This window comes from Python bivittatus, unplaced genomic scaffold, assembly GCF_059951505.1.
Source record: "Python bivittatus isolate LINGU-HERP-01145 unplaced genomic scaffold, Pbiv_v1 ctg000200_np1212, whole genome shotgun sequence".
In the NCBI taxonomy this organism is placed as follows: domain Eukaryota; kingdom Metazoa; phylum Chordata; class Lepidosauria; order Squamata; family Pythonidae; genus Python; species Python bivittatus.
In genome coordinates this window covers 15,956,864-16,017,811 of record NW_028277040.1, presented here as the reverse complement: position 1 = coordinate 16,017,811, position 60,948 = coordinate 15,956,864, and the positions used below count along the sequence as shown (strand labels likewise).

General features: G+C 39.4%; 1 long non-coding RNA gene across 1 annotated transcript; it reads right to left on the bottom strand.

The window, feature by feature from the left end:
- Positions 1-1,307: 1,307 nt before the first annotated feature.
- LOC148216545 (uncharacterized) lies at positions 1,308-26,782 on the bottom strand. Its single transcript, XR_015795201.1, has 3 exons — positions 26,706-26,782; positions 25,134-25,175; positions 1,308-3,093 (listed from the first exon to the last, which is right to left on the bottom strand). It is a non-coding gene; the product is annotated as an uncharacterized LOC148216545 (long non-coding RNA).
- Positions 26,783-60,948: the final 34,166 nt, after the last annotated feature.

Below are 60,948 nucleotides of genomic sequence, written 5' to 3'. Positions count from 1 at the left end.
TGGATGAGAGTGACCCATGTTTTGGGCAACGCTGCTTCTCTCATTCAGCTCAAAATATGGTGCCTGATTAAAAAATAGGTATTCTTCAAGACTCCAAAATTACTCCATAACTGGATGGTAGGTTATACGTATAGAGACAAATTGCTGCATCAACTAAATACTTTTAGTGAACAAATGTAGCAATTTGCATGCTAAGTAGAACAGGTAGAAGCAATGGACTCTGCATTTTATTCCTGTGCTAAGCAATTATTACACTACCGGTATTATCCCACAAATTATGCTAAAGCTTTACTAAAATGGCTGCTTTGCTGCAATTGCCTGAAAAATCACAGGGCTTCAGACAACTATAAAAATAGATCTGACTATAACTTCATTTTAATGGCTACAGGTACTACTATTTCATAATAATTATAACCTTTTGGTTATACTGCTCCAGTCTAGAATTGTGAATAACAACTGTAATATATGTGAAGGCTACAGCTTAATTTAATTACCTTTAACTATTGTGTTATAGAGAATGTGTATCTTCATTCAGAAAGAAAACTAGTGATTGACAGAACCATAATAAAATCTACCAGTCATACTAGAGATTGTAACCTGAATTGATTCATTTATGTATATTTTAAAAAGACAAAGCAGATTTGGTTTCCATGTCTGTGTTAAAACTTCCTTTTGTGCAAGGAAGATGATCAGCAGCCAAACTCTGCAAAGTCCTCAGGGCTGTCCACAGGGTGTTGTCAAAAAAGTATGCATATAAAAAATGGGCAGAGCTTTGATTCCACTCTCATGGCCACCATGAGTGTGGACACTCCTAAAAGTCCCCCTGCTTCCTCACTCTTAAGACATTTTGGGAAAGAGGGAGACTGTCCCTGAAAAAGGGCCAAAGGCCAAGCCTACACAAGCATCTTTTTTAGATTTGCATAACTCATTTTCCCATGGACATTTGCACATCCAGGATGTAACAATTTTTAAAATTCCTACGTTCAGTGTTCTCATTAGTCTTTATTAGAACATCACTAAAAAACTTCTCTTCATGCCTTTCTGGGGTGCAGAGGTCTTTAGTGGGACCATTTTCTAAAGAGCCAGCTTTAGTGTCAGCTGTCTGACACTTTCTATAAATGTTCATATGTTGAAGGACATTTCTATGTCCTCCCTCCCTCCCTCCCTCCCTCCCTCCCTCTTTCTTTCTTTCTTTCTTTCTTTCTTTCTTTCTTTCTTTCGTTCTTTCTTTCTTTCTTTCTTTCTTTCTTTCTCACCTTATAGATATCATGAGTTCTTAGATCAGAACTCTTGATATCCCATTCGCATTCTTATAAATATATTGTCCATTTTTCTCCAAAGCTACTCAGTCACATTAAGTATTCTTTTGTGTCCCATTCTTCATTTCCTTCGTTCTTTTTCTATCCAGGCACTTATATTTCATTTCATTGCTTACTTTGCCAACTTACTGTGCCATTTTAACTTATTAATAGAGGGGTCTAACCAGGGCATGGAAGAGAAAATCTGTGCCTTGAGAAGAAAAGGACATCTTCCTAAGACAGCTTCCATCCACTTAAGCATTTTCCATGTTCATGAATAAAGCAATGGTCATGGTGGCTGGGGAATTCTGGGAGTTAAAGGGTGCTCACCTTGGGGAAAGCTGTCCAATAAGAAAGCTTGAAAAAAGAGTGGCCTCCATCCTATGTCTATTTACTTATTTTTCTTTTCCATATGGCACTGTCGTTGATTTTTAATTATTTGTTTATTCAATTTAGAGGCTGCCTGACTCCTAGTGACTCTGGGTGGCTTACAGTTAAAAAGAGTAAGAAAAATGCCAGAAACAGAAGAAATCATGAGCAACCCAAAGGCAACCAAAGGAAAAAATGTTCCAACAGGGGTTCAACTATCACCCTTCCCTAAAGCCTGGGAGATTTCAGTGGGAATTTATAATTCTGGGGAAGAATTATAAATTATCCTATGCCTTCTTTGGCTAAAAAGGGCAGCTATATTTGAAGTTTGATCAGATGGAAAGATATTTAAATATTCAGTTTATGTTTTGGAGTATTTCAACAGTCTTCCTTCCAGCAAAGATGAGGTCAAGGATTCCCCTCATTACAGCAAAACTTATTTTTGCTCCTTCTGAAAAAAGCTTCTGTTTATTGTAAAGGATTATATTTAGCTTGGAAAAAAAATACTGTTTTTAGAAGATACCATATTTTACTTTATGGTATCTTCTGGGGGGGAAAAAAAATCAGTGCAATATAGTTGATACTTTCAAACTACTCCAGATTTTCTGTGGTGCTTTATCTGAAAAAGAAGAAATAACAATTGCACAGTAAATATATACTCCATATGTATACTGCCTTCATATGTAGCTATTACGGGAATTATTACTTGTATTGACTATTTCACAGTTGAATTCAATTTCCAGTTGATTTGTGCCGTAAAATAGAATGAGGTCACAGGGCCTTTTGTTCTTCCAAATAATTTAAGTTATTGTTCAGTTATAGTGGCAGATTCATTCAAAATCTGAGCTCAGCATCTACAATTTCAGCCTGTGTTCTTCTGGCCCCATTAGACTGCCCTATTGATTGGCCTGTCATTGATTTAAGGTTGCTTTGCCTGGACCCAGGATTATCCTGAACCCATTCTCTCCCCCAAAGCCCCTTTTCAGCTATCTGTACCTTTTACTAGCCCTGTTTAGGCTAAATTCCAACACAAATACGGAAACACATTCATCACATTAACACAGATTAATTAATGGGTGGGACATTAACAAATTCCTTGCACAGGAGCTGTAAAATGAGCCAGTTTAATGTAAGTAGAAATTAAGAGCTTGTTCTTCTGTTCTGTGCTTCAGCAAATGGCTTTCTTTTGAATAGATCCCACCCAAATCCTCATTTGTTTCAGGTTGAAAAAAAAGTGAGATTTTTCAAACATGCTTGCAGAAGAAAAGCAGAGGTGTTTGAGCACTTAGCTTTTCAAAGTCTGTGTTTTCAATACCAACGCTTTCCTTTTTACAGGCTCTTCATCATAAATATGTGGATAAATGGTGGCTTTTCCATGCTGAAGACGCTTCAGTGAATGAAAATGTGTCATTTTCTCCTCCCCTCTCTAAAAAAGACAAAGGAAAAAGGTTCAGTTTTGTTTGGCTTTTAAAAATCAGTACGGTAAGAGTAGTGCCCTGGATGCCAAGATGGTGGGCGTGACCACACAATCAAAGCCCCTCTTTTTAACATGCATCAATGTAAAAAAAGTGATGAGGCATTAATCTTCATTTCCCCACCTCCACCCTAAATTCAAAGTTAATTTCTGTGAATTTTCCCCCTTTCACTCTTATTCCAGTTCAACTTTGCTCTTTCCTTTCAGGAATAGGGTGTAGTCAGTGTGAAACAGTGGTTGACTTGGCATTACACAAGTCATGTAATCATTCTAAGAAGTGCTGGAAATCAAAGAAAACTGCCCCCCCCTGCAATAACTCAGTACTGCTATTAACAAACCATTTTTTAAAAAGTGTTATTATTTTAACCACAAGAGCTCCTTCAGCTAGCTTGTATACACAACCAAAGTAGTTCAACTCCTGTCTGATTGGACAAATATTGGGGGGAACTTTTTTTTTTTAAAAAAAGATTCCTATTGGAAAAGTACCCAACTTGACAAATGCTAAAGTGGGGGGTTAAATAAAGAAAATTTCTTAGGATCTACCCATCTTAAGTACATCTTGGTTTAAGTACATCTTGTCCTATTTCTGAGCATGAAGAAACCAGCTGAATTTCTTCCAAGCTTTGTTTGCACGATATCTAAGAAGTACATCCTGTCCTATCAAATGAACTAACATTTGTTTTCCCCAGGATAATTTTCCTACCCATTCACATTTCCATTTCTGCCTGTTTTAGCATTCCTCCAAGAACTTTTTTTTGGGGGGGGGGTATCAAAATTATTTTTCAAAGAATTGCTTCATATTATTTTATTGGTAGATACATGAAGCACAGGTCACAGACCATTATGCATTAATATGAGATTTAATTTGAGTAACAATAGGCATAGGGGAATGAATTAAATGAGAATGTCATTGGTTCAGAAATGCAAACAAGAAGAAAAGCACCTGGCTTCATCTGGAAAAAAAAACCCCAGAAATGCATCATTCAGTCTATTGTGAGCAGTTCTATACAAAAGAGTGGTTATTTTGTTTGAAATTCAGAATGACAGCTCGGAGAGGAGTATTCCCAACAGCAATTCTGCCTGCATATGCTTCCCCCCCCCTTTTTTTTTTTAGGGAAGAAATCTTTGTTCAGAAAATTCTATGCCACTGAAGAGCAAGGCCAAGCCAGAGAGACAGAGAGATGAAACAACTTCTTTATACATCCCATCATACAGAAATATCCTGGCCCTAATCCAGAGATATTGGAATATATCATACTATTTATTTCAGGGATGTACAGCCTTTTGGGGTTCAAGGCTGCATGAGAATCTTATGGAACATTTTATGCAATGTTATGAGTCACGGCCTCAGAGAATTTCTGAAGCCATTTAGGCCATCGCATCCAAACTCCGGATCGACGTGGAAATTCATATGAAAGTATCCATGACGCTGCTCATTCACATTCACTGAAGGGGAACCCTCACCCCTTGACTATTTTTTTTTCCTTGATACATTGCATTCTGTTTCTTTCAGCCCATTTCGGTAACCTAGCAAGATATTTTTGAATTTTATTTCTCTCTTCTAGGGTTTCAGCTATACTACCGAACTTTGTGTCTTCTGCAAATTTGATAAATGCTCTCTCTACCTCTTCATCCAATTCATTAATAAAAATGCTGAAGAATAGAAGTTCATTTTGGCACCTTCCTTGCACGCTCTGCCTTCTTCAGAAGCCAGCTAAGCCTCCTTTGCGTATATTTTTGAACCAGACATGGCATGCAATCTCATCCACGCAAAACCAGCATGACACGGGGTAATTTGTCAAACCTTTTGCTGAAGTTAAGATATATTATGTCTACAGCTTTCCCATCTGTGAAGATAATTTTTGGAACCAGTCAAAAAATGAGACAGGGTTAATCTGGGAAAAATTGCTCGAGATGCATCCATGTTGACTTCTGGTAATTACTGCATTGTTTTCAAGTTGTTTTCAACACAATCTTTTCCTGGTGTGCTTTAAAATTTCCTCAAAGATCTCTGCCAGACTGGAACTTCTTGTTCACCCTTTTGAGACACTTACTTTGATCCAGTCATGTGGCATTTTACCAGTTCTCCAAGATTTCTTAATGATAATACATAATAATCCATTTGGCTGGACCATCTCCTACTTCCTTCAGTACCCTATGATGCAATTCATCTGTTCCTGGTGAGTTAAACTCATTCAGAGTTTAAAGAGGTATTTCCTGAACCATGTTTCTACCAATCTCAGGCTTCTATTCTGCCTCTTCATATGGCTTTTCCAGTTTCCTGGAGGAACACATGCATTTAGTTGGTAAGGACTGAACCAAAGTAATAGTTGAATAGCTCTGCCTTTTCTTTGTTATGTGTTAGCATTTTGCCATCTTCATTGAACAGCTAGTATACTGATTCTCTGCTTCTGAACTTGCACTTACCAGGCACAGTTCCACAGTTCTGAGTGACCTGTTTGTCCTCTATCTCGATAATCAGGTCCAGGTTTCCATTTCCCACATGTACCCTTTTTGTGTTCAGAGCTCCACTAAGTGTTTTAGGTAGACATGCTGGTTTCTTCTGCTCTCCTCCTCCTCCATTGGGATTGTTTGCAATTGTGCCTTTAGTATTAAATTAGTAGAAGTAGTAGTAGTAGTAGTAGTAGTAGTAGTAGTAGTATTGTGTGTGTGTGTGATATTTAATAATGAATATAATTATTAATAATTACTTAATACCAATTTTTGAGCTCCTTTTTTCTTTAGCTTCTTCTGCCATGGGATCCTACTTATCATTGCTCTGACTTTATAAAAATCTGTACTTTTTTTAGCTCCAGGATACATGTTTAACTACACTCAGTTTTAGTTACTCTTAAAATAAGAATTCCAGTGCTTCAGAGTCTCTTTTCCCCAAGATGCCTGCTACTTTTACTTCCTCAGTTCTAGAAAGGTGTGCAGTACAGAAAATGCAAGAACATAAGCTTGGAGTATGTGTCATGCTGTCACTATGCATGTATTGTCATTTTGAGATAATTAAGTTCACTGTGGATGCGTGTAGCTCCCAACAACTGAGGTATTTGGTGAAGAGGCAGAAAGAGAAGTGCTGAGTGTCATGGTTATGTCAAAGCCCAAAACCTATGGGAGCTAAGCAAAATGGAATATTTACTACTTTGGAGCCAGGTCCTTCTGCCTCAACTAGGGCTAACAAATCTGAGTAAAATCTGGACTGCAGCAAAGAAATATGGAAAACTCCCACTCTTTGTTTTCATCTAGTGGTCAGCCAGATTTTTGTAGCCCATATGTGTTTATCCCAAGGAGAGATGGGAAATGAAAGGGAGTTGAAGCTTGGGTTGATGACTATAGGGTGATAATTTGGATGCCCATGAATAAAAATAATTTAATATTGTGCATTAAAAGTTTACTATTATTAAATATTTACTATGATTAAAGTTTACTATTAAACATTTTATTAAAAGTTTACTGTTCACCCCAGCACAACTGGTTCCTGATTTCATTGCTCATTTCCAGAGAAGATTTTGGAGAGATATGGAAGACCAAAAGAGGAAGAAAAGATGGGGAACATGAGCTTTCTTAAGTAAAGCTTGCATCTGACGCATCAGAAACTTGTACTCAAAGCTATGATCATATTCCATTCTGAATGCCATATCACCAAAAACCACAGCACCAACAAGCAAAAGAGGTGATTCAAGATCAGAAGAGAGATAGGATGAAAAGATTCTTCCATTCCAAATTGGAGTTAAAAATGTGAGAGGCACACTAGGATGCTAAGACAGGTACATGAATGTGTGTGTGCAAATGCATCAACTTATGCCTTTTACAGTGCACTCTAGTCTCAGGTCATGATCAGTGAATGAATATATTCTGATATTTTTCCTGTGCTGTGATCCATGGAAGGTAAGAAGCTTAATTTGAAAATAATTCAATATAGCACGGTGTATTTCACAGTTTAATGACAAGCATGAAATTGCTTTACCTTTTGTGGTTTTGGTGCTCTGTTCTGATAGACATAAACATATAGACCATCTGCTTCAAGAGGTAGCCCTTGGGATACTGGTCAGAGTACTTGTTCTCAAAAACAACTAAGACTTAGGCAAAAAATGCAAGTCAAATTACATTCAGGAGCTTGTTCAAAAGTAAGAAGTGATAATTTAGAAAGAAATAGTTTTGGTGGACATTTCAGAACTTGTAATCAACGTATTGCTGTATTAACATTCATATGCTGTCTAGTGAATAGGATTCTTCTCCTATGGGCCCTTTCTTCCATACGTCCAAGATTTCTCCAGCTACATACATAACACATTGATGTATTCATTTTGATTACACTTAGTCCTTGACTTACGACCATTCATTCAGCAACCGCTCAAAGTTACGGTGGCACTGAATGAAGGGACGTACGACCTCTGCCCAAAGTTACAGCTGTTGCAGCACCCATGTGGTCATGTGATCAGAATTCAGGTGCTTGGCAGCCTGCCCACACTTATGACCACAGGGGTGCTTCAACTCCCCCCCACCTATCTCCTCCCTGTCACGAGACTTGGAGAACAAAGTCTCCCATGGCCATCATCTGCCTCACAAAGGGTCAGGCTGGGCATGCCTTGTCAGCAGTGGGAGCAAGAAGATGGTGAAGGCCAGGATGGCAGGGGCCTTGGAGTGTAGGGTGGTGAGGGCAACTGTAGCTGGGGCTGGGCTGGGGTGGCTATGACTTTGTGCTGCCCTCCTGGGCCAGTATGGGGCTGGGCTTCATGCTGCATTCCAGGTCTGGGGCTTCAAAAAGCAGCGAAGCCCAGCCCCAGCTTGGCCCAGGAGCATGGCACAAAGGGGTTTTTTGGCACACTGCAGCTCTAGGGCTGCAAAAAGCAGCCCCTGAGCCACGGTGCAGCATGAAGCCCAACCCCAGCAGGGTGGCAGGTATCTCAGAGGGCAGGGTGGTGAGGGTGACTGCAGCTGGGACTGGGCTGGGGCAGCTGCATGTTACCAGGGCATGGCAAGCCCCAGAGCTGCATGGTTCTGGGGCTGCTTGCCATCCCACAAGGCAAGGTGCAGAGCAACAAAAGGGCAGAGATGTGGGGGAGACAGGTGGTGGGAGGATTTGGAGGCAGTCCCTTACCTTACTGAGGCTCGGGGCTGTGACAGACCAACCTGGAATGGCTTGGATTGAGGTGGTACTCACTTAATGACCCACGATTCTCAGTTAACAATGGCAACCGGGACTGCCAGGATTGCCATCACTAAGCAATGTGGTCACATGACATCCTGCTTTATGACTACTTTGCTTAGTGATGAAAATTCCGGTCGTAATTGTGGTTGTAAGTTTAGGACTACCTGTATATAAATAAAGCATGTCGGTATGTGATTCAGCAAAAGGAAAGGATCTGTCAATAACTTGGTTCTTTTCCCTTCTCCGGCAAATGGCATGAAATATTACTACATTCATTATGCCTCCTAATAGTTTTTAGTCAGGTTGTATTTTTTTTTCAACTTAAATATTTGACATTGGGAGGTTTTGCTTTCCAAAACAAGAGACTCAACATTAAAACCTGGAATAACTAAGAAAGCATAATTAAAATGTTTCCTTCTTCATGTTTTTCCCAATGCTATAGCTCTACTAAAAGGGGACCTCTGTGATTATCTACTTTGGTTGGTTGGTTGGTTAGCTATTTTCTTCCTAATTATCAAGATTCATTGAACTGACTAATATATTCCATACATTTCTGCCTTTCTGTAAATACTAGATCATCCAACTGAAGAGGTTAACAGAAACAAAATGTATCATAGTATCCAAATGGAATACATACTAGACAGAAACTTAGATTGCTGTTCTTCATGGAACAATATATTGTCAATGAAGGTGGCTTGTACAACCACTATGCTCACTGTGAAGCAGAATTGGGTCTCAGTAAGGTTTATTCCAAAAATATGCACAATTTTGCTGCATCATTCATTGTAGCTTTCATTTACACTGTATTTCTCATGGGTTACAACTGGTGCTTCATCACTCAGGCAAATCAACACTGCTACATCTAAGAATACAAAAGGCCCCAACTGGTTTTCAGAAAGAGTTTCCCTGGTACTCTGAAGCAGTAGGATCAAACAAACCATGATAAAACACCAACGTAGCTGTGTTTTTAGCTGTTCTTGTCAGATTTCTGAAGCTTTGATGTTTTCCAAGCCTGATAATATCCCCACCTGAACTCCTCTGAGGCAAGCTACTTCCTGGCCCAAGATAAAGCAGCATGCTATCTAAGTCACATGGGACTACAATGAGCTGTTGTCTTTTTTTTTTAAATACCTTTGTGGTTTTCCTTATGATATGTCTATATAGTGAGACAATACTGCAGTGTTTCTAAGTGGCTGGACCTCTTCTGTGACATCCGTGAGATTATCTTGAAAGGCCTTGTTAAAAACTTCAGTGGTCTCTGGGCTTTCTGAAAGAGCCACATCAGGACTTTAATTTAGCTTTGGCCCAGTAGCACTGATCAAAGTGATGTTATTCCATAAGATCATCAAGGTTAGTCCGTTTGGGTTGTCAATAACTACAGATGAAATACCCACCCCAACCCACCCCCCATGCATCAATATGAAAAGCCCAATTTGTACTGTCAGGTTCTGCTGCCCTTAATATTAAGGTGGAATATTCAATAAAGAAAACACACTTTCTGACAGAGGGAAGGCAGAAATATTAACTGTAAATCTGCAACAGTTCCATGCTAAGGCAAGAAAGGAGTAAGTAAAGTAAACCTTGTTTGAGTCCAGTCTGACTCTGCTGACTTCATGGACACGTCCAGACAATTTTCTTGGCAACAATATAAAGAGGTGGTTTCCCATTCCTTCTGTTTGTTGTTTTTCCCTGATTCTCAATCTACCTGCAGCTTTAGTATTCCCTGGTGTACCTCCTACCCAGGTACTAACCTGGCCTAACCTTGCTTAGCTTTCAAGCCCAGAGAAGGTCAGTCAGGTACTGCTATCTGCTGGCCCCAAATATTTTTGCTTTGGAATTGAACATTATATAGAGAGAAGTAACTAAAGATAGAGATACAGATGTGTGAGTGTTTTAACAAGTCATAAGTCCAGAGTGCAGGTTATAAAATCAGATGCAAGTCAGTGGGAAGATTAAATGAGGTCAGCAGCTTCATTTGGCAGTGGCCTTCAAAGTCCATGATTATGTGCAGTTTTGCAAGATGGCAGAGATGATCTTCATCTCAACCTAATCTGTAATTATGCTCACAATTGCCAAGGGAAGGGTGAGAAACTAAGCAATTAAAAGTATTAGGGGAAGTAGAGCTGCACTAAAAGTTACCAATTAAATGTGCAGGCTGAAACAGAATTTTGTGAAGAAAATGTTTCATAAAATCCAATTGCTTACTTTTTTCACACAATGCCAATCACCTGCTTACAAGATTTCTTTCTTAAAGCTACAACTTCAATTCATTAAAAAAAACCAAAACAAAACAGGAGGTCCTTTCTGAGACAATCAGGGATCCTGTAGGTACAGAGTAACATTACATTGTCCAGAAGCTGTCAGCTTTTATAATGTGATGGTCCAGTCAGCCATGTTAGACTGAACAATGGCAAACATGAAGGATCAGCAATAACTAGTTCTTTTGTCCCAGGGCCTAGTGAAGTCATTCCCAGGGTTTTTTATTTCTGAGAGTCTCTGCACTCATAACATAGGCATCCCACTTGAAATCAGAGGGATCCCTACCCTTTTAGTCTTCCAGAGGGCTGTGAAGACCTGGCTCTTCCCCCAAGCATTGGGCTAGGATGGGGATTGAGCTGCAGGGATGTTTGGTCTGGCACCTGAAGAGAAGGGTACCTTTGTTTTTAACCATGTTTTATGGATTGTTGTGAGCAACCTAGAGCCAGTATATGAGATAGGTGGCCATGTAAATCCTGCAAATAAATACATAACATAAAATAAATCATCCTCCCATAATGCTTTAAGCAGCTTCAAAGCAGACCTCCTTTGAGTGGGTATAAGTGATAGTGGGTATTATATGAAGACCAAGGGGGTAGTAGCTGTTGTCTCACTAATCTGCCTGCCAGTTGTACTATTAGCCTCCCAAAACATCCTGAAGGGAACAGAGAGGCTACAGCCATCATAATGGCAATTTATGGGGTGCATCTTTCACCACGGAAAGCTGTTTTAGGGGAATGAAAAGTATCTTTACTTTCTGTAGCTCATTCTGCAAAGTTAGCCAAGCAAAATATTTTTGAAGGACATCCTTTTGCATGATATTCTTGATGAAATGTATTCAAAACCTCTCAACCATCTATTCCACAGCAGATCCACCATCTTGAAGCTAACCGTTCAACCATCTTGAAGCTAAGTGGCCAGAGATTATGGCTTTACAAGACTGCATGGATAATAACTCGCAAGGCTGAGGGAGTTAGCGCAGTTCATGAAACCCAGTTAATAGTTGCTCGATGCTAGGGGTGTATGAGCAATTCTACTAGCTCTTTAGGCATTCTTTTTGGCTTTCTTCAAAGTTACTCTTAAATTACCCTTAAAGCACATTCTCAGTTGGTTCTAAATTTGGCTTCAGGTCAACTTCAGGCCTAGGGATGTGTGCAAATGGGCGCCTGCAGGAGAAATTTTGCTGGCCATGTCTGAAAATCAACTTTTGAAAATGTCTTCAGAAATTCTGCCTAAAATGGAGCTCACTTTCCCCAAAGTTTGTTTTAGATGAATTTTCAATGGTAACTTAACTCCAAACCAAAGGAGACAAATGTCCTCTCCAAGCGGTGCCATTTGTGAGCTAACCATCAAACTCATTTTGCTTGGCACATAAGCAGAACTGGCACACCACCCTGTGAGCAGGCATGGTGCCATTGCAACAGATGGGGACAAGTGCAAGCATCCAGGAGACCATGTCTAAGCATCATGTACGTTTGTCAGAGGGCAAGATTCCAAACCAGAAAAGCTGGAACAACAGTGTACGCTGAGCTGCTGTATCTAATTTAAAAGTCTGTGTGATTTCTTTAAAAATGCATGGGTGCCTGAAGAGAATGGGAGGGATGGTCTGTTTCTACTGGTAGAAATGAACTTAAAATCAAATGTGCAGTTGAAGTTCATGCATTATCAATACAATGTGACTATGGGCTAATGACTGGCAATACTATATGATACATCCTCCTCTTTGGGGTTAGGAAAAACAAATGTTCAGCGCCACTTTCACATGACAGTCTGTGCCTGTTCGAAAGGAGCTATAGACCTCTAGTTTCCCATGACACATGCTGGAGAGGTGAACTGATTTATTTCTGGCTCATCTGCTGAGTAGTTGAAATTCTTAGTTTATCTGATGTTTTAAGGACATTGTGGCTCTATTTTCCCACTGGAGGGAACTCTTGGTTTAATCCTCCTCCTGGTTGCTGAAGTTCAGGCCCTGTAAGACCATGTTTTTGAAAGCATGGTTTGCAGCTCCTTAGGGAGTTGAGGCAATGGATGGAGGTTGACCAGAGAGTGTCTGATTTCCTTGCAAGTCTTTTTCAGAGAAGGCTTGCCAGTTTGAAGAGTGAGTGGGAAGAATGCAAAGCAACATGCCGGTTCCAGAGCCCTGCATGAAGTGGGAGTGTTCTGTTCCTTTGGTTTTTATTTTCACAGCCCGCACCTGCCTTTCAAAGGAAGACGAATGAATCATGCCTGGAGGGCGGGAGGCTTCCACCCCAAACTCTGACCTTCTGACCCGACACTTTGCAGAGGGAATTACAGTGAATGGGAAAGGAAAGGGGACAATAGGCTGCAGCAAGAAGGACAACTATTTATTTTTATTTCTGCATTACATTTCTATCCCGCCATAATCAATTCAGCTCTCAGCGGCCAAAACGGTAAGAGCAGGCATGGAATTTATAAGCATCAAGCATGAGACTGGGAGGAAAGAAGATGGGCTGTAACTCTTATCTCAGTGGGGCTGTCCTGGGAACTTGGCAACACGGTGCAAGGAGCAGCATTTTTAGATTTTTCCTCACTTTCCTCCCTTCAGAATGAAGCACAGGAGCCAGGAATTATGCAAAAGCAAGCAAGCTCATCCTTCCCATTAAAAATATGGTCTTAATGTCTTTTTTCCTTATTTCCAATGAAGCAGTATTCTTTTATAAGGTTGTAACGTTCTGTCATAGTTGTATTAGACATACATACAGTACATGCATACATATATATGCCATTTTAATTGCTAAAAGTAAGCCGCATAATAAATTGTATTGAGATATCGCTTCTGGGCCTTTTGGCTAAAATCGAGTGTAGCACTGGAATGGGGGAGTCACACAAATTGATTTTATCATTTTAGGGGATCATGGTATCAAAATGTGAGAACTCCAGCTCCAGAAGAAATACTACCTTGATGGCTTTGCAGCTTCTGCTCCATAGTCCAGGCCAAAAAAGCAGGAGTGAGCATGGTAGGTTTTGGGGTCAGTTTTCCTCTCTTCAGCAGGAGACAAACTGGCACAAAAAGTGCCAAGCTACTGCTTGCTTGCTTGCTTGCTTGCTTGCTTGCTTGCTTGCTTGCCTGCCTGCCTGCCTGCCTGCCTGCCTTCCTTCCTTCCTTCCTTCCTTCCTTCCTTCCTTCCTTCCTTCCTTCCTTCCTTCCTTCCTTCCTTCCTTCCTTCCTTCCTTCCTTCCTTCCTTCCTTCCTTTTTGTCTTGGTTGGGAGTGAGGGGATTCATATCAATTATTCATATTTGTTTTTTGTTCTCAGCGTTTCAAGTTGGCAGAAGTTCAGACAAGCACACCCGCTGCTTTGGAGAGTTGGGCATGGAAACAGTGGCAGTGTGGGGAGATGCCCACAGAAAGCCATAAGGATGTAACCCTGTTGCCAAGGAATTGCTTTCTGCTTGTGCCAAACATGCGTACACTCAACGACTCTTTTGAAAAGCAGATGTATACTGAAGGGAGACAGTGAGTAAGAGAGGATGAGTGCAATGGATAATTAAAACAAGATTACTGACTTATGGCCCTCCGGTAGGAAACAGTAATGTTCACCTTTTCCAGAAAGAACACAAGGGCTAATGCATTCTCTATATGAAGTCATTGATTATTGGGCGTTGTGTACCTGTCTTACAATTACTGAAAAGTGCCTCTCTCTCACTCTCTTTCTTTGTTACTAAATGGCAATGATAATATGTTGCTGAGTTTCTTTTTAAGGCTGTATCTTGGAGGATATAAGTAGATGTTGTCCAAATGCTTTTAAAATGTCACTTTCTATTTACAACAGTACACTGTGAGACTCCCATGGACAGGGTGTCTTTGTATGTTTATTTGATGGACTTATCGCCTTTGCTCACAAAACTTTCAGGCTGCATTCTCTCTAACGGTGCTCCCAAGTGGTTGAGAACTGATTATTTGGGGAGCAAACAACCAAGCTATGAAACAGAAGTTGGCTGCAGGCCTATGTGAGGTGGCCACCGTTCTCCTTAGCTTGGTGCTTCACATCATGAGGGCAACAAAATTCAACAAGGCACAATGATGACACAGCTTGCCTGATTGGGGTGGTTCTCATCACTTCAGTGGTCTCCTCTGTCAGGTCCAGTAGTTGGAAAAGGCTTTACACAGGCTGGTATAAAAACCTTTTTCAGTGCTTCCAGTAGCTCTGGGAAGGGCCAGAATTGTATGCTTTTGTTGAGTGTGACCAGCTTTATGAGCAGAATATATAGGTATAAATAAAAATAAAACAACACAGCAGTTCACAGAAGGATGTTCTCTCTCCCCTCTCAATATTTTAAAACCTTGGGAAGAATCTTCCTGGACAGAACAAGGCCTCCTTCCATGTGCAGATGTTGTTGAAAACCTTTAATTTGGCTTTTGTGAATCTAGCAAATGGTGGCTGAGACCATGTGAGAAATTGAACAGTGGAGGTCAGAGAGGAATATATAGAAACCAGTGGGAGGAAATGGCTTTGTTTTCATAGTAGGTAAATATCCTAGAATGGGAAGCTGGAATTTGAAATCCGTGCTGGGAAGTATTTGAAAAACAGCCTCTTATCTCCCTTTTTCTATATAAAGGGATGCTTCTGGAGATATAAAAGAAAAAGGAACCTGAACCAGATTACAGTACAAGACCACCATTGCCCCTATGGTTTATTTTACTTTACTATTAATTAATTAATTTACCATTCCAATAAATCAGCTAGGCCTACTGCTGTTCAATTTAATGTTTTCCTAGGTAGGTCTCTAAAATAATTGCAGTATATCAGAAACAAGAAGAACAGCATGAACCAAAGGAATAATGTGGAAAAGGAAGACCCTAGCCACAGTTTCTTGGCTTGGGAATCATTCCCACTGCATTCAATAGCTCAGGATATGTGCTTGTTGGTTGCAAGCATGAATTGTTGATTAATTGATTGATTGATTGATTGATTGACTGACTGATTGATTGACACCCTCAAGTCAGTGACCACATAGACTTTCTCCAAGATGATCTGTCCTTTTAGGTCTCTCAATAGTGCATTCACTGCTATTGTGATTGTGTCTATTTACCTTACTGCTGGTTGCCCTCTTTGGTTTCCTTCCACTTTTCGCAGCATCATAGTCTTTTCAAGGGAGCTGGGTCTTCACATAATGTGTCCAAAATATGAGAATTTGAGCCTAGTCCTTTCCATCTGGAGTGCGAACTCTGGATTGGTTTGTTTTATGATGCATTTGTTTGTCAAAAGCATCCGTACTCTTTCTATCCTGTTTCTTCAAAGGTCAACTTTCACATACATAGGGCATCACAGGGAAAACATTGCCTGTACGATTGTCATTTTTGTAGGCTGGTTGCTGTACCTGTTGTCATTTGTTTGGTCTTTATACTGAATCATAATCTCATTTCTTCACTGTGTTCCTTGGCTTTCACTGCTAGAGACTGCAGTCCTTCGCATTTTCAGCTATCAGGGTAGCGTTGCCAGCAAAGCACTGGTTATTGATGTTTCTTCCTCTGATTTTAAAACCACATTTATCTTCTTTTAATCTAATTCTTCCAATTATCTCAATATGTATTCTGCATATAGTTTGAATAAATAAGGAGAGAGTTTACAGCCTTGTCTTGCTACCACACCAACCTTTCACCATGTTCTGTCTGGATTGTGAACTGCCTTGCTATTGAAAAGCTTCTGATAATATTGTGCCCTCTTGTAATGATTGCACTTATCATGGTCTGATTATTGCGATGGTATCCTAATGGAGGAAGCAGCTTAAACATCTGCTTCAGAGTCAGATTATAGCCCCAAATCATGCATACTTTAACTTGAAGAAGGAGGTGGACTTTGTGCGTCCACTCCAAAGCTGTTAAACAGAAATAACTGTCCTACTTTTTCATTGCATTACTTTAGAGATAAACTGAGTGTGGAGTACTTGGATTCTCCAGTAAAGAAGCCAGATAAGGTGTCTACAGTGCATAACTCAATTGTTAGGACTACAGTGGTGGCAGAGAATAAGGCTTGTAATAATGGGAGGAAAAAAAAGACAGAAGTATGGAATATGTTAGCTCTTCTTTGGAATTGCAGTGACATAGTTTAAGAACAGTACCTGTTCACTCTAAACAGTATTACAATAAAGCACTTCCCTGATATGCCCTCCTCGGCTAATTCATCTCAGAGGGGTTTACTACTTTCTCTAGCAAATGAATAAAAGAGAAACTCTAATTTTAGCTCTGAGCAGGAGATGTGTTCAGAAGTTGTGCACATTCATTATGCATGTTAACATATGCTGGAAGCACTAAAAGGCTGCAGTGATGAATTGGCTGGTTAATTCAAATCCATATGCGCAATTCACCCCTACCAGCCACAACTTTCCCTTGACTGTTGTTGTCTTCTCACAATGCAGTCCTATATACATTGATTCAAAAATATGTCCCACTGAGTCCAATGAAATTAATTCCCAGGTATGTGGGTAGAGGTTTGTGAACATAAGGAATCAAGTCAAAATATTGTATTGATCTAAGAAGCTATAGTAGGCAGTCTCCCTTCTATTACACAGTTCTTAATGATATATAGCCTAATTTCCAGATATAATAATGGCTGAGTTCACACATTTTTCTAAGCTATAGTATGGGTTGTTTGGTTCTGGCTCAGAATGATTGTGAATCTGGCCATTGTGGTTTGTAATGGCTTAATTATACTGTATGAATATGAAAAGTGTCGCACCATCCCTGTTGGCTCCCTGACCATGGTTGCCCATCCTCTACTTCCCTGTCATCCTCTCCTTCCATCCAGTATGGCTCTTCCTACCTCATGTCTCCATTATCCAGCCTTTGTTCATATTATTTCTACTGTCTACTTCGATTCACTTGCTGTAGATGTCTTGTCTCTTGGCCAAGCTCCCAACAATTCTGTTTCCTACCAACATCAGATATAGTCATAGACAGGTCTAAGCATTCTTATTTCAGATTGTTTCCCCATAATCAGATATTAGGAAATTATTTACCATTACTGCACTGAATTTATTTGGTATTACAAATGAATCCATGTTTTCATTTGGAGAGGGTTATTTCAGGAGTGATTTCACCCAAAAGAATTTTCAGTGTGGTCCAGAAGAGGAAAAGGTCAATAGCATAATGAGTTCCTATAAAATAAATACTAGCCATTTATTCTCCTTCAGCCAGTAGGTGGTAGATTTGAAGATGATAAAGCATTTGTGTAATCTGCAGCAGCAGGCTGTTAAATAATATTAGAAAGGCAGCTTTACCTGTTGCAGTTTGATAGTGCATTACTGTGCTTGTTCTATTTCTCTAACAAAGGAGAATGAGGGTGGTATGTGGACTTATATCAACATTGTGGGACCATGGCTTCTAGCTCTGATGCACACCTAAAGTTATCAGAGCATCATATTTGTAATACCTTCATAAATTGGAGGTTGCATTGGACTACTACGGCATTTCTAGAGATAGTATCCCAACCCCAGCCTCTTTCAACAGTGACATTTACTTTACTATGGTATTACCACTGTTGACCTTTCTGTCTTGTAGTAGAATAGCTCGGGGTGATTAAGGGAAGGGAAGCAAGAGGGGAGGGAACCCTACTGATAAATGATATCCCTGAGCCACAGAAACTTAAATAGCTAGCCACCTCTTACTGAGAATATTAAACATGTCATTTGGGTATTTTGATAAAAAGGGAGTGTTAATTATCCATGACATCAGAAAGAGGTAAATAAAATACATATATACGTATGTATATATATATGTGTGTGTGTGTGTGTGTGTGTGTGTGTATATATATATATATATATATATATATATATTCTATGTAGTAATATGAAGCAATGCTTCACTAGCACATGAATCCTGATGCCCTTTCAAACCAGCCCTTAAATAGATCTCAATCCTTTGCAATGATTTTTTCCTAAATAGGAACAAGAAAATATTCCTCTGTTTTAAAAACATAGGAAGCAGCCTTATGCCAAACCAGAAAATTTGACACCCTTGTTTGTTCCCATTGACACTGATTATCAATGGCTGTCTAGGGTTTTCAGAAGACATGCCACCTTCCACATATCATGCAGCTGCTGTTCCCCAAATTCTCCAGTATTTAAGTATATTGAAACATAATGTAATAAAAGATATTCATACAGAATATAGTGTTTTAATTATATTGAACTAATAATTAATATTTGAGAACCAGTTTGATGTAGTGGGTAAGGCACCAGGCTAGAAACTGGGGGACTGTGAGGCACAAAACCAGCTGGGTGACCTTGGGCCAGTCACTCTCTCAGCCCTAGAAGGAAGAAGGCAAGGGCAAACCACTTCCAAAAACTCTTGCCAAGAATTGGCACAAGGTGGATGAAAGCTATGCCAGAGGCTCAACTGTAATGGACAGGTCTCATCAGGAGCCAGATGAAGAGTGTCTCTCTCATAAACAATACGGTGAGACCTAATTTACAGAAACCGATACTGGATCAGTCATTGCTGAGTTCAACAAGGCCCACGCTAGGTGTTCTAGTTCCTGGACATCTGGTGACAAGTGGGCTACAGGACTCAGGACTGTTGGCTGACCAACCAGGGCCAGCAGCTGCAGAACTACTGGAAGAAAAGTTGTCTACCCATTGCAAATATATCAAGACTGAAAACAAAGAAATAATGATCTGCTATTACAAATCAAGTCCAACGAGAAGAGGATTTCTGAAAAGAATGCACCAGTTCTAGAAAGAACAACATCCAGAATCAGAAATAACAGAATAAAGGCTAGCAGATATGCATTGATTTACAACATGAAATAAAGTATTCACAGAAGTAGGATTGGAAGAACTGAAAAGGTCTACCCAGGGCAAAGAAATTGAAACCTTGCCAGAAGTAGCTCAGAGAGTAGAGCCTTCCCTCCTCGGAAAGAACAAAGCCCTCTAACAAACAAACAAAAAAAAGAGGAATTGAAAGAAAGAATAACTGAGCATCTAGAACAGCAAAAAAACAACAGAATAAGGTTGCCAGCATTGAAGCTTGTTACAAAGAAAAAGCTAGCACAAGTATTAAACAATGCCAAAACTGTAATATCAAGTATAAGCACCAGCTCACAACAAAGAGGAAAAAAAACTGATGTACACCACAGCTGCAGTTATAACTGAATACTTTGGGTGCAAAATCAACAAACAAGAAAAAAAGCCAAACAATGCACCACTAAAATGGAAGATCAGGTTGGAAAATAAGATCAGCATGCTAAGATGAGATGCAAGCAGACTAGAACAGATGAAAGAAAAGAAGCTGAAAAACAAAAAGACCAAAGAATACCTGATCAAGAAATATCACCTAGAAACAAGAAGATCAAGGAAGCACTGGAAATAATAAAGCAGCAAACACTTATAGCCAAGATCAGCAGATACGAAGCTCGAATTGCATGCTACAGGCATAATCTCCAATGTCAGTCGAATCAGAAACGTTTCTACCAATCCATCAATGGAGAGACTGCAATGAACCAGTCAACACCTGACAAAGAAGAAACAGCACAGTTCTGGGTGCAGGTAAGGGAAAACCCAAAGAAATACAACAAGAATGCAGCCTGGATAAAGGAGGTAGATAAGAATAAAAAAAGAAGCTGAAATGAAAGTACTTGTAATAACAGCAGAAATGGTGGAGAAAAGGATAAGGAAGATCAAGAATTGCTCAGCACCAGGTGAAAATGAGCTGCATGGTTTTTGTTTGAAACATCTGACTGGTCTGCACCCACTCATTGCCAAGCAGTTTAACAACATACTTCAAGGAGGTGAAATTGAAAATTGGTTAACATCTGGCAAAACCTAATGAAAGATCCAGCAAAAGGGGCAGCACCAGGCAACTACAGGCCAATTACCTGCTTGCCAACAACTTTCAGATTGCTAACTGGTGTGGTACCTGATGCAGTCCAACAGCATCTAGTTGAAAATGAGCTTCTTCCATCTGAGCAGAAAGGAAACTGCCCAAACAGAGGGACAAAAGATCAGCTCCTAATTCACGAGATGATTTTGGAAAACTGCAAGAAAAGGAAGACCAACTTGAATGTAGCTTGGATTGATTACAAGAAGGCATTTGACTCCCTGCCACATGACTGGATAATCAAGTGCCTAGAAATAACAGGAGTCAATAGAAACATCAGAAGCTTTGTGCAAAGATCAATGGCACAATGGAAGACACAGTTGCTGGTCAACAGTGATAGACTGGGATAGATTAACATCAAGACAGGAATCTTTCAGGTAGACTCATTATCACCATTACTGTTTGTCACTGCATTGATTCCTCTGTTAACAATCAAGTCAGCCCATGGCATTCAAACATCAAAAACATCTGCCAGGTTATCCCACCTTCTTTACGTGGATGATCTGAAACTGTATGGAAAAACACCATCTGAAATGGAATTGCTGCTCAACACTGTCTGAATATACCACCAAGAAATTGCAATGGAGTTTGGACTGGACAAATGTGCCACCCTGACCATCAACAAGGGAAAAATTGTGAAAACTAAAGGAATCAAAATGCCCTATGGAAATAACTTCAAGAGTCTGGATGAAGAAGATCACTACATATATCTGGGCATCCTTCAAGCTGACATCAAGCACACTGAAGTCAAGAAGAAAGTTAATAGTGAATACATCATGAGAGTGAAGAAGATCTTAAAGTCCAAACTCAGTGGAGGAAATACCATCAAGGCGATTAACACCTGGACAATTCCAGGCATTAGATACACAACTGGAATAGTGGACTCAGGAAGAACTAGAAGCCCTGGATAGGAAGGCCAGAAAAATAATGACAATGAATCATGCCCTTTATCCAGACTCTACTTACCAAGGAGTGTACATGGGCATGGAATGTTGCAAGTATGCCAGACAAATGAAGAAGAAAAAGGGCATTAGAAGAATATCTGAAGGACAGTGAAGAAGATGCACTGAAGCTAGTATACCATGAAGGCTCACTAAATACCAAAGAGACCAAACTGGCCTATAAGAAAGATCAAATGAAGAATAGAAAAGAGACATGGCAAGGAAAAGTATTACGTGGCCAGTACACAAAAAAACTAGCAGGCAAAGCAGATAACAAGAAGACCTGGCAATGGCTAAGAGCAGGAAAGTTGAAGAAAGAGACAGAGGGGATAATTCTGGCTGCACAAGACAAAGTCTTAAGAACAAATGCATACAAAGCCAGAATTGAGAAGACAGCAACAGACAGCAAATACTGTATCTGCAAAGAAGGTGAAGAAACAGTGGACCACCTAGTTGGCTGCTGCAAGAAGATCACACAGACTAACTACAAACAATGGCATGACAAGGTACAGTAGCAACAATGGTGAACTGGAATATCTCCAAGAAATACCATTTGCCTGCAAGCAAGAACTGGTGGGACCACAAAACAGACAAAGGAATAGAAAATGAAGAAGCTAAAGTGCTCTGGGACTTTAGAATTCAAACAGACAAGCACCTGCCACACAACACCCCAGACTTAACAATTGTTGATAAGAAAGACAAAAAGTCTGGACAGTGGACATTGCAATATTTGGAGACAAGACAGCAGAACAGAAGAGAAAGAACTGGAGAAAATCACAAAATACAAAGACCTGCAAATAGAAGTAGAACGACTATGGCAAAAGAAAACAAAGACAGTACCAATAGTAATAGGCCTCTTGGGTGCAATCCCAAAACATCTGGAGCACCTCCTGAAGATCATCGGCATTGACAAAATCACCATCAGTCAGTTGCAAAAGGCAGCTTTACTTGGAACAGCAGTGATACCTTTAACACCATCAAACAACAACATCTGCCTATCCCAGGTCCTTGGGAAGGACTCGATAGGTGGATAAAAATGCCAGATCCAGTCTAAACATCTGGCTGACAGTGCGACCAACAATAATAAACTATCTTTGTTTCTATCCCACCCATACACTGATTCATACATTGCCATTTGTTATTTAAACTACTAATTTTCATCTTTTTGAGGATCTGATCAACTTCATCCAACCATGGCTTTCTCAGTCTTCACTCCCTCTCAACTCATTCACCCCTTCCTTCATATATTTGCTTTGTGATTCAGTCCTCCTTTAGTCTTTCTAGATGAGCAAACCACCTTCAAGTGCTTCACTTGTTTTGGTAATTCACTGATTGTGGCCATTCACCTAGAATGTGTGTCAGTACACTGTATGGACTGCATAGGCTGTATGGATTGTATCTCCTAGTTGGTGAGCGTCAGTATTTTGACTTGCAAGGTAGTGTCTAGTTGAGAGATCTTAGCTGTCACAGACTAATGTGAGCATACTTTGGTGAAAGTGTGCTTTGGCTGTACTTGTGGCATACTGGCCAAAGTATACCAAAATAAACCAAGTGCTGTCTGTACTGTTAAGGGGATACTGCATGTAGCCCAGGTACAAATAAGATTGGTAACCTAGTCTATTCTACAACTTTTTTATCTTACTAAAAGTCCTCAAGCATCTTAAAGATAAAACCACAGAAATTAATTGAGAGAAATAAAATCAAGCAGGCCCATAACCTTCAGATCCCTTGGAGATGTTTTTCACGATATGGGGTACTGGAAGCCTATGCTGAGTATGTCAAGCAAAAAACACTAAGATCCTGAACGACTGTTAAAATACTGTTCTTCTCTAGAGGAGGAAAATTGATCTCAGCAGATTTAAAACTCTTTGTGGCAAAATTGCTGGCCCAAATTGTCTATGGGAGTAAGTGGGCATCTACATACATAGAGAGGAAACTGAGACAGTGCAGATGAGGATTTTAAGGGCTATTCTTTCTGTCCCTAATTGTGTACCCAGCACAGCACTTAGGCCAGAGACTGAGATGGCTAAAAGAGAAATTAAGGCTTTGAAACAGAAAATTAGTTATTGGGCTGTTTTCTTTTTGTTTTAGTTCCATTAGTTTTGGCAGATGAACATAGAAAATGGAAAGCCAAAATGGTAGTAGCTGCTAATGTATGGGATTTGGGCAGAATTCTTTACCTCTATAGAATATGACCAGGCTAACCAGATTCTCCTGCCAAGAGTCAAAGATATGGAACGCTAAAATGAAGTGAATAGGATATCACAGAACAACAAGGCTTGCAATTAAAAATTCTGCCTGGGAACCAACAAATGATTTAACCATACTCACCTTTCCAAAGCTGGAAACAGCTCTTTAATGCTAGAATATTTTCCATTTGCATTTTTAAAAGCTAAACTCTTTAAAATTGGACAAAATAATCTGGCCATGTGAATTCAGGAAACTGAAACTATGCATCAGATTTTATTATATTGCCCCTTCCATAAGGACTTGTGTTTAAAATACATTAGCCCTATATTGTAGTACTGGATTCCCCAGGTGGATCAAATGAATTTTATATCATTTTGCTCCTTTTGGATATGAAGTATCGCATCACTCTCAAGGTAGTGAATTTCTGTGTAGCTGCTGTGAAAATGCAACAATAGATTATTCAACATGATTCCCTTGGATGGGATAAGCTCTTGTTACACTTTAACAGTACTTGACAAATTTGTGTCTGATCATTGATTGTAAATAAAGATGTATGTAATGAACCTAAAATGTGTAGGTTTCATTTTGTGAGCAAGACAGGGTTCAGAAAATGAATAATAAATGTTACATTTCTGATCCAATCTTATACAACAACTTGACACATATTCTCAGAATTTAATGGGAGAAAGCTATGAAATACATCACATGTTCTGCAAACAGCTTTCTGCTCGTGCAGTGAATTTTCCCCTTCCTCTCTTTCTTCTTTTCTTTTTTACCATCATGCCTTTATTTTCTCTCTGGAGAAACCCTAATGTTTCAGACCAGATTTGGGGGCATATGGGGGGTACAGCAGAGGAAGGGAATCTGTTTCTCTAGTGGGTGCCATTGTCTCCGGAGACAAATATCATTCAATACAATCCTATACTTTAGTATGGCACCTGAAGTGGGAAACTTTTTATTAATATTATTTGTTCTCACAGTATGGTCATTACTTGTTATTTTAAAAAAGTATATTTTCTTTTGATTTGCTCACAAAAAGTATTTTTAAAAAGTGAATGATAAAAATAGGTAAAAAGTAAATAATTTACCATTGCACTGTAAAGTAATTCTACATGGGATGTATGAATTACTGATGTAATCACAGCACGTTGTTTTTATTCACATTCTGATTGAGGAAAAGTCTCCCAACTGTGGCAGGTTAAAAAAAAAAAAAGAATATATTTATAAATATTGTACATTCACATCAAAATAGATACTGAGAAACTCTCCTCATCATTATTCTCTGCTTTCCTTAATACTCTCAACTCAACAATATTTCTGTTCCATCATTTTTAGCTCTCTTTATGTATTCTTTAATAACCGTGATAGATGCTGTAATGATTGTTTTGATGTCACTTCAAATAATACTTTCTGTGCAAATCATAGATCGCTGAGTTTCCAGGAGGCCAAATTATGTGTACATATTTTTTCAAATATCTAAATCATTATTGGAGATGTCATTGATTAAGCAAACATAATGAAAAAGAATGAAAGAAATGCACATAATTCATACTTGCAAACCCTACTTCTATTTTTAATAGAATTATATTCCCAGGACAAATTTTGCATACCTCATAAGTTCAAGCCAATGCCAGGTTGAAAGATGAGGAAAACTGAAAGAGAAAAGACAGCCTTCTCTGTTGTTACATACATATCAGGTCTATGAAAGCGGGCATACTTTGCAAACATACACAGTCCTGGGATATCATGATTGACTCCTCTGGCTTCTTTGAGTGTGTCCTTAAGCACTTGGACTAGAGGCTCCACTGCACCCTGCCACGCTCCTGTTACCAACCGCTTTTCCCCAGACAATGCCTTTCTGGAGTTGAATGATCTAAAAGTAGGTAAAGTGGTATGTCCTCCCCCAATTTCCTTCCATTTTGTAGCTTTACTGAATGGGAGAGGCATCTGCTAGGGTTGCAATCTTTAAAAATGAGAGTGTTGATTCAATAAGAATTCAAATCCTTATAATGAATATCAAGTCTAAGGAACTAAATGTGAATTGTCAGATTTTGTTTTTGTTATTTTTTTTCCCCTAGGCATATATGTTCTTCTCTTTTTGGTTGTTTTTCTCTTCTCTTTTAACTATGTACAGTAAACTGACCAGAGTCATTTTGGAGTTGGGCAGTATTCTAAATCTACATACATACATACATACATACATACATACATACATACAAGGAGGGAGGGAGGGAGGGAGGGAGGGAGGGAGGAAGGAAGGAAGGAAGGAAGGAAGGAAGGAAGGAAGGAAGGAAGGAAGGAAGGAAGGAAGGAAGGAAGGAAGGATGGATCTCAGTGGCTACTACTTATCCAAAAAGAAAAAGAGGGAGTGAGAGAGAAAGGGAGAGAAAATACTGAGGCAGGACAAGTAGAACAATAGAACATCTCAAATATTTTTTCAGAAAACAAAATCAAAATTCTAATCTGATTCTAGTTCCACTATTTCTTAATTTTCATGCATTTCCCAGCTATCCTCTGGATTGGGGCACTGCTTATCTGACTTTGGGGCACCCTGGGAGCAGATGCCTTGCTATTCCCATGAAGGAATGCAAAAGACCAGACCAAATGAATCAGCCCCTTCCTCTTTTTTTAAAAAAACGACTGGGTCCCAAGCTGGACCATGTATAAGTGAACTCACCAGAATGATCATCATGTATTCCCCCATATAACAAAAAAAGCTCCGGTCTACTGACAAACTAAACCAGAGAACAACCAGCAGGACTGGATATCTTATCCTTTGACGGTCAGAATAAGGGGGGATGTATTCCCTCTAATTGCGGAGGTTTCTTTATGGGGTTGCCAGCAGTTGGCAACTGACTACTTCCAAACCCTCCAAATGAGGAGGATTGCTGCCTCAAAAACATTAACCCTGCCAAAGTTTCAGCTGGGTATCACCAAGGGTTTCACTGAAATATATTCTTTGAAATATTTTACATTAATCTCTTTTAAGAGAGAAATAGTAAGGATGAGAAAAGGACAGCAGAGCCACATCCAAATTGTCCAGATAACAGCTTAAAGGGTGCCAAATGCCAAAAGTGTACTATCCTCCTGAAGCATGAAAACCTTCAACAGTTGTTTCCAAATATTCTATTCAGTTTTCTGGAATACCAGACTCGGCATGACATTGAAAAATGACCACTGACCTGACTTTATGGGGTAGCGAGCTTTGATCCCTCGGCAAAGCTGGCCAGCAAGCTTGGCCTGTCCTGGGAAGGGTCACCTGATCAGTGGCAAGACTCAGTTAGATCAGGTGATGACTTGCTGGCAATATTCAGTGCTAGTTAACAGAAGCCAGAGAGGCAGATGGTACAGTGAGGTGCAATGCCAGAGAGATAGGCAGTCCACAGAAGAAGAAACTGGGGCAGAACAAGTCACTCACATCCTTGTTTCTTCTTAAAAATAGCAAACACTAAGACTAATGCCTGTGAGTGTTAATCTGACACATATTCACTTTACTGAGAGACTTAAGCCTGTCCCAACCCATGCTCCCTCTAATTTCGGACATGCTGTGTATGGAAGAAAATGGCTTTTTTCGGCTTTTCCCAAACCAAGTACAAAGGTGTGCACCATGATACAAGTATATGAGTAAACTGCAAATACAAATATGACAGCAATTATACATTTATTTCTGCTTAATTTTAAATGTATATACATATGTATGTATTAAACGTATATGGCTGCCTACCTTAAATATCATAATCTTAGGGAATTTACAACAAAACCAATAAAAAGAACAATAAAACAATCACGTCACCCATACACGAAGCAGCACAATTCCCTCCCATTGTGCTCCAACTGATAATCTCAATGAATAGTTGGAAGCATTTAAAATTGTTTATTGCGGTGGGGGGAGGAATTTGATATTGTAATGAACAAAAAATGTAAAAAAGGAAAGGAAAAAGAAGAAAAAGCATTATACAAAAAGCATTCGGATAACCCCATCTCTTTCATTTTTTTCCCATTGTTTCCTTCATCTCTGGATGTATTCTGAACTTTAGTTAAACTTCAATTATTATTAATTTAAAAACTGACATTTTTATAAAGGTGACAATGATCATGGACCTTGAATGGCCTGAAACTCAACAGATACTAATTAAACCTTTTCTGGAGGGAAGAGGGAAATGGATGAAGCCTTTTTTGGAGGGAGGGGCTCCTTTGGGTGCAGGAGGCTCTGGGGTCAGGGGCAGGTCAGCTTCCACTGCCAGGCTGGGCAAGGATGGTCTGCCTGCTGTCCCGGGACAAGGCCAAATTGACCCCTTCAGCTTACCTGCAGCCCCGAGGGTTGCTTGGCATTGCCACCACATGGACAGAGTGGGAGCTCCTGTCAGTCCTGCTCAGTCTGTGCCAGAGTGGCACCAGATGACCTTCACTTGCTGCAGTTAAGCCAAGGTAGTAAGCTTGTACAGGACTCCTCTCACGTCCAGAGTTTTATGGTGACTAAATTTATTGTTTTTTTAAATTCATTAAGCTTAATTTTATGTGTGCTTGACTTTTTACTGTGTGCATGGGTCTCATGAGTGGTGTGCATGTGCTTACACACGTTCCTTAGCAGGAACATAGATCCCAATCATGCAGAATTTAAAACTAAGGCTTGACCCAAGAGTGTGCACCAGAGTGCCTTGAACCCATAGTATGTTGTTCAGCTGCTGAATTGAGTTAGCAGGACTCACTAGAAGAGGATAATTATGTCACTGATTTTGTTGGACTAATCTGGTTTTTGTATTGTAGTTATTCTATTATTATTGTTGATCACACAGTCAGCCAGATGTTTAGACTGGATCTGGCATTTTTATCCACCTATCGAGTCCTTCCCAAGGACCTGGGATAGGCAGATGTTGTTGTTTGATGGTGTTAAAGGTATCATTGCTGTTCCAAGTAAAGCTGCCTTTTGAAACTGACTGATGGTGGTTTTGTCAATGCCGATGATCTTCAGGAGGTGCTCCAGATGTTTTGGGATTGCACCCAAGAGGCCTATTACTATTGGTACTGTCTTTGTTTTCTTTTGCCATAGTCGTTCTACTTCTATTTGCAGGTCTTTGTATTTTGTGATTTTCTCCAGTTCTTTCTCTTCTGTTCTGCTGTCCTGTCTCCAAATATTGCAATGTCCACTGTCCAGACTTTTTGTCTTTCTTATCAACAATTGTTAAGTCTGGGGTGTTGTGGCAGGTGCTTGTCTGTTTGAATTCTAAAGTCCCAGAGCACTTTAGCTTCTTCATTTTCTATTCCTTTGTCTGTTTTGTGGTCCCACCAGTTCTTGCTTGCAGGCAAATGGTATTTCTTGGAGATATTCCAGTTCACCATTGTTGCTACTGTACCTTGTCATGCCATTGTTTGTAGTTAGTCTGTGTGATCTTCTTGCAGCAGCCAACTAGGTGGTCCACTGTTTCTTCACCTTCTTTGCAGATACAGTATTTGCTGTCTGTTGCTGTCTTCTCAATTCTGGCTTTGTATGCATTTGTTCTTAAGACTTTGTCTTGTGCAGCCAGAATTATCCCCTCTGTCTCTTTCTTCAACTTTCCTGCTCTTAGCCATTGCCAGGTCTTCTTGTTATCTGCTTTGCCTGCTAGTTTTTTTGTGTACTGGCCACGTAATACTTTTCCTTGCCATGTCTCTTTTCTATTCTTCATTTGATCTTTCTTATAGGCCAGTTTGGTCTCTTTGGTATTTAGTGAGCCTTCATGGTATACTAGCTTCAGTGCATCTTCTTCACTGTCCTTCAGATATTCTTCTAATGCCCTTTTTCTTCTTCATTTGTCTGGCGTACTTGCAACATTCCATGCCCATGTACACTCCTTGGTAAGTAGAGTCTGGATAAAGGGCATGATTCATTGTCATTATTTTTCTGGCCTTCCTATCCAGGGCTTCTAGTTCTTCCTGAGTCCACTATTCCAGTTGTGTATCTAATGCCTGGAATTGTCCAGGTGTTAATCGCCTTGATGGTATTTCCTCCACTGAGTTTGGACTTTAAGATCTTCTTCACTCTCATGATGTATTCACTATTAACTTTCTTCTTGACTTCAGTGTGCTTGATGTCAGCTTGAAGGATGCCCAGGTATATGTAGTGATCTTCTTCATCCAGACTCTTGAAGTTATTTCCATAGGGCATTTTGATTCCTTTAGTTTTCACAATTTTTCCCTTGTTGATGGTCAGGGTGGCACATTTGTCCAGTCCAAACTCCATTGCAATTTCTTGGTGGTATATTCAGACAATGTTGAGCAGCAATTCCATTTCAGATGGTGTTTTTCCATACAGTTTCAGATCATCCACGTAAAGAAGGTAGGATAACCTGGCAGATGTTTTTGATGTTTGAGTGCCATGGGCTGACTTGATTGTTAACAGAGGAATCAATGCAGTGAACAAACAGTAATGGTGATAATGAGTCTACCTGAAAGATACCTGTCTTGATGTTAATCTATCCCAGTCTATCACCATTGGCCAGCAACTGTGTCTTCCATTGTGCCATTGATCTTTGCACGAAGTTTCTGATATTTCTATTGATTCCTGTTACTTCTAGGCACTTGATTATCCAGTCATGTGGCATGGAGTCAAATGCCTTCTTGTAATCAATCCAAGCTACATCAGAGTTGGTCTACCATCTCTTGCAGATTTCTGAAATCATCTTGTCAATTAGGAGCTGATCTTTTGTCCCTTAATAATCAATCCATCAATCATCTCCCAGTATCAAACAGAGGGCAAAATAAAACTTGCATCTGGACACAGTGAAGAAGTTGAAAGCTAAGCAAGTGAGTGAAGACTCAAGCAGTGTTCATCTTGCCACCCCCAAAAGTTCTCTGAAGAGGAGATATTGAATGAGGTAATAAGAGCCAAGGTTCATGTCACTGTCAGTGACCCCACCAGATCTCTCAACTTGCCTTTTCCTGAGAATTCTCCATGTATGGGAGGAAAGTTGGAACACTGCATATTGTCTCTAATAGCCCTAGTAACAATAGAAAAGCATCAAATCTGAGGAGCGCTTCAAAGAAATACAAAATGCTTCAAAGCAACCTGATTCCATTTGCTGCTTCAAATCAAGTGTCCACTTCACTTACAGATTGGTTTCAATGGTGTGATTATGTCGAAGCTTCATCAGACTGAAGCACTCCTTTCAAATGTTGAACCACTAATAAACATGGGCAAGAAGATGATTCATCCATTTGTACTAGGATTTGTTTTTCTTTTTCTTTTTCTTTTTCTTTTTCTTTTTCTTTTTCTTTTTCTTTTTCTTTTCTTCTTGTGTTGCAGCTGAATTAAAGTTTTTGGGATTTTTTTTTTTTAATCTTTAATTATTCCTGTAAACCATCAATTTGATGGCCAGATAATCTGATTCATGATGGGAATGTTCCAGGTCCTAATTTTTATATATAGTCATAGTACTTCCAGTACAATTTGTGCACTTTACAGGCAAGTGTTCCCATTTCTGCGATGGAGAACATCATAGAAAAGAGCAAGGAGGATGCTAAGGACTGTTGACAGCAAGTTGAAAGGGCTAGGCATGAAACAGATGATGATGATGATTCAAATTTATATGCTGCCCAACTCACAGCAACTCTGGGCGGTTAAAGAGTGAAAGAGTTGAAGAGTCAATATGATATAAATCTGTAAATCCTGCAAATACAAAAGATAGGACTTGAAGCGAACATTGCAAACTAAATGAAAGAGGAGTTGGATTAAAGATTAGAAGTACTTCCTGATGGCACAAACTATTACCTTCATCATGATCACTGTACAATAGGAGCACCTTAAATGGAAACCTGACCAAACAGAGTCATCACTTGTGATCTCTCCCCCTTATCATTTGGTAAGGATTTCACATTAGCAGTGGCAAGCAGAAGACTGGTTGTCTGCTCTTTCAGAATGGCAGCTATACTGTCGTTCATTAAGAATATGAAATAATCTAGTGATACTATCTGCACTGGCACTGATTCACAAGGTCCCTGGTGTCCTTGGGAGCAGTTGCCCCAACAGCTGGTCGCTTTTATTTTTCATTTCACAACCACATTTCCTGTTCATCCCAAGGAGGCAAAAAATGCTATAATATGTCTCAGGCTCAGAACAGTCTGATATTCATCACTATGCCAGAAGCACAAAAAGAATACTGGCTGGTCAAACATTCTTGTTCAAGGGAAAGTTGAAACCAGCAGTAAAAAAGAGTTTGGGGAGATTTGATAATTAGATGTTTCTAATGCTCCTAAAAGCTTTGGGGGAAGGATAGAAAAATCTCTCCCTCTCTCTCTTTCTCTGTTTTTGGGCAGGATTTTGTTTTTATTTTCCTGCAATTTGTATTTTTCAGGATGTTTCATTTTCTAGTCACATCAGAGAAAAGCACATTTTTTCCCTTCATTTTCAGTAAATAGTTCATTTAAGCTTCCTAGAAATGGGCATCAACTTTGGCTGAATTTTAATTAGGGTTAGGTTGCTGTCTCAGGAAGGTGCAGCATTTTTTCTTCCAAAGGGATCAGGGTTGGACCTAATATTCCCAAAGCAAGTAATTTGAGTAGGCAAGGATGGAAAAAGTATCTCCAAAATCTGATAGAGGAGGAAAGCCCATTCAGAGCACCTTTCTGAACGTCCATCGGTGGTCAATTGGGAACGAGCAGAAGAGATCACTACTGATTAGGTCAGAAAGCCTGTTGCTTACTTGCATCAATCGAGGTGGCTTCTTCTGGGCATCTTCTAAGAATGCATGGCCACACATGTATTTAGAGAACAATGATCTTAGATGTCTGAAACTTAGCTTTTGCAGACTAGTGCCATCCTTAAAAGGCCAGATGGCTCTGCTGAGGCATGTTTATTCTGCAGTTGATCCTCCCACTGCTATATTTATTCAGGAAACCTGCAATCGGGCCTGCAGGCCTTGTCAATGCCCTGGGGAAAACAGATAAACCCAAAGCTACTGTTTTATTGTTTTAAGATAGTGCTGGTAAGAAATGAACAGATTACGCATTGTGGAAATCTGGGAAATGCATTATGGTAGAACTGGACTTTTTTTTTTTTGCAGCATGAAGCAAAAGCCCAGACCAGCCCCGCCCAGGAACATGGTGCAAAGGGGCGTTTTGGCATGCTGCACTCCAGGAGCTTTTTGCGAAGAGGCATTTTTGCATGCTGTAGCTCTGGGATTGCTTTTGGCTTCCCCCTCCCCCCCGGCACACCTCATCAGCAGTGGGAGCAAGAAGACAGCGAAGGTCAACTGGGGTGGTGGAGCACAGAGGGACAGGGAGGCAAAAGGGCATAGATGGGAGGGAGAGAGGTGGGTGGGGGGAGTTGTGCATACAGGCTGCCAAGCACCCAAATTTTGATCACGTGACCACAGAAGTGCTGCAATAGCCATAACTTCAGACACTGGCCATACGTCAATTCTTTCAGCACGTTCACAACCTCAAACGATTGCTGAACGAATGGTCATAAGTCAAGGACTACCTATAATGAAATAGTATTAATACTAAGGCTGTAATTCTAAAGTTATATAGCCCAGCATTTTGTCTTCCCTCTTGTTTCCTGCTGCTTTTATATATCAGTAACTGTATTGTTAGCAAAATTTGAGAGTTCTTGATTCTCCCAATTAGGATTCACTCCGGCAGAAGATCAGACACGAAAACACCAGCTGAGATTTTAAAGTTTTATTGAAAGCAAGCCAGTAGAGTCAGCTGGGGTCTCCCCTTAAGGCAGAGAAGCACCTCGATCACACTCGAAGATTTTATACACGTTTCTTACACAGAGATACAGCAATTAACAAATTGATTGGCTAAAACTGGTATAAATTTGGGATCCTCCTTATTGTTGGGGGAAACTTACCTCCCCGATGACCCATTGGTTGCCAGTCAAAATTCGGGGCACTCCCTTTGATCTGATATTTATTGTTTCATGGAATGCAGAGGGATCACCAGAGCAGCTGAAGGGTGTTCTGAAGGCTATCAGATTGGGGTCAGTTCCTCCCATATCTTTATGGCCTCGACACTTAAGGAGACAGGATGTCTGCCCAATGTCTTTCAACAATAACAGAAATGAGAGAAATGTGTGAAGGTTCATGAACATTAGTTTCCTTGTCATCCCTTGACTCCCCAAATGTAAGGAAAAAGATGAGAGGAACTGAGCCCTTTTTCATCAGATTTCAGTATCTGGTTCATAGAAGTGAATGAATGAGACTTTAGGGGGAAAAAAGGAAAAACCATGGAACAGACTCAGTTCAAAATCACTGCCTTGTGCACTGATGGTAAAAGCAATAGAGACATGGAATATAATTAGGGCGGTGCTGCACAACTCACAAGGTGGACCAAAATGAATTTAAAAATTCAGTATTTAGAAAGAATAAGACCTTTGGGGAGCTTAAAGGAAAGCCAGATGGAAGTGTAAGTAATTTCAACTCACTTCTCATTTTTAATCAATGCATGCAAGTGGGACACAGCCATTGACCCCTCATGGTTGCTTTCTTCACTTTGCAATCTCATATTCTTCACATGAAAATCTTTCCATCAAGCTTCTTCTGCTGTATTGTTGTATTCTTGATGCAAAGAAGAAAGAATCAGCTGTGACTTCATAACAGCTGGCTTTGGAGGAATAGAGTCATAGCAAATAATGCAATTAGGAGAACCATAGGATACGATGGTATACAAATTGAATAAATAAATACAGACCATATATTTATTCATTTAAAAAATTTATAAGGCCCCCCCAACTCAACCAAGATGACTCAGGGCAGTTTACTTGATAATCAAAGGGTATAGAAGCAAGAGAGTTGCAGAATACACTTGTAGCAAAAGGAAATTCAGATCTAGCGATTCCAGCAACTCTTTCTTTAATACTCCTTGATAGCCAAGTTATATGAATAATCTGATGTTGGTTATAGCTATTTTTTCTATCATTTTATCCAGTAAAATGGATGTGAGAATGGGATATATTTTGTGATTTCTTTTTAGCACCTAAAAGCAGAATACAATTGTATAAATAAAAATATATAAAATAATTGTTGAGTGGATGACTTTTGGAGTTGTCACTAGTAGGGACACAACATATTTTTGAATTCATTTCAATTTGGTTTCATGTTTCTCAGCCTTAATTTCATACCATCTTATTTCAGCCTCAGGCTCCTTTTCTTTAAAAGAAAGACCTGTATAAGATCTGTACAAATTTTCCTACACATTTGTCCTATCACAAACATATTTGTAATTGCACACATTTCTCTTAATGTAAGCACTTTTGCAAACATTTTTTCTTACTATCATGGAGTTGAGTAAGGTTTCCCCTGCCCCCAATACATACCTCTGTTTTCCTTCCCCTAAAGTAAACATTTTATGGAGTTTTTTGTTTTGTCTGGAAAACTATATCCAAAGTGTGAACCATTGAAGGAGAATTGGAGGACAAGATTGCTGAACAATATGGCAGTTCCACTTGAGGTGTTTCAGGGGAAGTTCCCACATTATCTTCTGTTCTTGTACAATGTAATATATGCCAGAGCCTCGGATCCATTCCTCAAGGAAAGGAAAACATTCCATGAGGGTTTTTTTCCCCTTGCTTGAAAGCAGAAGCATCTGCTGATTTCTTGAACAGTTTTGGCAGGTACCCAGAAAAGCCGGTAGGGTGTTTTTATAAAGAGCACCTCCTTTGATCAGTAGCCTAAGAAAGCTTGATGATAGTGAACTGGTAGAACACAAAGATCTCCCTTTGTGGCTGCAAAGGACCATTTGTATCACAGAAAGAGAGATTGATGCATGCATCAATGTACATCTGTGCACGTACACACACAGAGACCAAAGTAAGCATGATGGAGGGTTGGCACTTCCTCTTTAGCTATAGAGTCACTTGTTGAAATGGGCAGCCATACAAATTGAATGAATGAATAGAAGATGATGGATGGATGGATGGATGGATGGATGGATGGATGGATGGATGGATGGATGGATAGACAGACAGACAGACAGACAGACAGACAGACAGACAGACAGATAGATAGATAGATAGATAGATAGATAGATAGATAGATAGATAGATAGATAGATAGAGCTAGGTGGCTACAGGAGATTAGACAGAAAACATGGGCAGGATGGTTTTGGGGGGTGGACAGGTATGAGGGAGAAGCCAGAGTGAGCTAAATCCTTTCTGCTCAGAGTTGTTCAAGGATCATTTCTTAAATTGTTTATTGATTGTAATCCCATTCAGGCATTATGAATCCAGAGCACTGCAAGCCTTACTGTTTCCTGTACATTAAAGAATTCCCATTAATTTTAGTGGGAGAGAACTAAATAAATCGCCAACTGAAATAAATAGGAGACTGTAGTTCTCAGACTCTATAGACTGTGCTCATAGTAGCTGATTCCCTGAAAAAAGGAAAAAGAAGAGAAGCAGGCCAGTAAATTAGCTGAAAAAGTTCCTGAAGATTAGCTACTGTAATCCTTGTTGCACAAGGAAAAAAAAAAAAAAAAAGACCAAGAAGGCATTAAAACAGACAAGTACATTAACAATGTTAAAATAAGCTTTTTACTGCTTAATATATTTTCACCTAAATTCTAAGTATAGTGGAAAAGCAAAGAACGGAGCAGCGCTGCATTAATTTTTCAAGCCTTAATGTGCTAGACAGGGAATAAGTTATTACATCTGTTGCCCTCTGGGAGGAAAGAATGAAAAGTGCAAGAAAAAAAAAATCCCTTCTCATGACTGAATCACTGAATAACAGCTGATTTATGGAGTTGAGGTACAAAAGAAAAGCTTGCAACAGCTTTTGTGTCATCATTAGGCGCAAACGTGGCACTCAACAGCCAGTATGGTAAGATTAAGAGACACGGCAGAGTGTATTTGTTCTTCTCAAGGGGGCCTTTACAATTAAAGGAGAATTTCAAATGAGCATCTCGTGCATGGTTCAGGATTCATCTGTTTGGAAGACCCTCCTTTTTCATGTTGAAATTGTAGCATGTGGACCTTTTCTTGAAATGTTTGCTGAAAAGCGGAGAGAAGCAGTTGCCCTGGAAGACTGCTGAACAATGTGGCATTCCGCTTCAGGTGCTCCAGGGGAAGTCCCCACATTGCATGCTGTTCTCATGCAGCGAAATGCCAGGCCCTTGGATCAATTCCTGGAGGAAGGGGAAACTTCCCAAGAATAAGATTCCTTTGTTGAAAGGAGAAGCATCTGCTGGCCTCTTGAGCAATTTTGGCAGGCACACTGCAGAGCCAGGAGGGCATTTTCAAAGAGAGCACCCCTCTTGATCAGTAGCCTAAGATAGTGAATTGGTAAAGCAAAGAGCTGTCACTTTGTGACTGCCAAGGCATATTTGGATTACAAAAAGAAAGAGAGATTTGTTTGATTTCTATCCCATCTGGATCAGGAAATCAAGGCATCCCCTATACACAAAGAACCCACAACTCCTCTAAAATGCTGGGGATGTAGCCAAAGAGGATATATGCATCCTTGATAAGCAACAATTACTATCAAGTTATGTTGACTATTCTAAGGATTTCGACCCCAAATGTGGCAATAGAAGGACAAGCCCAAGCCATGTGAATGAATGGTCTGACTCTTAGTTGCATCTCCAACACCAAAGCAACTTTAATCAACCCTTAATAAAGATGATCAGAATATTACTATATATATGTATACAGATGATATATAAACCTGATTTTAAGATTCAAAGAGACTAGTTTTAATTGTTTTGTTTTGATTTACAAGAATAGGACATTTAAGCTTGTTATTTCAAGGTTCATGTAAATAAAAATAGTGATTTCGCCTGCGTATTCAATTTCTAACAAATATATGTTACTGGTTTAAGAACAGTTAATTCTTCCAACATACCTAACAAATCTGGAATTTCAAAAGCACCGTCAATGCCACAAAGCTGAAATAATAAACGCTGAGTTGAATAAACTGCCGTGCTATTGGTGGTAAACTGAATTAAGTTTTCAGTTTAAAACAAAGTTTTAAAAACTGTTTCACTGGATTTGAGTTGATTCAAAGTAATATTATGAGAGGCCCAGTTTGCCCCAAAGATTGATATAACAACTATTCTTAAACTAGAATTATCCTGTAATATAGGACGATATAGCATTATCCCACTTTTCATAAGTTAAAGGATCAAAATTATATATTTGAAGCAATATTTCATGTATGCATTTTGCAGTATTAAGCAGAGACATTTAAACTAAATGCCAAATAAACTAGGACCCCAATATGTACCAAAATTTTAGGAGGGTCAAATAATACCAATTTAAGGAGCTGAATTCTGATGTTCCATATTTCGGTCAATAACAAACTAATATAAAGTCCCATTGAATAGAAAGTTAAATCTAACTTCCTTAACAAGCAAGTGTAATTTATGCAGTGAAATATCTCCTAAAATATAAATGAAATTCAGAGTTAAAATCATCTTAATCTCATTTATCTCAAAGGAATTCTTGATGTTTCATTTGCATCATAAATTGGCAATGTTCAATCTACCATTAAGAAAGCAATCCATATAGCAAGATAAACAAAGGAATCAGTACAAAACCTAAACTCCTATCTAAACCTTTAAAATTGTTATTAAATCAGATTTTACTTAATCTTGACTTGTGACTAAATCAACTCTGTGTAATACAGTCTATGCAGTAATACGCAGGATACCAAATTCTTGAATTAATGAAATATTACAAATGGAAACTCCTGCCTTATCTATAAAACATAATGTATCATCAGAACTTTATATTCTACTTCATCTTTGATATTTTCAGAATTTCTGATGGCACAAGCAAGAAGCCCTAGAAACAATCTCTTGTTTGAAAAGAAAAGGAGTCAAAGTACATCAGTATACTATATACCATAATATAGATGTATATACAGAGAGTCCTTGCTTAATGACAATAACTGAGACTGGCAGCTCCATCGCTAAGCAATGTGGTCATAAAACGCAATGTCATCGACTGCACCAAGTGATGACAGCAGTTGCAGTAGTTCTGGTTGCCGTTGTTAAACGAATCCCACCCAGTCATTAGGTATGATGGCACATGATCACCATTTGCAACCTCCTGCTGGCTTCCCTACAGACTTTGCTTATCAGAAGCCAGCAGTGAATGTCACAAAGGGTGATCACGTGACTGTAGGATGCTGCAACCATCATAATTGTGAACTGGTTGCCAAGTGCCCAAATTGTGATCACATGACCGTGAGGATGCTGCGATGGCTGCAACTACAAGTTCCAGTCATAAGTCTCCTTGTTCAGCACCATTGTAACTTTGAATGGTCACTGTGGTCATTAAACAAGTGGTCATTAAACAAGGACTAATTGTAAGGAGAAAAACCAGTTTTTTAAAAACATTTTATTATTTTATTCAGAAATTGTATAAAACATTTCTACCAAAATACAATATGTGGTGAAACCCATCATACTAAAAAACCTTCTTCAGAAACTATAGCCAAGTCTTTTTACTGGTTGGCAGTGGGGTGGGATATAGTGTTTTGTTCGATCACATTGACAGCTAAGACTGTATTGTATTGTATTGTCCTCATTGGATTGATTGCAAATGTTGTTACATATTTTTCTTCTGGCCTGTAACCATGATAAAATACCTGTTCTCTAAAGATAATGTAGCTGTTAAAATCATAGCATCCACTTTTTTTTTTTTTTTTGAGGAAATAGTGGAAGCTTAATTGAAACTAGGGGTATGAGAAAAAGCTTCAGTGTATAATTCCAATACAAAAGGACATGAAAATTAGTCTGTGCACAGCTTTAAAGGGGTGCCTTCTTTCCATGAAGGTCTGAGAAATGTGCTCCCTCCAGAATACTTCATGTGGTCCCACCCCTCATTTCTTAGAGTGACATAAAATAACCATTGTGTTTTGGTCCTTTCTAGGTTGCAGTCCCCCCACAGCATAGCTTCTCTGTCTTGCTAAACTTTGATGACCCTGCTGGATAACGTAGCACTCACTGGTTTTGACAGTGCTCACTCCAAGGGAAGTGTCTGAGCAAATTGTGAGACAGCCGGATGAGCCTTACCAACAATGGGGCTGCTTTAACTTTTGGAAAAAAGGTGCATTGCAAAGCATGTCTTAGGAAGCCAGAGAGGAAATGATTATCCAAAAAACAAAGCAAAAATCAGAATGATGTTCTCAATGCTATTCAACAAATGCTTTTCTCCTTCAGGGACAATTAAAAAAAAAAAAAAAGATACAGGCTTGTTCTATCCAACTGCAAGGCTATGGAATATCTTAAAAGATCAATAGATACAGAGATGACAGAGAGATAATATTTAGATGGATAGATAGATGTATGTTCTATTAGAGTGGTGAGCATCATCATGTGGGGCTATCCATCCAGCCAATCAGCAAGCAGCATGACAGAGTGTGATGATACCTTACATCAGTATGTAAGCGAATGTCAATAAGACCGCTTAAATACGCAGATGCCATAGAAGGATTACAGAATTATGGTCTTATTACCACATTGTCTATTTCTCACAAAAATGTCAGTAATGTCATAGGTGGGGGAAAGCTTATGCCTTTCCTTGACTTTTTTTTTTTTATTTTAAGCTTTTCTCTTACATCTGTTGAAGCTGGTGATGGCAGTGCTTGTAAAAGAACAAGAGGGAAGAGGGGAAAAGGGAGGGAGGGAGGGAGGGGAGGGGGGAAAAGAAAGGAAAGACCATCTCTACTCATTTGCCAGACTTCATAAACCCCATACTGAATATAGCATCTTTTGAACCATACACATAAAGAGTATTCCAGAGGTGCCAAGGCAGGGAGAATCCAAAGCCCTAATGGTCATATGACCTCCAAAATCACCAGGTCCAGGACTTGGCATGGTCACTCTGACTCCCAGCTTGACAGGTCCAAGGCCTCCCCTCATTCACCTTGGAATGCCCTTTTTTGCCAAGGCAGGATGACAAAGGAAGAAGAGGTTCTTCCGCTCACAGTGAGGAATCTTTCACAGTAAAGCTATGCACATCATGAAGAGCAACTTCCCTTGAAGTTTCATTTGGATGAGGCTGCTTCCCATAGCAACATGGCCCCCTCAGTTCTATGAGTAAAGGGAAGTGGTTTTCAGCCCTCTTCATTGTTCTGTGGGCCCGGAGCTTCTGAGTGCTTCAATGAGAATTGGTTTTTCAAGTCCTAGAGGAGGTTAAGAGGAGGCAACAAGGCGACACTCTCCTCACAGAATTCTCCAGCAGTTTCACAATTCAGGAAAGATTCCCATTTTCCCAAGTGCTGGGGAATGCTAAGAGGAGGGCACATGACAAAGTGCTCCCTTACAGCCTCTTCAAATGATCCTCCAGCAGCACAAAGGCTACAAGCAGGTTATGCCTATGTGTAGGTTTGAGCAGAAGTATTTTCTCCTTTCTACAAGGGGCAGAGAAGGTAAGAGAAAAGAGAGAAGCTTTCAGGCAAATCACATCACCCTTTTGTTTCAGTGAAGAGCCATGCATTATCCATGCAGTGTGAAGTTCTTAGTCAAGGCAAATCTTAGCTGCTCCTATATAGCCTGGCCTCTTTTTATGCCCGTGGTTTTGCCTAGCCATGGACAAAGAGGATCCAAGAGATGATTGCATGATCCTAAGTATGATAGGCTGTTGGCCTCAGCTCTCTAATGCATTTTATATAACTCCTACTTAGCAATATCTTAAAACGGATCAGTGCAGGCCATTCAAATACCTAAGTGTTCATAGTTGTCACCCACAGCAAGGAAATCAAGGAATGGAAGATTCACTGCTCTAAAAGTTCATCCAACTCAGTGTTATATTAGATGTGACCATCTCTCTTTGACAAATTCAGAGACTGACAGCCATTTGGATTTTTGGCTTGTAAATTCTGTCAACACCCACACGTGAAGAACAAACATGGTCTTTTGGCTGCATGCAATTCCAGCCATCTGTTGAAATGGCAGGAATCCTGTCTCATAAGTTGGTTGGAGTGTTTTACTTGGCTGCAGAAGATCTGCCAAATCATAATAGTTCTGTGGCATGCAAGTATATTAATTGAACGAAGACTGCATCTCTTAGAAGAAGTGCCTCCCTCTGACAAGAGGGGGGCACTAGGAGCTGATGAGGGCATATGTTGATACTAATATCTCAATAACACAAGGCTGCTTAGGAAGAATAGAAGCATTCAATTAAGGGAAATTGTTGAAACTACTTCATATAGAAATGAATTCTTTATCTTATGTATCGATTTTTGAAAAGTCTAACTGATACATATATGACATTATCTCCAAGTAGCATGCCTTAATTCCTGGCAATTCTGACATTAAAACAATAACAAGGTACTACAGACATATACTGAAATAAAACACAATTGATTCTAAGTGATTTAAAAAAATTCTTATTAGGAGCTTCCACAAGACCTAGGCAAAGGGGAATCATCAAAATTACTTGATGAAGCTTGCACTTCTGTAATATGAGTTCATGGTTTCAGCTGACTACTCCACACATTTATTTCAAAATTATGCATGTGAAATAATAAACGTACATGCTATTGGCCCAGGCCCCAAACTCACAAGTGAATATTGATAGTCATTTAGGTATCAGAAATCCTGTATCTTGCGAAGAAGAAATCATATTTTTGTGGGCATTTACATAAGACATTCACCTGAAGTTTTCTATATTAATAAATGAATATTGAAATCTGCTACGTTTTGGTGATTCACTACAATATTTACAGGAAAACTTACTAAATGGAACACTGGATTAATTGACAACTGTACAGGAAACTTTATATCCAGGAAACAACATTTCATTCCTAACAATCTATAAGCAAGTGCAGACTAGTAGACAAATCCTTTTATTAGTTTTAGCCTGGGGTATTTCATCACATTTGGTTCTATGGGTTTAAACCTATATTCCTTCCATCCTAAATGTTGATTTTACCAATAGAATTTACATTTTTAGAAATACAGGATACACAATTCATTGCTCCTTGATTTATTTCAATTCTCTGAAAGATCCCCTAACCCTCTTGAGCAAATTTGGAAGAAACAAGAGACTGTAAGAGAGAGGATGAATCTCCCCCTCCCAATTCCACTGACAGAGGAAGCTCGGCCAGCAGAAAAGGACCATGAAATTCCACCAGAATCAAATCAAGAGTATCTTATTTTCATACACAGATGCATCAGTAATAATTGCCAGGGGTGGGAATTAAGGAATTGAAAGCTATAGCAAACAGCAAATGCTGATAACTGGGAAATAATAATGAAGCTTTGGAAAATTTCTCAGGTCTCATCTCCACTTTGAGAACATGACCAAGTGTATCACCCTTAAATTGGCTCTCAAGTATCTGTTAGGCCTGTGCAAAGTGGCCTCAAATCAAATCAAATCAAATCAAATCAAATCAAGCCTCATATCAATAGACCCGTTCAATCTGCAACAGCACTTCAGCTTTAGAAGTGAGGTGCTCCATCTTGATGCTTCCAAGCAAAGCACCAGAACAGGCTGCTTTACTGCATCCAAAGTCCTGGTGAAAGAGTCAGCTCTGCAGGTTGAAGGTCCTTGAAGCAGCTCTTACAAGGCATCTAAGCTTTGAATACGTACCAGGTACCTCAACACTTTGCTACAAGTTTTAGAAAGGCATTTGTATTGAGGCAACAAATTATATCAGTCATGCAAAACTGGAGACCAGATAAAATCAGTTAACATTCCTAATTTTGGTTTCAATCCTAGCTATTCAACCTCCAAGAAAAAGCAGTTTTTTTGTTCTGGTTAAATCCTTGCCAGGATATGAACATAGGAAATTAGGACAAACCAGGGAAAATATGATTGTGTTGTATGAAGAACAATCAGAATCTAGCACGAGACCATTTTAGAATTAAAAACAACAGAGAATTAAAAAAGCATACTAAGGAATCCATATACATGGTTGTTATCCCCAGTATATAGTCCTTTATGAACAATGTGTTTTTTTTTTTTTAAATGTAACTATCCCTATTTTAAAATACCCACCTCCAAAACATGAGAGCATATACCTACACAAACATTTTTGGGGGACATAAATTTCCTACATACATATGTTCCAAGTAGAGAATTGCTGGTGTTCGCAGACTCTTTCATTGCTGCCAATCCGTGCCATAGCAACTATTTTTGATTTTGCCAGTTTTCACCTATGAAAATCTGCAACAGATTTATCGGACATCCCTAATCCTCTAAGATTTGACTAAAACGGGGCAACTGCTAGGTGGTATTCTAAGATTGCTAACTGAGCCAGTTTGCCTTATTCTGTCTAGCCCAGCCATCCCCCAAATGCTAATAATCCTTTGCATATGGGAGTCAAAGACTTGAGCTGTGTCTTCATGGAAATGTGCAAAATGGAGTGGCTGAAGTGTCAGTTCAAAGTGCGGCTTTTCATCTGCTTGCCATCCATCCAAAGCATCAAGTTGTCAATTTTCAAATGATGAAGCAGAAATTTGAAATAAGCACTTAGGTGAATGATAAATGGTTCTTCTTACTGAGGTCAGCAGAAGAATGACTGGCAGAGTCTTATAAATCTTTTTAGATCAATAGGATGCCTAAGATAGGGCCCAATGACTAATAGTGTGATGCTATATTCAAAAGCAAGTCCTGCTGAACCCAGTAGATCTGTCCTCACGATATCTGTATATCTAGATTTGGTAAATTAATTTCTCCCCAAGGGATTCTGTAAAGCAGGAATGGGAGGCACATTTTGGACTTCATTTGGGTTGCTTTGTGGGTGGTTTCTGTTTCTGTTTTCATTGGCAAAGGCCAAAAGGGACATTGCCCAATGTGGAAAAATCACAGGAGAGGGATGACTGAATGGCCATTTGCAGACAGCTTTGGGGAGGTCATGAATAAATGCGCTAAGCTTCCTGAAGCTTCTTACACTAATTATAATAATTACACCAAAGAAGGAGAAAAATAGTGCTGCCAAGAATGGGATGTTCCACAAGCTGTAAGAAAGGTCACTCAAGTAACCACAAGCTGCAGATTGGCCATACCTCTTAATATGTTTGTTCACTTTTCCATTAACATAATCTTTTGGCAGAGTACAAGGGGGAACATTAATACTCAGGTATGCATTACTTATTTATTGCTATACCATCTGTTCCCAAAAGGGAGCGACTTACAAAATACAGAAGCATAAAAACAATAGCAAGCTAAGAGCAACTACAAGCACGTAAGTCTGAAAACGCAGATACACAAACCACAAATGAACAAAATGAAGCAACAGCAGCCTGAAACACCAGTTTTAAAGTTGTCATTTCTTCACCAATAAGAAAAGGTGACTTAGATCTGGCTTAAGCAACCAGATATCCCATCTCCTCCCCACTCGTTAGTTTGAGCTATGGCACCTAAAGTCTTGGCCAATGGTGGTTGGAGCTAATGGGGTCAGTAGTCCAAAACTATCTGAAGGGAATCAAATTGGGACAAGAGTTTCATGTATAAAGCTTAGTCCTTGCCAGCATGACCAAGAGCTCTGCCTCTGAAGATAAGAATAGACATAAAAGAGGTGCAGGTACTGAACTGAAAGGACAGGTTGGTTTGTGTGGAAGGATAATGTTTGTGAGGATTAATCTATCTCCCTCAAACTCCCCCACCAAACTATGAAAAGGTGACTTACAAGGGCTGTACAGAGGCAGGCTATTACTTTCCACCCCTTGTTTTCTTGTTTTCAAGCTGCTTTAGTGTAGCAACAGACATGAACTCTGCACTGCAGGTGTTATCCATCCTTTTCAAGTTACATGGGGAAAAATACAAGCTATTAAATTCTGAGGCTAGTCACAATGGTTTTAGTTCCCCCAAATCTGTCCTTTGCTTTGAAGGTCCATCTGAACTATCTCAGTGCAAAGACGGAAATTTATCTGTTGGTCTAGCTAAAAGACTAAGCTAGCTTCTTACAGGCTGGTGGCTTTGATTTGACAGAATGTTTGATCATGTCAGTCCTTCTAGGAAATCTTTTCTCACCACTTTATCAAGTTCTTACAAATGACTTGTAAGGAGGAGATACTCCACACCGCAAAATTAAAACCAGGATGTAAGGCACATGGAGCTGCTAAGAGCTGGAGCCCCCAAAAAGGGCATAAATGAAACCTGCATTGAAGCAGTTCATGATTCCAACAGTACTTGACCACCATGCAGACACATTTCCTTGCAAGCATGTGCCATGGATCTTGGGATGCAAAAAAGCCAAAAACACTGGAACCAGGGAGCTGATTGCTTCTTTTCACTTGTACCCTGTTCCCACTGCAAATCCTCTCTAATTGAGGGTAGGTAAGAAATGTGTTCTGTCCAGATTTTTAGATGGATTTCCCAAATTTGTAGCTCCTAGACCTATAGGTGAAACAGAATCCAAGATGCACTAAAGAGCTTTTGACCATTAGGTCAAAACCTCTGTTGCTTTTCATGGTGAGCAGATAAAGGGGAAAGAGCCCTTTGTCCCATTCTACGCTGGAATGAGTAAATAGCAAATATAATGCAGATGCCAATTTCCTTCATTTGATCCAGCTCAGGATTTTAAAATTCTTTTTTTAATTACACTCCGGTCCACCCGCAGATTTAGTCTGCTTATGGTGGTGTGTGAGCAAGCAGCTATAATAAACTCCCATTGATTAAGCTTCATCCAAATCCAGGATTTTACTTCCAAATGCCCCAAGCCTTCATGCCAGTTCTTCCTCAGTTCAAAAGGTAATCTCTAATATAAACTAGTTGCCCTTTATCAAAATGAAAATGGTGAACTGAAGATGAACCATTAGGAAATGGGACTGTGATGATCAGAGCAGTCATCTGCCATTACAGGTTGGATTGTTCAACAGAACACATCCATGATGTAACAAATCCCATTCACGCTTGGATCAAATTGCGGGAAGGATCACTGGAGGAAAAGGATTTTTTTTTTTCTGCTTCAAGCAAAAGGTACCTCATGCCCAATAAAGGGCCATTCAAAATGAATGATTAAGGCTGCCCAATAGTTAAAATCACAGGGTAAATCTAAAATACTAGCAGCTTCAGGTGAAAGAGCAAGCAGTTTCCAAGCAGTGGCTTATGGCACTTCCATCACTTTTTGGCCTGCAAGCAGGGAAGTCACTTCAGGCATTAGACACTAGCAGATGGCAGAAGTATATGCCAGCTGACCTGCCCTGCACCTATGAAGCAAGCATGCTGTTTTCAGATATGGTGATCAAACCGGTCCTATTGCTAGTGTTAAAAATTATTTTAATTTTTAAGGCTGCCAACCTTTCTGTGTGGAATGGAAGAGGGTACCATCTTGTGTGCAATCTCAGGTAGCAATTTATCTTAAGCCAACTTTGTTACCAGGAAGAAACTTGGTGGGTGGGTGTCAGTCGGTCGATCTGCCACACTCCCAGCACGATGCCCCTCTCTAAGATGGCAGTGGTTGAGTCTCCTCCAGTACATAGAAATGGCAGACTGGTTTTGAAAAGCACCAAAAACAACTCAAAGAGAGCTGCTGCTCAGAAGCTACATCTAGCTTCCATTACAAAATCCTCACCTGATAGCAATTGAGGGATCAATCACACCCAACAACCACCACCACTCAGGAAAAGCACACAATGGTTGTTACTTTTTCCAGTCTGGTTCATTTGTATTCAAGTACTAACAAGCAGCAAAGCACACGGTGTAGGAAGGTGCCCATGTACTACAATGTAACTTAGAGGATCCAACTTATCTGACAGTATTCCATGGAAATACATGCAGAAGAGCATCACTAATATCCAACCACATCACATATAATACTGTTCAAGCCATTACAAGTTTTTTTTTTAGCCAGATCTTCAGAAGTTATGACACTAAAATCAAAAGAACCAGGTAGTGACCCAGATGATACACTCTAGCTTGCCTGAAATGTAATCCTGCATCAAAACAGAATATTAATATCTAGTTTGTCTCCACTGGAAGTGAATTATGAGCCCAAGGCAAAGAAGCACTTAACCCTATTAACAAAGGTGTGTCTTCTCTTTTCTAAAGCATAAAATGGTTAAGTAGCACCAATCTGCCCTAATATCGACAAAAGTTTCTACTCCAATTTGTCAAGCTCAGTCTGTGAAGAAAGGCTCTTGGATGTGCTGACCAGCAATTTCATACCCTGGTGTAACTTGAAGTGAGCTGTCAGTTTAAATTAAGGCAAGGTATTGCAGGGCCAACCCTGCTTTCAGCTCTAAAATTTATTAAGCAAGAGTTTTAAACACTGAACGGACTCACATCTTTTATCTTGCTTTTAGTTATGGACTTAAGTTTCCTCATGTTTTCTGTGGGATAGGCCATCTACCAAGCAATTTCAACTGGCATTACCAGGAAGGCAGAATGTTCTTCAGGGCAGTAGAAATTAGAAGCCTGGACAGTTGAGCTATATATTCTTACAAAGGAATACATTGAGTATTAAGTAGAACAGGATTAAATGTTGAGTCTAGCTTGGAGACCTAATCTAGAGCTCTGGAAATAACCGATCTGTACACATTGGCCAGGAGATAATCTAGTCTGATCTGTTGCCCAGATCTAGAGAGAGAAGCGAATGAGTGAGAGACAGTGTGTGCATGCTCTGCTTTCCCAGATTTTTTTCTAGCATGGGGAAGTCACAACTGGTAACTTCTTTTTCAGCACAAGGGTAGAAAAAGGGCAGTCCAGCTAGAACTTTATGAGGGGACAATGCAATCTCGCAATTTGGAGAAATCAATGTAGAGCAGTGTTGTCCAAACTTGGCCACTTTAAGATGAGTGGACTTCAACTTCCAGAATTCCCCAGTCAGCATGGCTGGCTGGGGAATTCTGGGAGTTGAAGTCCACTCATCTTAAAGTGGCCGAGTTTGGACAACACTGGTGTAGAGGTTTGTGGGAGATATTCTTTGTTTGCTTGTTTGTTTGTTTGTTTGACGAAGTAAATGCCTATAACTTTGCTGTTGGGAATAGAATGTGATTTGTGATGCTATCAAATTCCATTGGGACACACCAGTGCCACCTTTCAGGCAGATATTTCATGCGCAAAGAGAAGGATATTTGCAAGAAATAATTGTGTCCCTTTCAGAAACTCTGGAGCTCATCACCAGGTGCTGAACAGAGATATAAGGTATGAACCTCTTGGTCTTTCCCATAAAATAGAGTAGTTTCTACATCAGTAAAAACAGCTGCCATAGCTCAGAAATGCTCAGCATGAAAGTTTGGTGAAAATACAAGGCAGACACATTGTTGAGAACACTACAGGTTTCTCTCTTTGCACCAGAATCTGTGATTAGCTTGCCCCAAAATGGCCTTATGATGAAGCCCACTCTAACCAGAGGGCAGACTTGCCCATAACTGAATCCAATCCTTTCCTAATCACTTTCCCTTTATGATGAAATAACAAGGAACATAAAGGGCTTGTTCAGACTTTGAATTTGCATCACTATTTAAAGAGACACAGATTGTTTATGACTGCAAATTAAGCATCTTATCTGTGAATAGGTTTGCAGCCTGTTTGTATCAGTTGATGGAGCAACTATTTCAACGAAGGGAGTCTTTGATTTCATCACCTAAAACAAGCCTTCTAACTATTTTTGGGTAAGGAGCCATGCATGTCTCCCTTTTAATAGGTTTTTAGTTTAAAGATTTAGCCAATCATTATCAATAGAATGGGAGGTGTTAGCTTATTACAATAGTTCCTGTTCTATCAGCATGAACATCTTCCTCCTGTACAATCCTCCCTCCCTCCCATATTCTGTTAGATGTTTCCTTATCTATAGTTAACCACAATGTCTTTATAAATGGGAATTTTATCTTTCCTATGCATCTATCTTCCTATACATAAGATATAAATCTTCCTTTACATAGGTTTTGCTATGTGATGTACTCATTTATTTATAATGGCAGGAGCCAGCCTTTTCCTTTTATAAAATAGCATTACTATTGCCTACACAATCTTTCATCAATCCTTAATTTAAACTTATTGTAAATATATAAGGAAAATACCCCAACAGGATGATGCAAATTCTGGTCAGTTTCCAGACCATAAACTGACTGTAGACCATAAGCGCTCTGTGGTCTCTGGAAACTAGAAGCAGTATTTAGATGACATACTTCACCCATTCCTGGATGGATGCTTATAAACCAGCTGTTCCAGCCACTCATGCAAGGTGCCAGCAAGAATGCACAGCGTATTAGCACCAGTATATTTGCTAGTGAACCATTTTATTGTTAAATGCATTGTGTGAATTCACCTACTGTGAACAAGATGGTGTCACCTTGTTCTGTAGCAACAGCCCTTTTCTGACATTCATTTGAAACAGTGAGAAAGTTGACTAGATTTGTTATCAGTGTGGGTTGTGATCCACAAAATCTAAGTAACTATGCATTTGTTACTTTTTAGCATGCCACTTAGCATCCTGTGATCTCTTGAATATATGCAAATAATCTTTGAACTTTCAACAGCTGCATTTGAACTCCAGTACTACTCGATTTCTATCATTTATATCTGACCATTGATACATGATTGCTGACATGCAACATTTGTTGGTTCATTTGTAATCTGGCAGCACTTAATAGACAACAAGCAATGTTAAATTACATTTGACAGTTGACTAGTGGCAGACCTTGATAATATCTGGCTCCTGAAGCTAATTTACTGAGATTACACTATGCAAATGTACTAGAGGCATACAGTCTTGCCCCTGAAAATAATCTTCCATTACAGTTTACAGTTTAGATCAAGATTATTCTGAAATGTGTGCCTTCCTTATACCTTGACAGGCCACATTCTTCAGGATCATTGCTCAATAAGGCAACTGCTCTCCTGATGAGCAGTTGGTGCCTATTCTTTCATTGTGAAAATTGGCCTAGACTTTTGAAAATGACTATGTCATATTCAGAGTTATACCAAAACTTTTTATGGCAGTCCAAAGGGCAGGGTACAAATAATGTAAATGTGACCTTTGCAAAAACAGATTGTACGAATTGAAAAACAAATGCTTCCAACTCTTGAGGAGAGAGGAACACCTTTGACCTCTTTAACCCCCCACAACTGTTTAAGAACTCACCTAAACAATCACTCAAAAAAAGCGGGGGGGAGAGAGGGAAGGGAATGGCAAATTACAGATCACACGACTTTTAAGATGGCAAATTCTTGCATGCAATCTTTTGCAACCATTGCTCACTTCAGTGAGGAAAGAGATGGGCAACTGAGGCACCATAGATCTCATTCATTCCCCTAGCCCTAGTCCTTTTTAGCAGCTTGCAAATCATCCCAGCTGGTACTATACAGGATTTTCCATATTTTTTTTTTTAAATAAGAAATATGAGTGTTAAGCCCCTGAAGAGCTAAGAATGCCTTTTATTTTTTTTTTAATTCCCCAAACCTCACAAGATTGAACATTTCAGCCTTGGCCCTTCCAGGAATGTCATCCCATCATTACCCTATCCCCTGTGATACATGAGGGCTGAAAAAAAAAAAATTAAATCCTGCCTGAAAATCAGTTGCCCAAATCCCCTCCTCCTCCTCCTCCTCCTCCTCCTCCTCCTCCTCCTCCTCCTCCTCCCTTTTCCCTTCTCTCTTCTTTCAAGCTTGAGTTTCTCCCAATTCTGCATTAGTTTTAAATTTCCTTTAAAACAAAAAGTCTGGATCTGGATATGTATTTTAATGGATATTCCTTCTAATATAAACATTGTTCTATGCAATTTTACCTGATAAACATATTTGCTGCAAGCAATTTCCTCTCATTTTTGTACATTATCTTCTTTGATATGTGCATTTTTGTGTCTACATTTTAGCCCCCAACATGTATTTTTATAAACACCTTTGATGGGTGAAGTACATTGCACACACACACACACACATATATATATATATACACACACACACACATACATACATACCCACACACACACATACATACATACATACATACACTGAACTCTCATTTATACATTGGTTTGGAAGTGAGAAATTAAGAGTTTGAATTTGAATGAGAACCAAATGAATGTCTCCCTCAACCCTTACAGTTAGATTTAGCAGAGGCCATCACAGAATTCCTTGTTCTGTTGGGTGGATTTTCTTCAGCATTCATCATTTTCAGTGTTGATTGGATTCTTTCGGGGGGGGGGGGTTCCAAGTTCCTAAATATGGAGAATATGGTAACTATTCCTCCCCAGTCAGTATATTGATGGAAGTCTGGTAAAATAAAAACAAGGGAAATGAAAAACATTCTGAAATGTAACATTCATAGTATGATTTTCATATTGGGAACTACATAGAATTGTCTTTCAGTTCTGGCTTCAAGGTCTCCAATTGCAGATTTATTGGATGATTGCTAGAAAAATATGGTTGGTGTATATTAAAACAATGCTATTTGGTTTTAGTGTTCAGAATTAAAGCAAGGTTGGAACCAAAGACCATGAACATAGACAATGTATTTCAAAACAGAATTTGGGGGTTGGATAAAAAAGTTGTAGCTGCCTTTGTAATTCCTCATCAAGACACTCCACATCTTTTTCAAAGTCAAAGAGTTAAACAGAAAAAACATAAAAATGGATAAAATAGCAAGATAATTGCAGTGAACATTCTGATTTTAACCTGAATTAATTGTATAGGTAAATTAAATTCACCTCATTTTGGAGCTAATTACTAGATTTCCTCATCTAAACTGATTTTCTCTGTAGTATTAAATATAATAAATGACTCAGAAATTCAGCTGATGTTTTACATCAGCATATAGTTGATTAGCAGGTGGCTGGAAGAGAAGGAAACAAACAGTTCAGTCCTATACTGTATCTGTTTTCTAAGAAGTCTGACTGAGTTAAAAAATGCCTATTCCCTAATAAGTTAGTATAGAATTGCATTCTTAACAACGAACTGAGAGCATTACCAAAGTGGGGGGTAGGGGAACAATAGATATTACATATTAGTTGGGGGGGGAAATGGGCATATTTTGGCTATGTTTCCAAGCAGTGATTAAGATGAAGTCTGATCAGAATCCTCAATGGAGAGAAATTGACTAGAAATTGAAAAATTGTCCTTCTTTTCCCCATAATATAAATGGTGGAAGCAGGATATGATATGACCTATGAGTTTACAAAGTTATATAATAAATCCAACAACCACATTTTCCTTTTTTTTTTTTTTGGAACATTAAACAGTTTTTCCCCTCCCTTTGCAGTTCCTGGAACTAACAATATGAGGGCCTTTAATGTAAGCCAAATGCCTTCCTAGCCCCAAGTGTGATCTGATGCATTGCTAGCTGTGAGGATTTATTATGATGGCTCTATTTAAGGTTTTTTTCCCTCTTGAGAAAGACTGGTAGAAGATAATAACATTGAAAAACAGGTCCCTAACAGTGACAACCAGAATGGAGTGCAGTTACTCTACTTTGCTCCCAAGTCTGTGATTTTTTGAATTAAGTAAATTGGTTGGTGGTTGATGATAAAGGACTTTGTTTAGTCCCATATTTCCACACACAGTATAGTTTTTCCCAAACTGGTACCTTTCAGGTGTGATAGGGCTTAACTCCTAGGGGTTTTAATCCAACACATCTGGAGAACACCAGGCAGGCAGTGTGGAGACCTCTTGTGCAGTCAGTCCGTAAGGCCAAGTTCCTTCCAACACTTGCCCTGTGCTTGTAAAAATACACAAAGTATGGTACTACAGCAGAGGCAACGTGAACATGCTGACTGTTTTGGCTCAGTGTTTTCTTATTGTTTGAGTGCTCTGAAGTGGTACGACCCCCGACATTTGACACAGTAAAGATTTTTTGATTTTATGATTTATGTTGTTTTTTAATTCTTGTATGCTAACTTGGTGAAATGGGCAGTTATATAAACCGTTTAAATGAAATAAATAATAAAAGAAAATAAATGCCATGTGCCTTGTAGGGGATCTGGTTATAATATAGAAATCATATTTTTCTATCTCTGACCAGAACATTCAGCCCTATATGTCAACCTTCACTGATCCAGGCAAACAGCATATAGCTTCCGTGACAACCAGCTGAATTATACCTGTACATACGTGTGCATTTGATTAATGGATTAAATTTGTGGTGGTTTAATGCATGTGAAGAAGATAATGTGGGCATTCCTTGTAACACAGGGATCTCCATTTTTCCTCCCAATAATCAAAGTAACAACAGCAATTGAAATAACCTGATAATATTATGCAATATATTAACTTAGAAACTTTCCAGGTGGCCACATTAAAATGCTACTCACCTGCCCTTGAGCCAGATGAAAAGTAGACTGATGTGAATTGTGCTGCCCCTTTTGCTAATCCATATTCTTCCACAGTAACAAGACCGACAAACAGTGCTATCCTTATTTACTGCGAGCCAAGATAAGGAAAGAGATTGGTGGATTCCTCTGACTTTAGTGCTCCTTCAAAAAACCCCATATTTCTAAAAAAAGAAGAAACAGGTGTAGCACTAATCAAGAAAGAAAAACGGTGTTTATAAGGAGCCTGCATAAGTCTTGACAGGACTATGAAAGCAGTGGTCAGACAATAGACAGACAGATGCCCGTACCTGCATTTATTTTAATCAGTCCAAGGCAGCACACACCCCTAATACTCCTACCTCCTATTTTCCCTAAGGTACCACCCCGTGAGAGGGGGTGACTGGCCCAAAGTCACCCAGACGGCTTTCATGCCTCAGGCAGGACTAGAACTCATGGGCTCCTGGTTTCCAACCTAGTGCTTAGCCACTATACCAATTCAAATCATGCATTCAAAGTGTAAATTAAGTGTGCCAGAACATATCCATAGCAAAAATTGTGCTAGGAAAACATTACTTTAAAACTTGGATCACCCAAGGACAAGTTTTAACTGCTTTAGCTATGGGATGGAGAAGAGACAAAGACAGTGTCATGAGGACATGGCAGAAAAAGCGGTTTCCTGGGGTTTATTCATGCCATGGTTAGGAGCAGGTGAGAAAGTGTCCTTAGAACTCTTGATGGAGACAGTATGAATGGAATCCCAAGTATCTCTACTTAGAAGTAACTCACACAACTAAGTATGGCTAGGATCAAAGAAAAGACAATAATACTTCTACTCTCTTTATAAAGGACATCTCAGTTATAAAATGGAAATGTATTTTTTCGGTTTAGGTAAGAAATCAAGATGGCTAAGAAAAATGGAAACAGATAACCCTCCCCCCAATCAAAAATATAATTACAATTAATAGTATAGATAAAACTCCTTCTACAGAAATAGTAGCAATCATAAGAAAACAATGCCAGTAATGAAACGCAGATAGCACCCTGTGGCAGAAGGAGAAAACAGATAAATTATATTGGCAGTGAAAACTATAATTTACTTTTAACATATCTGTATCACATGATGAAAGGGCTCTGTGTGCATCTGTCTGTGTATATATACAGTTTGTATATAGATGTAGATGATATAGAAACAATCAATAGAGCGATACCCTGCATGTTATCATTGCAAGAATCTTGCAGTATACTTCAGTTGCCTGGCCAGAAATATCCTAGAAAACTTCGTACCACAACAGAGAACGGAATGGAATGGATGTTCTCCCTTGTTCTTGTCTGATATTTTGGGATATTCCAGAGCAAATTTGTAGGAGCACAGAAGCCCAGCAGGAAAGAGTCAAACAGGAAGCCCCCTTGTGCAAGTAGAAGTCAACATACAACAAATATTGTAGGTAGCTTAGGCTGTTGAACTGGGTGTTTTCTCTAAGAATGAATGAATACACCCACACACACACACACAATATATATACTCAAACTCCCAGGCCTCTGATAGAGGACCTGAGATTGAGGAAGACACGTACCACCCATAGGGGTGAGAGGGGAATTTATTTATTTATTTATTTATTTATTTATTTAAATGTGCATTATCTTCCATCACAAGACCCTTTACATGCATATATATGATGTTTTGATTGCATATGAGGTGAAAATCAAGCCATTTTATACCAGAACCTGGAAAAATGGAATCCCCTTAAGTTGCTGGTGAAACATCTCCTAGCTGTTATCTCTTGCCTCTCTGTTAGCTAGCTTTGCTTTAGTTTCTATAGAAACAGAGGAAAGTAAAGGAGGAGGAGAAATAATTGAATAAATGTTTCTTGACTGAACCATGTCACTGCTTTTGTTTTCCTTGTCTCATGTCCTTGTCTTCTGAGATGATGATGAAAGAAGCTATGACTTAAAAGGGCTTTGAACAAGAGACAGAATGGGCATATTCTATATAGCAAGAAATTCCTTGAGTATTTAGCTGTAACAGGGGCATAAATCAAGCTGTGAAATTGATTTCCAGTATTGCTTGTAATGCTGAATAGTTCATGCAGACCAATTTGTGCTTGTGTGTATGTTTGTGTAGGTAAAGTTAAAGTTTATTTGAGTTGGGAAAAATGATATGGATCCAACCGTACTGGGGTTATTTTTGGCAGGGGTATGGAACCATTTGCCATAATCTTCTTCCACATTTTTTTGTTTTGTCTTGTTTTGAGTCTCCAGTCTAGTCTGTAACTCTGGAACTTCTGTATTGTCTCTCATCCAAGTGCTAACTCAGCCCAGTCCTATTTAGGCATTGGGATCAACGAAGCTTCACAAGGTGCTATCACCTAAAAGGACATACGGTTGGATGAGTTAACTTCTCAGGATTGGTATTTATTGGTTTACTTCATTTGCTATATTTTTATCCCCCTTTTCAGATTATTGTCTCTACCCCTAAAAGAGAGAGAGAGAGAGAGAGAGAGAGAGAAGGGCCCTCCCTTAGCCTCACAATCTAAAAAAGATGCAGCTGAGGTTTCCCTCAGGGAAAAAAAAAAGAGGGAAAAAAGGAAAGCTGGTTTATAATCTATTCAAGAGCCAAATGAAAGGCAGTTAAACAGTTCAGGCTGGACTGGAGAGCTTTGGAGGCACTCTTGCTTCTATCCCAACTGAGTCTCAGACAAAGGAGGAACCAAAGTGTCCTGCCTTCACCTTCCCAATCCCAGGGCAATTGTGAAGAGGCGATGGTGTTTCCAGCAACAAGGCCTCCCTTGACTGAAGGAGGTGGACAGGAGATGCTGTTTCCAGCTCTGTGGACTCAGGGCAAGAATCCAGAGAGCAGTATAAGTGATTTCCTTCAAATTATTTTGTAAAATGCAAGAAATAGGAAATATTGGCCTTGACTCTTTACACATATTATTGATTTAAAATTTCATAAAACTTGACTTTGTGGATCTGCTGGAATGTTTCCTCCAGAACATTTGCCCCATTAGAAACTTCCAACCCAATGCTTCACAAGCCTGTTCTTCATCATAACACACACACACACCCGGAGAATCCAGAGGGCATATAGACATGAAAAAAGGAATAATTAGGGTCACCTAGCTCTCATTTCTCATTTCTTCATTATTATTGTTGGTTGCACAATCAGACAGTTGTTTAGACTGGATTTGGCATTTTTATCCACCTATCAAGTCCTTCCCAAGGACCTGGGATAGGCAGATATTGTTTGATGGTGTTAAAGGTATCGTCACAGAATATAAGTTGTTCCAAGTAAAGCTGCCTTTTGCAATTGACTGATGGTGATTTTGTCAATGCCGATGGTCTTCAGGTGCTGCTCCAGATGTTTTCGGATTGCACTTAAGGTACTTAGTAGTATTGGTACTATCTCTGCTTTCTTTTGCCATAGTCATTCTACTATTTGCAGGTATTTTATGCCACCAGATTCTGGGCATAACTTGAGCTTCTTAAGTACTGGCTAACAGGAACACTGACATCAATAAAATTTTAGTAAAATTTGAGCTTCTTTTGCAACCATTTTGAAAAATTAGCAGACCAGTGCAATGGGAGAAGGCTCCTCTCAGCTTTATCTCAAGTGCAAATTCTATTGAAAAGGACTGAGAGAAGCTGCAAAGCAAAGAAACTATGTTCACTTCACCCGTAAAGGTGAGGGGCCAATTTCACAAACCAGCTTCAAAGGTGTATGTCTCTCAAATCTTTGTCAATGTGAAGGAGACTTTTGAAGCTTTGCACAACCCTAATCATTATGCACCTTCAAACTTTGCATAATATCTCTTCTCCCCTCTCCCAGTAGAAAATTAAAGCGTGAATTGTGTCATCCTGTAAAATCAGAAATAAGCTTCATTAAGTTCAGTGGGACTCATTCCTAAATGTTGAATTGCAACTGAAACAGTTGTTGGTGACCTTATATAGAACAGATTAAGAAGAGCAAATGCCTCAAGATCTCAGCCCAGCCCAGCTGGCATGATAGGAAATAATCTTTTTTCCTAAGCTGAAATACAGATGAAAGAAACTGTAGATGAGATGTGAATACTACTCTTATTTTATGATGCACAATGCTAATTTAATTTTATTCATATTAGTAGGTATTTAAGCACTGTTCTCAAAAACTCTTTCTTGTACTTTTCAATCTGGAAAAGGTTTTATTTTCTATTGCATGCTGACTAAATCTATTCTAAGTTTGGAGATATATGTATATGTGTGTGTATATGTGTGTATGTATACACACATGTACATACACACACTACACTAATCAGGACCCAAGGCTCAGACTGTGCAGAGAGGCCTCAGACACAGTCCAACACTTAGTGTTAGGGTGTAAGATGCAGGCACGAACAGCATACACGCAACCAAGTAGCTGGCATTGTGTACAGGAACATCTGCACAGTGTATGGGCTAGACCCTCCCAAATCCAGATGGGAGATTCCACAGAAGGTCATGGAGAATAACAGGGCTAAAATTCTGTGGGACTTCCAGAACCAGATGGACAAGCAGGTACTGGACAATCAACCAGACATCATGGTAGTAGACAAGGACCAGAAGATAGCAGTGGTGATAGATGTAGCAGTGCCAAGTGACAGCAACATCAGGAAGTAGTATGAGAAGCTGGAGAAGTACCAGGGCTTGAAGGAAGAACTAGAGAGGATGTAGAAAGTAAAGGCCAAAGTGTTCCCAGTGGTGGTAGGAGCACTCGGGGCTGTGACTCCTAAGCTGGGAGAGTGGCTCCCACAGATCCCAGGACCAACATCAGAGCTCTCTCTCCAGAAGAGTGCAGTGCTAGGAACAGCTAAGATACTGAGCAGAACCCTCAAACTCCCAGGCCTCTGGTAGAGGACCCGAGATTGAGGAAGACACGTACTACCCATAGGGGTGAGACAGGATTTTTATTATTATTATTAATATTAATACCAATGATAAGAATGAAAATAAAAATTCTTAGTAGCCAAAGTGAGCTAGAAAATTGAATGCAGCCCTCATATTGGGAATGGAAGGTTCTTTGGGCCAATCACGTGGATGCTGAAGGTCCTCATTCCTTGATATCTATCTATGTGCTACCTCCATGTGGGCCTTGATCATTGGCTTGAAACTGATTCAGACAGATGGGAGCCACATGTGGTGCTTCGAAATATTTTAGGTCAGAAAGCCCTGTGAGGTCTGGTCTGTTATGGATCATGAACCCCAATTTATAAGGCCAGGTCAAAACCATTCCAAAGCTCTATAAATACCAAGACTGAATTTTTATATTACCTTTTAAACTAAATGTGAAGTTTAGAGGGGCTGCTTGTTAAAATTCATTTATCAATGGAAATTAAGAGTTTGGGCTGCAATCCAAAGCATACCTGCTGAGAAGCCAATCCTTAAGAAATAAATTGGACTTATTTCTGAAAATAGGGTTACGTTCTGAAGGGCAGCGGAACATTCCCTCAACATTTGAAAAACCAAAACAATATGATGAAGATGAAGGCACTTCTTTTAATGTTTAATGACATGTAATGAAGAAGTCTCTTTAAAAACTTTTTAAAAGATGAAGCCCAAGTTGGTCATTGATTCTGTTAAAAACGGACTTGAGTATAGGTTTCTATTAATTGTAGTCTTGCTATATAGTACAGATTTCAGATAATCCTTGAGAAATGCTACCAGACCAATATTTTTTCCTTTATTAACAGAAACTTTTCAAGGGTAGTCCTAGTTCATGTTGTCCAATATAAATCAGAGCAGCAAGCTTTAATCGATTTCTATGTGTAATTAATTGATTCACATTCAATTCATTTAAAGCCTTACACTGGTGATTTCAAGCAAAGGACTCTGTTTTCTCCAGTCATCAGTAGGGAGTTCTAGAGTGAAGCCACTGTTATTCCCATGTGATAGAGTTACCCAGCATGCATGTGGACAGCATGTACACGTGCATGGGCATATCTCTATATAGTATTTATTTCTCTGTCTTTAGATGCACACAAACTCCACCCCCTTTCTCTATTGGTACATGTGAAAGAATGAGATGGGATCTTAGTCTAGAATGGATTAATCAGAAATCTCCCTAAATACAACTGGACCTACTTCCAGAACCAAAAACGGAAAATGGGCTAAACTGCTGCCGCACTAAAGTCTTGGCAGGCCAGATGATGCAAGGAAGCTGGACTTAAAGGAGGAGAAATTCCTCCCTGTTCCTTCAAGTAGAGGAAACGGGAATAGCACAGGGCAGATGAAGAAACATTGGAATGACTGGCTGTTGTGGGAGGGGCTTTGAGGGAGGGGCTTCAGAGAGAGGCAGACTTTTGCTTGATGGGCTGGGTTTGACTTGCAGGCCACAAGTAACTATCTTGGCCTTTGAAGCTTACACAGGATTGCATCCTCTTAGAAATCAGAAATGCATACCTGGCCTTTTTTCCCCTCAGTCCCCCCATTGCTCCCCTTCCACTGTTTGGTACCTTTTTTCTATTTTGTTTATCTTTTATTCTGAACTGGGTTTTCATGTTTAAGGCTCATGTTCTAGCCAGATTCTTAAGTGACCATTAAACCATGTTTTACGAATCTGCTGAGTAAACTGATATTAAATGAAGCTCCCTTTCAGAGGTAATGAGGAATTTCACCCCAATGGTACTGCCATAGTTATCACATGAGGAGCAGAGCAAAAGGGGTGAAGGAATGGTGCATGTTCCAGTCCAGGGCTCAGATAAACAGCAGTATTAACCAGAAGTGTGATATCCACAAACTGCTCTTACAGTTTGAGTGTGTTATTCATGCCACAGCCCCACCAGGAACACAAGACATTTACCTCTGACTGCAGGCCAGGAGCAAGGTTCAGTTTTCTTTTGTACTGATCTACTGCAAGCAATTGCTACACCTTTTCAGTGCGGTTTTTGAAAATTGTGATTTTTCTCTTTTAAAACCCACAGTTAATTAGCTGAAAGGCTGTAATTAGCACAACGGTTCTATATTTGACCATGTGTCCTCCTGAACTTGTCAGAAGTACAGGTGTGATATTTTTATTCATGAATAATCCCTGCCAAAATATAACCGTTCTGACTGTTACCAATACTTAATGATTGGGCAGACAATTTGTTTGGGGGGGGGGAGGCCTCCTAACTACTAAGGAGTCCAGAACTCACCCATCCCTCACCTGGTTCAATCTGGACATTAGGAGCTAAAAATAAATGTTTGATGTTCTTTAACCCCATCTACATTATAAAATTAAATATGGCAGCTTTTGACAAAGCAAGAAAATGAAGTGTGAGTGGCAAACAGCTGGCTCAAAACGCCTCTTGGGGA